The 72,089-nt window shown below is 42.2% G+C and overlaps 1 pseudogene; it reads left to right on the top strand.

Moving 5' to 3' along the window:
* The first annotated feature begins 35,232 nt into the window (after positions 1–35,232).
* Positions 35,233–42,517, top strand: LOC147455497 (uncharacterized; annotated as a pseudogene).
* The last annotated feature ends 29,572 nt before the right edge of the window (positions 42,518–72,089 follow it).

Below are 72,089 nucleotides of genomic sequence, written 5' to 3'. Positions count from 1 at the left end.
TTTCCCTTACCTTCAAGACAGATGACGCTTACTATTTGATTGCCAACTGGTGGTGGGGGTAAGGGTGGAATGAGAGGTTGTGGTGGTGGTTGTGGTTGAATCGGTGGTTGTAAGATTTGCATGGGTGGTGCTTGTCGTGGTGCCCTCGGTGGTGGTGGTCTTGCTCTTGGTGGTGAAACCTGGTTTTGTCTGGCTCCTCTGTTGAAATTCTGCTTCCTTGGTTGTGGACAGTAGTACATGCCATGACCATCCTCCCCACAATTGTAGCAGTGGTATTCTTGGTTTTGCCTTCGTTGTCCTCTCCCTTGCTCTTGGTTGCGATTGTGTGCATGCCCTTGTTGTATCAAATGGACCGAAAGATTCTCAAGTTGATTGGTGATTCGGTTGAGCAGGTCTTGCTGATCTTCAATTGGTTTTTGTGGTTGAATCCTCTGGGTGACTGTTGTAGGTGGTGCTAGAGGTGGTGGGGTCCTAACGGCTTCCTCTCCATCGATATTCCTGGCTTGTCGGCGCAACTTCTTGTCTTTAAGGCGGGCCACTTCAACTGCTAGCTCATACGTAGCAGGAAACCTTCCCTTCACCTTCTCTTTAAGAGTTGGCCATAACCCAGTCACAAACCGATCCTTCTTTAGGAAATCAGGCGCCCCCTCACCCTCTCTTAGGGATGCAACCCATCGCCCCCATAAATCTACAAACTTTGACTCATATGATGCGTATTCCAGCATACTGCCCTGCTTCAACTTTGTCAACAATTGCCATCGTTTCTCTGATGTTGTGCCCTCTCCAAAACGCTTGACAAAGGCTGCCCTTAATAAGTCCCACCGTTCCTTGGTTTCTTGTGCCAAGGCATTGTACCATGATCTTGCCTCCACCTTCATTAGAAGTGGGAAGATGCGCAAGCGCGAAGCATCATCATCTCTTGCAGAGATGACACATGCTATTTCCAAGTTGTCTAGAAAGTCTGCAGCATCCTCACCCACCTTACCAGTAAAGGTTGGAAATGCTACACTTGCCATGATTACTGAGAGAGAGCTAGAAAGACACACTTCTTAACTTGCAAAATTTTTTCTTCTTTACAAGGAGGCGTGTATACCCTATTATACTAGGACATAGATTAAAACTTCAAACGGTACATTGCCTTGTACCAAAGGTAAAACAAATGGCTGATCTGATGCCAGAACCTCAAAAAACCGCTCCCCACCCGGCATGGTGTCAATGACGTGCTGGTAGTGAATCTTCAAGTCCAATATTACCTTGATTGAGCGTACACGTGTTGGTATGTGTGATCTGTCTTGAGGTAGGTTGTCGTGATTCATGTGAATCTTAGAGGTGCTTAGTCACTGTCCAAGCTTGTAGGAGAGGGTGGTGTTCTTTCCTGAAACAAACTCAGTAGATCCCTAGTTTCTCTAGTGAGAGTGTGAGCCAATGCTTCTGTTATCTGTGCTGCAGCATCAGGTGCGACTTGAAAACTGACTATGATAATTACCTCGGTGACTTGAGTTACTCGATTCTCAAAGTAGAATAGTGTTGATTCTCTATTGTGCAGAGCTCCTTCCATTTTGTTGTTGTTGGTTGGTTGTAGGTTGCGGGCATGGTTTCCACCTTCTCCTTCTTCTTCTTGGCACTTGGCCTATGTATATCCACTAGGTTTGGCGTGTTGGTTGACTCTCCCACTTCAAATCGATTACCGTTACGCCTGGCACTCGAGCTTCGATGGAGATGCGGAGTTTGTCTAGTTGTGCTTGGAGCTCTTCTTTTTCTGTCGTCCAATTAGCAAATCCTTCATACTCATTCATCCATTCACAATAGTTTAGGGTTTTCAGTCTTGTAAACTGAAGGGTTTCAAGAGCCCTCCTCCGTGGGGGCACCAAATGAGAGGCGGAAGTCAAAAAAAATAGACCCGGTGGCCTCTACACCAAGACTATGCACAATGGCCTCAACATGGGGAATACACAATAGGGGCACCACCTAGCAAGATATGCGGCTAGGACGCATACATATACACAATGAAGCATGTATGGAAAACAATTTCAAGATCCACGTCCAAATGTGGAATGGGGTGGTCGGAGAATAAGGTGAGAGGAGTGGTGAGTGAGTGAGAATGGGCTCGCTACGCGTGCATGTAGTAAGGAAGATAACGAGGTCAGGGATACATGCAAGTATGCTCACTTCTCATACAAAAGGTGGCGAATCCGCACACCTTAAGATGGAAGTAGCAAGATGATAGGAATATGAGAGGGAGAGAGAGTGTGTGTGTGTGGTGGCGAATCCGCACACAGTATGGCACCAAGATGGAGTGTGTTGATTGCTTGCAAAAGATGAATACAATAGGTAGCGTATGGCAGGAAAATGAGAAGGGAACAAGATCGTAGGAGGCATAATGGAGAGATGGGAGTTGATGGCGAGGAATATCATGAGTGCGTCCACCCTTCTTCTTCTTGAAATTGTGCCTTCAACCCTTAATTACAAGTGGTGTGGAGGTGTGGTGCCCATCTTTTGTGCATGGTGATGGTGATGATGATGGTGTTGTGATTATGTGATTAGGGTTCATGCTACAAGCATGTAGCACAACAGTGTGTATGGATAGGTGTGTGTGTGTGTGTGTTCTCTCCCCCAAGTGAGCTCTCTTGGCCTCCTTATATCGGGAAGCTGGGAAGGATTTAGCAATATTTCTATTTGAGGTGAGTGTCCCACTTTGGTGACTAGGAAAATGGGGTGCATGTGACTGTGGCTCCCATCTTGTCTCCTCATTATTTAAAATACCAGTGTCAATAGAGAGAGAAAAAGAGAGAATGTGGGTAGGATGTAGAGGATAGGAAATATTTACAATAGTCTAGCTTTGGATACACATAAGCTTATTAGGGAGAGAAGAGAGAGGTAAGAAAATTATAAGAGAGGTTGTCGAAGGTGGATATTTGTTGATGAGGATGGATCCTCCAAAAATGGTGATAGAATTACTCTAGACTAGCCAAGACCTCATTAAAAGAGCCTTGTCTCTTGTAATCATGCTTGAAGACTTGTAGAACCATAGCCATTCTAGAAGGAAGAAAAGTGGGATGGCCTGTGTCACCATTACACGAGAAAACTGGGGTCCACTACAAAAATCATATCTCCGTGTTCATAACTCCAAAACTTCTGAAACAAATTGAGCTAAAAGTTGAGATCACGAGCTACATCTTTCATGTTGAACGCTCCTTCAGATTCGGGGTTCTTCTTTACTTAAAAAATTCAGCCAAATAATGTATTATTTGTGGCTGCAAAAGTCTTTTGGTGGTCCCCTTTGAGTGGACTTCTCTCTTGCCTTCAAGTGTAAGCTCCTTCATGTGTATGAAAACATGACCTAGAGTGTTGAAAAGATTGGCAATCATCTAGATGGAGGTATTATTGAAATTTGAAATTGGGGTTGAGGTTTGAAAATGAAAACTAGTGAATAAAATATTTGGTAGAGTGGAATAATATACATACATGAAAAAAATATATTAGAAAATACTAGAATATATATATATTTAATATTTAAGGTCAAAAGAGAGATCATTAAAGAAAGCTTACTTATTATGCTACATCGTGATTGATTAGAATAAGTATTATTTATTTAATAAAGGCTAAAACGTTAGTGAAAAAGGGAAGAAAAAATCAAAAGTAACTTATATAATAGGAAATATTTTTGGTAAAAGAGAAAAAAATATGGGGGGTTCCCATGCAAGGAAAAGCATGCCTCACAGTGTCTGCTAGGACTACGAGGATTTCGCTCTCTACTTTTTCTTTTGTTTTTGTTCCTGTCACGGCCTCTTGCCTTTGTTGAACTGCCAGCCATATATGCATCTCCATGACTAGCACCATCGAGAGATTTACGACGAATTTCTTCAGTGAGCAACGCATCTGTGACATCATTGAACTCTAACTTGCCATTCGAAGCCGAATTGCTAATGGTTGTGCAAAAGATATCCCATGAACTGGGTAGAGAGCACGACAAGAATATAGACTTGAGTTCATTGTCAAACTCCTTAAAGCCCTGAGATGTCAGCTGACTGAACAAGGAGTTGAACTCATTTAAGTGACCAAAAATTGTGCTACCTTCTTTCATGTTGAGCTTCATAAGCTTTTTCATGAGAAAAACTTTGTTGGATGCACTTTTGCTCTCCCATGCTGAACATAAGCTATCCCAAAGTTCCTTGGTTGTTTTCTTCCCTATAATAGTGAAGAAGACTGACTCGGCTAGATGTAGACGTATTGTAGCCATGGCTTTTGCATCCAAAAGCTCCCATTGAGCTTGTGTATAATCATCATCCTTTGCACGCTCTTTCAACGGTTCTAAGAGGCCTTTGTTTATCAAAACATCTTTCATGCCCTCTTTCCACATGGTGAAGTTGCTTCCATCGAAATTCCGAATGAAGTACTCCTCCTATTTTGAAGAAGAAGCCATCGTTGACAAGAGGGTTTAAGAGGTTCCAAACTATGACGAGAAGCTATAGAAATTTGGACAGAGTAACCTTTGTATCGGGAGTAAAATCTCAACCAAAATAGATTCAATAGTGCCAACAATGAAAGTCACGACTCACGGGAAGTAAATCCGGCAGAGTCTCCTTTGTATGAGGAGTCAAAACTCAACTCAAAACACACATAAATGTGCCAACTGCACTAACTGGGCATCTGCTGCACAAAACCACTACTGTGTGACTGCGAACTCGTCGTCAAAAGCATAAATAACTGTCCAGATACATATCCTATGGCGAGGGTACCGTAAAGGGAAACTCTAGCTACCTGTATCACCGAAGGTGTCTCAACATTCGAGCACACCCCAGCTCAAAGAAAACCTCACGCTATTGACCCTCCAAAGGCTAATGCAGACACAAATAAACTAGCCAGAAAGGGCTCTTCCGCTCTAAGTCTCAGAAACGGCCGGGAAAAACTTCCAAAATAGCCAAAAATGGATCCACACATAGTACATTGGGCAGTGTCTACAACTCAACCTACATGAGTAAAACCGCGCTCAAACAAGCACCAAGAGCTGCTGCATGTGGTGAAAGTGATCCCTGCAAGGATATCTACTCTCAAAAAATCTCAGTAGCACTAGGTGTGCTCACAACAAAAATGCATCTGTCAATGCATGTGTCTGCAGAGAATCTGATGTCGAAATGACTACCAAATCGCCTATGAAAGCGCTGTGTCTGGTAACTTGGAGAATCTGTGAGTGAATGGGCTGAAAAACCCCATGTAACCTGTAACCTGCGTGTCAGTGTGGCTATGTGCTGATTTCTACCGCCGAACAAAAATATGCTAGTCGAATAGCCGCCAAAGGTGTCGTATCCGTAAAATATGTCGTATCCATAAACTGTGTCGTACAGTGCAATCGATGCGCTCAATGCCGATGTCGGGTGTCACTCCTCTATGATAGAGGTACCTCACCCGCACATGTCGCAAGCATGGTTATCGATCGTGGGAACGTGCTCCTGTGGGGAAACGCCCGCTGTCTGGGTCGGATGTCGGAGATCTGCCGAATGAGATGTGTCGAGCCAATGCGCATGAGTGGTGTCAATGTCGATGTCGCCTTCCTCCGCCGGGCGGAAGTGGCTAGCCGAGTAGCCGTAAAACGCTAATGCTCGAATCCGATATGTCAAATCGCTCTCAAGCTCGTCGAACTCGGTGTGCGGACGTCAAAGTCGGGTGACGATGTCAAAGAAGTCGATGTCAAAATCGGAGAATCGCTGATGTCAATGATGAGACCCTGGTCTTTGTCTCTCACTCACTCACTCGCTCTCTGTGTTGCTTGGGCTCGCTCGCAAGCTCGGTGTCAAGCTTGCATTTTTGTTTTTGTTCGAGAAAGTATCTTCCAATCTCTTAATCAAGCTGTCTCTCTCTCTCACACAACTGCAATTTGTAAAAAACTATCTTTCTTTTCACGAGCTCGAGGAGAGGGGTCGAGGGATTTAGTGGCAGGCTTTGTGGGAATGAGCCCTTGCACACACACTATGAAGTTTGAAATTAAAAAAAAAATTGATTTCACTACTCTCTGTCGAAAGCCTGCTCTCTGACGAGATGATGAGCATGCTTTGTTTGTGCCCCCCACAATTCCTTTCCACTGCAATATCTCTCAAAGGTTTGGGATATGCTCGACCTGCTACCCCTTAACGGCTGCTCCTCTCGACCTTGCTTGCCACTGTTGGTTTCCCAAATTGCCTCTATTATGATCTGTTTCACAACCTCAATGCTTCTTGGTCGATTTCTTGCATAGAGTGTGTGTTCAACACAGTGCTGAGCTACGAGTAATAGCCCCTTGGATGCTACGAGTCCTTGTTGGTGAGTGTGTGTTGATTTTTCTAGCGCTATCCACGTTGCCCTCCTATGCTGGAGCGGCTGCTGCAGATTCCTCGATCCTGTTGGACTGCCCTCGATGCCAAGCTTGCCTTGGCTTGTTCATCACCTACTCGGTGACCTGCTCTCCTGCCAATTTCCTCTTGCAAGCCTTCAAAATCCAAGCCAAGCTCCCAATTTCTGCTCAATTGTACTCGGCTACATTCAAGTGCTCACCATCTCCAAGCTCTTGCACTGCAGGATTTTCTCAAACTGGAGTCCTGCTCCAAGCCTTTGCTTTGTTCGATTCCCTGTTTGCAATGCCGCTGTGAGATCCACTTTGATTCCACCTGCTACTTGATTGCCTCAGCTCGATTCAAGACTGCCTCGGATGCTCGTTGTCAAGCCGTTGCATACAAGGCTTCATTCCTTCAACCGATGTCGACCAAGCCTTGCTGCTTCAAGGCTTGCAATCCTGCCGCTCCTTGCAAAGTCTTGAACACCCGCTCGACAGTTGCAGTCCAAAAAAGCCTTGCAAATCCAATTGTCGAGCTTCAAGCTCACATGCTTCCTTGGGGTTGCTACGTGCACGGTTAGTCAAGGCTCGGGAGTCAGGTGCCCAGAGCTCTCATACCAATTGTTGTGCGCGTGTATGGGGTGTGTGCAAGAGAGGGGAAGAACAGAATGGGGAATGGGATGATACATAGACAGCCTCTGTTTGGGTTAGGGAGAAGAAAGAGAAGAGTCAACCCTCTCTCTTTTTCTCCCTATATTGATTATGTGAAATCAAGTATACAAGGGTGGTTTCCCACAACCACATGGCCTACACCCCAACACCTTGTGCAAGGTAATCTATCCAAACAACCATCATTTCTTACCCCAAGGGTTAAACAAGCACAAGTCTCCAACAAATGGGAAGACCTCTCTAAAGCTCATGATGGCAGATTGGGCAACCATTTGGGAACAACACCACAACAACAATCCGACTCCATGTCCTCCATCAAAAGTTATGTCAAGGTATTCCATATTTTTAACGCTTCCATATTGGAAGGACTTAAAACTAAAACACCTCTTGGATCCCATGCACATATTCAAGAATGTAGCACAAACACTATGGGACCACATTATTGGCAAGAAGGACTCTTTGGGTGTGAGGGAGGATTTGAGGCCGCTTTTAAAACGTCTCCCCGCCTCTACTACTCCACGTCGTGTCCCAAATGGAAATATTGTGCTTCTTAAAGAACCATGGATACTAGTTGTCATAATAATCAATATCTAATTCTCCTAAATGATTTTCTTATGTTAAACTGATCATTTAATATGGGGAAGTGCTAGGGGAGAAAAAGCTAGAATATTGATTAAGCTAGCAGACCGGCCACAGTGGGGATCCAAAGGAGGGAAAATAGGGATCCAAAGGGGGGTCCATCTGCAAAAGAACCATGTGCAACAATGGGCTAAAAAGACCCTAAGGTTCAGCCCATTAAGACTTCCAAAATGCTAAGGTTCCAAAATTCAAAGGTTGTGTCCAAAGGTCAACCATGGGGGAATTGGATGCTTTGTGTGTGTCAAAAAAATCTTTGCAAATCCCTACTTAGGAGGGGGCGAGCCTTGCTTGTAGGGGATGAGAGAGAAAGTCACACACACACACACACACACACACACACACAAGCTCCCTTTACACAAAGGGAATGAGGGACACATGTCAGCTCCCTAGCCTAGATGCCCACAAGGTGTACCCAATTCCTATTGGATGGCCTTGGAGGTGGACCAATGAGAATTAGGCTAGAGTAAATCTAGTTTAATTAATTTAAAAACACTTAATAAAAGAACCAATGAGAATTAAGCCCTCTAGAAGACTATTGGACAGTCTCCCAAGGGGACCAATGAGCATTCAGTAGCCCAATGGCTTGCTTGATTCCTATTGGCTAGGAGGCAAAGGGGTCCAATGAGAGTTTAGTTGAATTATTAAATTATCTAAAGCTCTCACAAAAGGGGAAAGGGGGACACATGTCAGAAGGCTATCACTTATGCTGCTAAATTGTCATTGGCTAGCCCTAGGGAGGTCCAATGAGAGGGAAGCATGAGCAAATAGCAAGAGGGGTCGACCAAGAGAGAGGGGGGGCTGATTTTTGCAATGCATTGTCACACACACACTCACACAATCTCATGTGTGAAGTAAAGAAGACTCTCTCTCCTTCTCAAGCTTTAATGGAAAGCTTATCACCTACTCCAAGCTTGTGAGAAGGGAGGCCTACACCAACAACTCTTGGCTTTGTGATGCAAATCCAACCAAGAGCCGAGCTTCAATGCATGCTCATCTCCTCTACCAGGCTAATTACTAAGCTAATCTATGCTAATATGAGTGATTATGTGAGGAGATGTACATCTTTCTCGTAAGAATACTCCTACTTCCTCTCAATCTACTATCATACCCTGCTAGCTCTCACCATCTTCGAAGGTGTGTGAGGTCTTGGGTCTGCGACCGAGGAGAATTGATGTTGTGTTTGATAAGTGTTTTGCTTAGTGCATGAATCTTTCATCTTCATTGCACTGAAATTTGACTACAAGTCGAAGTCTAGCAAGTGCGGATACAGACAAGAGATTCTTCTTGATCCCAGGTACATAAAGTGCATCAACAAGTGTGAAGGAAATGCCATTAGCAGCAGTGAGCACAATCTTTCCAACTCCTTGAACGGGATAAGAGGCGTTGTTGGCACAAGTGACTGAATTCCCATGAGGGACTGACTCGAGAGAGGTAAACAATTCACGATGTGAGGTAATGTGCTTTGTAGCACCACTGTCAAAATACCACACATATGAATCTGCAGCAAAACTGACAAGCATGCATCATGGACAGAAGGATTGTAAGTGCACTCTGCACTAAAAGCCCATTCTGCATCAACATCAGCATTACAGTCTCCTTTCACAGAAGACTCAACAATGGCTGCATTTGTAGTGGAACCAGCAGTTGCAGTGGAACCACCCTCTTTCTTCTTAGCCTCTTTGGACTTCAACTTAGGAAACAACTTGATCAAGTGGTCATTGGCTTTACAATAATGGCAACGCATCTTCTTTTTGCCCTTATCACCAGAATTGCCAGACGAAGTCCTGCCAGCAGAAGCATTAGGAACACAATTTTTGCCACTCGCAGCAGAACCATAAGAAGTGGCTGCATTACTGTTACCACCCTTTCTTTGAGAAGCAATAAAAGCCTGTTCAAATGCACGTTGCCTAGTCCTGTTTTTTCTGGAAAATAACTCTTGCAACAGCAATGTGCATAATGCATCAAACTTGACAACTTTAGGATTTCCTTGGGTCATAAGTCTCCAAGTACTAGCAAAAGTCTCGTAGGAATCTGGTAAGGCATCAAGAACAGTCTAGACAAGGGAACTGTCTGAAATGACTTCACCTATAGAAATAAGCTGCTCATTGATATCCTTGACACTAGCAAGGAAAGTGTCCATATCATCTTCCTCATGCATAATCTTCGACTCCAGCTCTTTAAGCATCAAAGCAATTTTAGCCTCATTGCCGCTTGCATAAAGACCTGCTAGAATATCCCAAGCCTGTTTTGCAGATTTTGCTGAACGGATGTGAGGAACAATGGTGTGCTTCACAGACAACGCAATCAATGCATGAGCCTGCGCATCCTTAACATCCCAACGAGCTTGTTCTGCCGTAGGCAAAACAACTCTAACAGCTACAATCCTTGCAGCAAGACCTGCAACATCCTCAACATCGCCTACATCCTCAGAACTAGGACGTACATCAATGCCCTGCACAATGTTCCAAAAAACCTTTGACACAAGAACATGTTGCATCATATAAGCCCACATAGGGTAGTTGTCCCCATCCAACCTGTCCTCAGCAGCAAACATCTTGAACACATCGATGTTGTTGTTGTCAACCATGGTAAATGTTGCACCTGATGTGAAAACTGCCCGAAAACAGGAGAAACAGAGCTGGAATAACCTGTGTTATATAGCACAAACCGTAGAAGACTATAAGGCACCTGTTATGCAGAAAACGGCACTGACAAAAATTATGCACAAAATGACAAAATAGCCTGTGCAGTAATGCCTGTAGTGGAAACGGAGTCTGAAATGAGCCCAAAATTTTTGTCGACCTGCGAACGCTTGCCAAAGCTCGTTGAAATCGTAGAAAGTGAGCAAGCGTGTGCTGGATCAGCTGGCGACTAAGCCCTGGAGGACGTGACCTGCTCTGATACCAATTGTTGGAATTAGGGTTGCAGAGAAACACACAGAGCTTGGAGAAGACGAAGGAAGCTCAAGGCACACACAATAGAGAGTGTGTTACTTAGTGTGCAATGGAAAGATAGATAGCCCTAGAGTGATGGGCGTATATGCAATGCACGGGGGGAAAAACCTCCTAAAGAGGGAAAAAATGCCCCGGCGGTCCTAGTGTGTTCACACACATCACTACCACATGTATATGGTAACAGGGGAGGGGGGGTGGGATGTCTTCTTCTTTTTTTAATTTAAAAGAGGAAAAGAGTGGCGGGGAAGCGGGTGCTTTACGCTAGTGCTTGGGCTTGTTTTTTTTTTCCTCTAAAGCACCCCCTTCCCCCCCACTATTTCCCTTTTTTAAAGAAAAATAAGAAGAAGGCATCCCCTCCCTCTCTCTCTCTCTCTCTCTCTCTCTCTCTCTCTCTCTCTCTCTCTCTCTCTCTCTCTCTCTCTCTCTCTCTCTCTCTCTCTCTCTCTGTGACACCTCGATCCCTCTCAACCCTAGCCTGTCTTGCTACTCCTCTAAATCTGCCAGCCTCAATCTCTAACTGATGTGATGATGTGCGCATCTGTACAAAAACACGTCAAAATCCATGGGATAAATGAGTATTCATTGTGGGAATTAGGGTTGCAAGAAAACACACACAAATTGGAGAAGATGAAGGAAGCTCAAGGCAAACAATAGAGAGTGTATTACTTAGTGTGCTATGGAAAGATAGATAGCCCTAGAGTGAAAAGATATGCAAGGTTTTCCTAGGTTGGCACATAAGCCAAGCTGATCTCTCCTGCTGAGAGCCTCTCCCTAACATAATGGTAATGCACATCAATGTGCTTTGTGCGAGCATGAAAACCGGGTTCCTCGCAAGTGCCAATGCGCTCTGACTGTTAGTGAAGATAGTGTTGGAAGTGTCTTGTCCAACACCCAAATCAGCCATAAGGCATCTGAGCCATACAAACTCAACCGTAGATGTGAATACTGACCTCTACTCAGTCTCATACTAGAAGTGGCCACAGTAGGTTGCTTCTTAATCAACCATGATATACATGATATGCCAAGCATGAAACAAAAACCACTTGTAGACACTCGTGTATCAAAACAAGCAGCCCAATCTGAGTTGGAAAAATCATGTAAGTCTGGCGGCAATGATCTCTCCTTGGGATAAAACATGCCAAGATTTAAAGTTTTACTAAGGTAGCAAAAACTCCTCTTGACAACCTACCAGTGCTTAGACCCTGCGCAATGCATAAATCTAATGACCTGTGAGATTGCAAACTGGCCTCGTGTTGCATACATAAATGAGGAATCCAAAAACAGCTTGGTAAAGAGTAACATCTGCAGGATCACTAGCATCATGAAGACTCAATTTTAAACCTATTTCCATGGGAGTGGCAATAGGTTTGCAATCCTCAAGTCCAAACTTACATAGCAATGTCTCTATGTAACTTTTCATACACAAGGCAAAATCACGTATGCATGCTTCAAGATTCTTGTAGTGATGGATAAGAAACATTGTCTCTCTCTCTCTCTCTCTCTCTCTCTCTCTCTCTCTCTCTCTCTCTCTCTCTCTCTCTCTCTCTCTCTCTCTCTCTCTCTCTCTCTCTCTCTCTCTCTCTCTCTCTCTCTCTCTCTCTCTCTCTCTCTCTCTCTACCTTTGCTCACATCCTGGATCGTGATACAAAAAAACTAGGTGGTGCCCCTAAAGTTTCCAGATTTTGTGTGTGGTATTTGGGTGTGTTGTTTTGTTTGGGGATCTATGTGTTGTTTTTGTGTTAGACCATCAAACCTTATGAGTATCACGAGAGCCTTGAGAGGTGTCTAGAGGCCACTTTTCTTGTTGCTTGCCCTGCTGCCTTGCTAACATGAAAACCGCGTCGATTATATATCACAAACATATCCATCACTGCTCCGATCAAATGTCATATCAATCAATTGCCTTGAACCATGCATATAGTTTTCTCCTCATGGATCAAAATCTAGCTCAAAATCCCCTACATCATAGGGTAACATTAAATCCCATATAGCATCTGGTAACATTTGATATTTCCATATCCCCTCTGTAACTGGCTCAACGAATTGTTGATCATCTATCATGGGTAGGATCATTGGTAACCTTCACCCCCTCCAATATTAGAATTCTCGTCCTGCATATTTGAGTTCATGAGTGACCTTAAAAAACTCTTTTCATTGGGCTCCCAAGATACATAAGAAAACATTTAACTATCTTGCACATGCTCAAAATCAAGTAGGGAATCATCCACCAGCAAGTGCATAAGGTCATCATTAGTTGTATCCAATTAAAATCATTCATGCACAAATTTAGATTGCTCGTTATCCTTAGCATCTGTATTTGAGAATCCTTCCAAATCTTCGTCCAATAGGAACAAAAGCTCTGGGTCCATCACTTCAGAATATTTCTCTACCATGCATATCTCAAGCTACTGTAAACTAGGATGTCCACATGTGACATGCACACTAGCTATGTTTGATGCAGTCTACTCCTCAAATTTCTCACCCTCATTCAAATATCTTTGAACTTTTCTAGCACAACGTTCAACATGCACATTGAAAACACCAAGCGATGTGTGAGAGAGAGAACAATAGACATAGAAAGCTTTTGCAATCACCAAAATCATCAATAGAATTGGAGTACAACTTAATCAATAGCCAAGGTGGGCCGTTAACGATGAAGGGGCTTGAGCAAACACACCCAGACACAACCCTCACATTCTTTCCCGTGGTTCAAATACACACACTAGCCAATGTTACCATAGACATGTGGTCTTGATGTGTGTGAACACACTAGGACCGTCGTGACATTTTTTCCCCTCTTTAGGAGGTTTTTTCCTCGTGCATTGTATATACGCCCATCACTCTAGGGCTATCTATCTTTTCATTGCACACTAAGTAATACACTCTCTATTGTGTGCCTTGAGCTTCCTTCATCTTCACCAAGCTATGTGTGTTTTCTTGAAACCCTAATTTCAACAATTGGTATCAGAGGAGGTTGCCTCCTCCGTGGCTTAGTCGCCCACCACAACAACTCCAGCACACGCCTGCTCACTTTCTTCGATTTTAGTGAGCTTTGACGAGCGTTCAAAGGTTGACAAAAATTTTGGGGCTTAGTTTGGCATGTTGTGTGTTTTTTCCTGCAACCCTAATTCCAACAGCCGGCTCTTTGAGAAGAAACCCCTCTAAAAAATAACTCTCTCTCTCTCTCTCTCTCTCTCTCTCTCTCTCTCTCTCTCTCTCTCTCTCTCTCTCATAGGAAAAATCAGGTGCTTGAATCATCAGCCTTGGTCTTGTTCAATCCTGAGCCAGATCACTTCAAAAACACCTCAAGGCCTATTTTTAAAAGATCGTCCCCACAAAGGAACTTATTTACACAGACAACAAGGAGATTTGGATGCATTTCTATATAGCAAAAATTTTATAATTACTAGGAAACTTACTAGATTGAATACACATATCTAGTAAGAGTGCAAACATGTAATAATGAGAATATTCCTATATGGTTGTAACCATAATATTATAGCTATATGGGAGTTTTAAGTAACCATATAGCAATAATTTCTTACTAGTTTGTCTCGGATTCTCCTAGATGGTTGTAGCCATATTATTATAGCTATATGGGAGTTTTAACTAGCCATGTAGTAAGAAATTCTTCTTTCTCCTACATGGTAGTAGCCACAAAATACTATCTATGTAGTTGTATTATAATATTCACATGAATAATCAATTTAATATATCATATACAAAATAGCACATACTTTTTGACTTAAAGAGATAAAGTTTAAATAGAAAACTAAAAATGATCATTTTCATATAGATGTCTCTCAAAAATTCTTACAAAGTCCATCATACAACTATTCGTCTTTATCATTGGCTACTTCTACATCCTTTAAATAAAGATATCCAATCTTTTCAAGTCTTACAATCACCAAACCTTCTATTAAAAGCCAGGCTACCAAGTATTCACACATAGTAGAAGAGCTAATTTCACACGCTTTGCTACAAAAAAAGGAGTTCTATTTTTTTTAAGCCATGTAAGTAGGCTTCACAAGTGGATACACTTCTTCAACTCTTCTAACCCCAAACCATTTTATCAAAATGGTTTCTTGATCTGCTCTAGTGAGTTTGCGTGCCTACACAATAAACCACAGTAAAGAGTTAAATTAGAGAATATGGTTGCAATCTTTTCAACAATAAGCATAAGATATATTTGTAAGATTGAAAAAAAACCTGCACTTCCAAGGTAGCCTTCTCATTAGAAACAAAAACATCTTTATCCACATCCTAAAAGAGAGACACGACACATTAATTTAGATTTATTACCATAGTATAAGTGTTTAGAGCCATCAAGAAAAAACAAAATAGCTACCTTTGACTTTTGAATCCTCTTAACTTTTGACCCTTCATTTTTTTTAAAAGGAGTTCATCAAGCTTAGTTGTAGCTTAATACATAACCCAAGCTTATTTCAATAAAATTTATTTAGAAAGTTTACAATTAGCATTAGTTTAATAGTATAATTTAAATACCTTTCGTTTTTTAGTACTCTTTCTAGAATGCCCTTCACCGCACCCTTTAGATGCAAATTTTTCAACTCTATTTAACTTATCCAATATCTACCAACACAAAAAACACAACTTAATTGTTTTTACATCTCTAAAAATGTTATATAATGGGAAAAAAACACATGAACAAAATCTCACCGGCTTCTCGATTGAAGTTTCATGAGACTTATCACCAGCAGAAAATCTCACCGGCTTCTCGATTGAAGTTTCATGAGACTTATCACCAGCACAAAAAGACATTGAATCCACATCTTCTAGTGCACTAGAAAAGATATTTTCTTTCATAAAAAATTAATACTCCTAAGCCAACATTTTCACATAAATAAATCATCATGTAGATATGAAAGAGAGAGAGAGCAAAAAAAGTAGCATGTTCTTCATATACCTCATATGCACCCCTATGATTTTCATCATTGTCCCAAGATATTTTTGAAATGTATACATCAGGTTCTTTCTAAATACATAAGACATACACAAAATTTTAAAAAATCATAAAAGATCGGCATTATACTTGTATAAAGAATAGTATATGTCAATAACCGGTGTGGATTCTAAGATGTCTTTAGCGTCCTCCACCACATCTACAAAGTTCTCATCATAACCTTTCTTGGAAGCATCCTCTTCCTGATAAAATTTACTCAATAAGAAACTTAATATCAAAACTCTTAAAAAATATTACCTTTGTTGATATTTCCGTCTCTTTCTCTACACCATCATTGTTAAGCTCTTGAACATCATGAGTATCCTTAAAAGTGTAACATAATTCAAGAATAAGTTAAACATCTACATAGCATATGATTTGAAAGCAAATCAAAAAGATAATACAAAAACTTATACCATTATAGCGCCTTTGCAAGCCTTTTGTTTGCTCCACTTTCTCTTGGACGCCAATGACTTGATGCACCAATTGTAAATGACGGACTCTTTCCACAAATAGTCCACACCATATACTTTCATTGGCTTTAGCTCACCCATATTCTCTCAAATGATACTCAAAACCATATCTTTACCTTGATATTACGTCTCAAATCTGCAATTGGCCCTACCTTTGCAAACCACCCTCACACCATTTCATAATTTGCACACAACACTCTACACTGACCATGATCCTCTTTTTTAAGAGATTCCCCACCATACAACTTATTGTGCTCTCTATGTTTAGGTGGAGGAGCTCTAAATACTTGATCATATATGATCGGATCATATGGAAGAGAACTAGTTGAGTTACCAACAACCCTTTTATTACCCAAAGAGTGATGTTCCCTCCAAGCGTCCAGTAGTTTCACAATCTCCCCATGAGGAAGTGAGACTAGTTACTGAAAAAATTAATGTGGAAGATCCATGCGATCCCTACAAGAGTAGTCGACACATGTAGATAAGATAGACTCCAAAAATTTTAAATTTTGTGCCACTTAAGATATAACTCGAACAATAAAAAAAGTTAAGATGAAAATAAATCATAGAGAGAACAATGTTCAACCATATAGTAAAATTTAAACCACAAAATCATTTCATTCTCTAACAACAAAAGCCTAAAATGATCTAGTACTTTATAGATGTCTTGTTCTCATGTCCTTGACTTATGGACATCTCCACAAAATAAGGATCCATCGATCACTTTCTCCAAGATTTCTAACTTTTTTACGTTTAGTACAATCCAAACTTTAATTGAAAGGACACAAGAATCCCAATCTCTCCATGTGCTTTCCTCCTCATAAACTTTCCATACATGAGGATCACTTGCATCAAATGTCAAAATAGCAAGCTTTGTGATTTTACTGTCACATTGTACCCATCTTACAACAGCATGCTTGAATTGTACTATACCAATGTTTTCTAAACGGTCTTTGACAATGTCATCTTGCTCCAACCACAAAGGGTACATTCCCACAATTGCTTTCATTAGTAGCCTAGCCCTTTGCTTTAGGTACTTAACTTCATATGCAATCAATCTTTGGCTCCTTGGTAATGGAAATGGGATAAATTTATGAAGCAAAGAATAGATAGGCTGTAGACAATCCCAAGTAAATGGAAGCGGTGTTTTCTAAAGAATGCTCATTCCAGTCATTGTATCTATGACTAATTCCTCTAAAAAACTGTCTCCTCTAATACATTGTTTGTAGTAAGTTACATCAAAAAACATCATTGATTTTCCATCAAGCTGCAAGGAGAAGAAAGAGTTTATGCGAGCTTTCCAATGACCTCGTTCCTTAGACAAGGTGTCTCACGCATCCACCTTTACAACTACATCATTGCCAATCTTGAAAAGTTCTCCTTTATAGAAGACTTTGTTATATGTTTGCACATCACCAAATGAAAAGATTTCATCATCGATGTTCCAAAATCTCCTTAAGTAGGTAATCTCCTCAGATGTTGGAACCCTATAATTACCCCTCCTCTAGGATATTGCAATACCCTTCATAAAAATGTTATCAGTACAATATGCTCTCTTGCCATACTTTAAGACGTCGTTCCACAATGATCTTGCCTTTCCAGCAGAAGTAACGTTGAAGAGTCCATCAAGATGTGAAGAGCAGCATTCAAGGGAGGCCCCGATTCCACAATTAGTTGCAGTAGCTTGAATACTATGCAATTTTTGTAGGAATCTATCACAAGGTAGAAAGGCATCTTTATCATGTTGGATTGCTTGGAATACTTTTGTGAAAAACATTCTCAGATAGAACTGTACAAATGACGCGTCATCATTTATGCTATTTGTTTTGATAACACTGTATGCTTTCCCTAAATGTTCGAACATATAGCACCAATATATGTCATGTAGTCCATGCCGCAAAATATCATGAAGTACTTCCCCACTTCTAGTTACATGATCCAAGGGTGATGAGTTTGCTCTTGAGTATTCCTCCTTTCGAATTCTCCAAGATTGCAACAAGGATTTGATAACTTGTGTGTCAGTAGTCGACATTCCATGTTCTCGACTGTAGCCATAAAAGCTATGTGCTATGTCCACTAACAAGATTCCTAAAGTTTGCATCTCATGCGGAATACCATCCACAACTCTTAGAATATGTGGTAGACAGCACTATGTAAACTTTTGATTCTCTTCTGCCTTGAAGGATTCATAATAGACACTTGGTGAGTTTGGTCACCGACCATAGCGAATAGATGTTGGTGCCGGCTTCATCAATACTTTTCTTCACTGAAGAATCTGCATTATGTGGAATATGTGTGCAATATAATTCTTGAAAACATTTAGAGACAAGGTGTGCATTACATCAAAAACCAAGTCAAGAGAGGGGTCAAACTCATATAAGTCAAAGTGTCTCCAGATTAATGACTCGCCTGATAAACCAGCTCTCTTCCAAATCTCATCCTTCTCAGCAAGAGTACAACACCTCTTTGCCTCAGCTATGGCATGAACCATCTCGTTTTTTGTTCTTGCCACTGGTGGGTGTCTGACTTGTAAGCAATTTTCATTGTAAATATACCTCCCTTCTAGTCGCGTCCTATCTCTTTCAAGTGATGCATGTGGACTATCTCTCCTGCAGAACTCTTGTCCCCCATTTTTGAACAAGCCTATCTTGCACTGGGCCCGATGGTCTCCGGTAACCATCATAACCATATTTTGTATCTTACAAAATTTGGATTCCACCCTCGTATCATCAAAGATGTTTTCCAGTGGATACTCATATAATACATCCACTCCATCAATCTATAGTGATTCTAGCTCATCCACTAATGGTTTAAGAAATGATCGGAAGACATCACTGGAAGACTTAATAGTCTTTTTGCAGATTTGTGGAATAAACAAGACTGACATGATATCCATAGAGTTTTGTTTTCCAGCATTGAGCACCATAATCTCCACAACCCCACAACTTTTTTGTGTGGTTCTTGATGTTTCAAACCCGTCCCAATGAAACAAGAGAGCTATATTTCTAGCGTCACCTTGATTATGCACACCAACAATCAGAGTAAGTAAGGACATCCAGTGTACATTTTGCTAAGAAAAGGAGGAAGATATACATAATTACCTTGCAGAACCTTTTCTCACATTCAATTTCTTCCTTGAATTCGGAGCAGATAAAAGTGTACACTGCTTGCTCATCATCTTCAAGTTTTTGAGAGCGTTTGTCAAAGGGAAAAGTCATGTAAGACTTCCTACATCCAGGAGTAGAGAAAAAAATTGGCAGCTCATATGTTGACAATGGGTCCCAAAAGTTCTTCACTCCTTGGAATTTTGTTCCATCCCAAAAGTCCTTAATTTGTTTTCCCATAGAAATTGAATCTCCTTGACACCATTGATTTTTATGGCACCACAAATTTAATAGCTCATGACAAAAAGTTCCACTCCTTGTAAGAAGATTTAATTGAGGTCCTATTGGAATATAATCAAAAGCAAGCATTGACTTTCTTGGCTTTGTGCATAATCTGCACTCTTCACAGCAAGTTATACAGTCACATTTTAGCTTTTTTTATTTTGAAGCACATGAACAAGCACACCTTAGAACCTCTCCTACAAAGTTGTCCTCTATACTTGGGTAGAGAAGTTTGGGTGCGTGCTTTGCTCCATTACTTCCTATACAAATCTGATAACGAGAGGAAGTCATTAACCCCAAATCTTTTAGCATTGTTTGTAACTGATCCCAGCATGTGGGTACTTGAACCCCTCCAGGCTCACCTTCCCATGTCTTTGGCAACTGAACCAATGAATTAGCTAGGCTAAATTATTCTCTCTATTAGTTCAAAGAGAACAATAATGTCCCTTCCTCATTTTCCTCCTTACTATCTTGCACTCTAGCATCAGCTTGTAAATGGTCATCACCATCTGCATGATAGTCACTGCCATTTGAATCTTCCATTTGCTCTTCCTCCACGTTAAGACCTTCACTCAAGGAAGGTGCTACATGTGGCACATCTAAACCAAAATGGAGCTTCAAGATCCCAAATCTCTCTGAAAGAATTTGGTGTCCATAAAGGGTTGAAGTATGCACAAACTGCCCGCCATAGCAATAGAAATAATAGTTGTAGAAAGCCTTCCTTCCATCACTACTGGACTCTTCAATTCTTTCTACATGCCGATCTTCTTTTCCTTTTGTGATATTCTGTGTGACATTGAAATAAATGTCACTTTGTACCCTTCCACGCTTGGTCACAGAAGGATGTAACTTTCGTAATGAGTCTTGATTTTGATGAAAATAAAAGGTCCGTTTTGACACCAATTCCCAATCGTTAATAGAGTGTGAACACTTATAACTACACGTGAACTTCCAAGAAGTTATTGTGCTCATGAGTGCAAACCAAATATAAATATATATTTGAACTTTTGTACCATCAAAGAACGTACAACATATACACTTTTAAAATCATACACTACTCCTAAAAGATGCTGAAGGTAGTCATCTATTTTGCAAGAAGAGTACATAGTAAACTTAATAAGGTGGTTGTGTAGTGGGATATGGTGGAGGCAATCGATACAAAATAATTTTTCTTCTAAGAATAATCTGTCCTATCACTTTCGCTCTCTCCATCAAGGAGACCATAGACATGGTCTCCTCATATGAGCGGTATACTACCTTGTAGTGGTCAATAAGTCCTAGCTTCCTCTTAAGAGTCAAAAGCTTTACATTTACATCCCATGCCATTATATCATCAATGAAAATGGTTAAAATGTTCTGTTTTATCCCAAAACTTCCAAATATTAGATATTGTTCTTCTAGCCAAGCACTATCCTGCCCAAAATCATGAAATAAGATTTGTGACTGCAAGGCCACAAATTCTCTGTGTTTCTCTATAGGATATTCTTGCACTTAACTTATCCTTTCACTGTCAACGTCATCACATAGTGTTTGCTCACTTTGACAAGCCATCTGTAGTGAATACCACAAGCAACACTGGCTAGTCAAAGTGACACCCCTTTCAACTTGAAAGCTTAATCTCACCCCTCTTAGTTTACAACTAGTAAAACGGCGCCGCCTTCGGCGACGGCATGGCCTCTCTCTCTCTCTCTCTCTCTCTCTCTCTCTCTCTCTCTCTCTCTCTCTCTCTCTCTCTCTCTCTCTCTCTCTCTCTCTCTCTCTCTCTCTCTCTCTCTCTCACCTTGTGCCAGGCTCATGAGGCCTGATTGCCATAGCAAAACTGGCCATCTCTCTCTCTCTCTCTCTCTCTCTCTCTCTCTCTCTCTCTCTCTCTCTCTCTCTCTCTCTCTCTCTCTCTCTCTCACCGCGTGCCAGTCAACCTTCAGAATTGAAATGCTTTCACTCCATCTCTCTCTCTCTCTCTCTCTCTCTCTCTCTCTCTCTCTCTCTCTCTCTCTCTCTCTCTCTCTCTCTCTCTCTCTCTCTCTCTCTCTCTCTCTCTCTCTCTCTCTCTCTCTCTCTCTCTCTCTCTCTCTCTCTCTCTCTCTCTCTCTCTCTCTCTCTCTCTCTCTCTCTCGTCCACTGTCATGCCGACACTCATGGCACATAGTACGGATCAAGGAGGTTGCACCATGTGGCAAGGGGGGGCAAAATCCCTCCCCCCAGGGTAATTGTATAGATAGATATATATATACTCTCTCTCTCTCTCTCTCTCTCTCTCTCTCTCTCTCTCTCTCTCTCTCTCTCTCTCTCTCTCTCTCTCTCTCTCTCTCTCTCTCTCTCTCTCTCTCGCGTGCCAGCCAACCTTCAAAATTGAAATGCTTTCACCCATTGCAGAAGACGTCTCTCTCTCTCTCTCTCTCTCTCTCTCTCTCTCTCTCTCTCTCTCTCTCTCTCTCTCTCTCTCTCTCTCTCTCTCTCTCTCTCTCTCTCTCTCTCTCTCTTCTCTCTCTCTCTCTCTCTCTCTCTCGTCCACTATCATGCCGACACTCATGGCACATAGTACGGATCAAGGAGGTTGCACCATGTGGCAAGGGGGGGCAAAACCCCTCCCCCCAGGGTAATTGTATAGATAGATATATATATACCTCTCTCTCTCTCTATCTATCTCTCTAGCTTCTCGATAAAGGCACTACTCTCTCTCTCTCTCTCTCTCGTCATTTTTGTTACTCTGCTTTATATCAGATTCACCACATTGTAACTTTCTGGTCTCATAGGTCAATCGGGCCGTCTAAAGACGTTAATATAACATTTCATTTCATTTCTCTCTCGTTGAATCCTTGGAGCTCCACTTTGAAACTCTTGGAGCTCGTCGACTGGTAGCTACCTTGGTAAGTTGGTAGAGAGAGAGAGAGAGAGAGAGAGAGAGAGAGAGAGAGAGAGAGAGGATATCAATATCTTGTGTTGATAGATAATCACTCTTCTTATGAAACGCTACAAATTTGTTTATCTTTACAGATATGTAATCCATGATCAGGCGTATTTTGGAAATGTTTGAAAATTTGAAGGATATTTATGACAAAATATTGGTTGTATTTTTGGAAGTTTTAAAATTTGAGGGGTATTTTGGAAGTTTCCATAAATTAGAGACATAGATACCTCTCCCTCTCTTTCTCTCTCTCAAGCTACTCGATAAGGGCACTACTCTCTTTCTCTCTCTCTCTCTCTCTCTCTCTCTCTCTCTCTCTCTCTCTCTCTCGTTGAATCCTTGGAGCTCCATTCTAAAAGTCTTGGAGCTTGCCGACCTATAGGTACCTTGGTAAGTTGGTAGAGAGAGAGAGAGAGAGAGAGAGAGAGAGAGAGAGAGAGAGAGAGAGAACCACTCTTCTTCTGAAAAGCTATAATTTATTTTATATGTAAAAAAATAAAATCAACGATCAGGGGTATTTTGAGTTGTCTCTCTCTCTCTCTAGCGTGCCAGGCAACCTTCACTGAAATGCTTTCACCCATGGCAGAAGACGTCTCTCTCTCTCTCTCTCTCTCTCTCTCTCTCTCTCTCTCTCTCTCTCTCTCTCTCTCTCTCTCTCTCTCTCTCTCTCTCTCTCTCTCGCATGGGCGCTAAGTCCACTATCATGCAACGCTCATGGCACACAGTACGGATCAAGGAGGTTGCACCATGTGGCAAGGGGGGGCAAAATCCCTCCCCCGAGGGTAATTGTATAGATAGATATATATATACCTCTCTATCTCTCTATCTCTCTAGCTTCTCGATAAGGGCACTACTCTCTCTCTCTCTCTCTCGTCATTTTTGTTACTCTGACTTTATATCAGATTCACCACATTGTAACTTTTTGGTCCCATAGGTCAATCTGGGCGTCTAAAGACGTTAATATAACATTTCATTTCATTTCTCTCTCGTTGAATCTTGGAGCTCCACTCTGAAACTCTCGGAGCTCGTCGACTTGTAGCTACCTTGGTAAGTTGGTAGAGAGAGAGAGAGAGAGAGAGAGAGAGAGAGAGAGAGAGAGAGAGAGAGAGAGAGAGAGAGAGAGAGAGAGAGAGAGAGAATCACTCTTCTTCTGAAAAGCTATAATCAACGATCAAGGGTATTTTGAGAATTTTTAAAACTTTGAAGGGCATTTTGGGAATTTGTGACAAAATATTTTGGAAGTTTTGAAATTTGAGGGGTATTTTGGAAATTTTCGTACAGAAAACGAAGCCAGGATGTCGAGTCCTCTCTCTCTCTCTCTCGCCCACGCGCCCTGTGAGGGGTCTCTCTCTCCCTCTCACTCTCTATGTGTGTGGCGGACGGCCATCTGAGGGATCTCTTATCTCTCTCTCTCTCTCTCTCTCTCTCTCTCTCTCTCTCTCTCTCTCTCTACGACGGGGAGCAGTAAGCAACGGCCACGGGATGGGGAAGCAACACCACTGCAGCAGGGTCAGTGGCCTCTGCGATAACCCAACCAAAATAAATGACAGTCTCTGAGTCTTTTTCTCTCTCTCGCGGTGTCTATCAGCTGCTCCCTCTCCAGCACCGAGCGCCTAGCTTCAGAGAACACTCGCCGGTAGGAGACCTAAGGACAGTCTCGCAACATGTTGGAACTCAATCCCTTCCTCTGTCACGCTGTCACGCTGTTTTTGAATCGGGCCACTGTCACGCTGCCGGCAGTAGAGTGCACTCGTTTAAAGGTGCCAGATCATGCTAAGCTCGCCACGTGTCCGGGGGGAGGGGCCGGAATCCCTTCCCCCATTATCTATTAGTATAGATTCACATTGAGTAATCACCTAGATAAAGTGTTTTCAATAAAGATGAATGTGATATACCTTCATACGCTGTATTCTCAAGACCTAATGTAAGTTAAATACAGCTAGACATGAATACTACTACAAACCTACAAAGAAGAGGCTTAAAATAATCAAAGAAGTGCAATGTAAAATGAATATATTTTTGTAGCAAATACAAGCTCTTTAGGGAAGACTCTTCAGGGTCTTGCACTACAAACAAGAGTACAAAGAAAGACCCTAAACTGCAATGCTAAATTGAATTCATAAATTTATACCATTCCCAATTATGGCACCAACAACCATTCCAACTGAACTTTCAATACCAACAATATTTACATTCCAAATCTAATTTCAATACCAACGACATTTACATTCCCTCAAACCATCATAAATATTGCGACACTTTGTAGAATATTGTGACAAATGCTTCATTTTTTGACCTAAAAACCGGCATGAGTTGATGCTTGAAATTTTGACCTATTTGTGCCATTCCTCTGTTTGTCTAAGAAATATATTTTCTTTGGTGGAATTTTTATTAGAAAATTTGGAATAAATACCTAGCTGTTAATGGAGACTTGTTAAGCCGGCACTGATCCAGAGACGTTGCTTATCTTCCAAGTTGGTCCGCCAGCAATTGCACCGCACATGTTCGAGGACGCGCATGTTCGAGGGCTTGCAGGAGGACGCGCATGTTCGAGGGCTTGCAGGAGGAAACATTTAGCTTCTGCAGAGGGCGTTCATAGCTGATGTTTTAGGGCGGCAAACCACTGTACTCTTTGCAGCTTCGCACAGATCAGCGGACGAGTACGGCCTTCTTTGATTTGACGTCGCGGAAATAACCTTGAACAAGTAATATATATTGCAGTCGAATACAATATAATTAGCTAGCTAGTGAATATAAGGCAGCTTACAGCAGATGGGCATGCAAGTCGGTCCCTGCAACACTAGCGGTTTGATTGAGCAAAAAGCAGCATGAGCTCGCACAGAAGATGGGCGTGGTACATGCTCGACTGCTAAATGCAGGCTGCGGTACTTGACTGCTAAATGCAGCACTAGCGGTTTGATTGAGAGAGAAGCAGCATGAGATCACACAGCTGATGGGTGTTGTGCTTGACTGCTAAATGCAAGGCGCCATGGTTACAGCTTCGCAAGCTGCGATTAGCAAAGCGGTGCGGTTTCCAGCGCAGGAGATGTGCTGGCGATAGAGAGAGAGAGAGAGAGGAGATGTGCTGGAGAGAGAGAGAGAGAGAGAGAGAGAGAGAGAGAGAGAGAGAGAGAATGAAATGAAATGAAATTCCCATACATCACTGTTTGACCTCTTCAAAAGGTCATTTTTGACCTAATATTGGTGGATCTAATCCAATGCCTCGATACAAAAACAAATGAAGTAAAGTAAAAGACTAAAATAATAATTATTATCATCATCATCAATGCCCGAGGACAGCGGCATCGGGTGTTCTCCAACAAAGTATTGCATCGATCGCTAAGAAGCTTCATCAATGTCCGCCGCCGATGTAAATAGTCGTACTGAGCGTCTCCCATATATGCCGTGCTAGAATTGTCATGATCCTCTAATGGAGCTTCCATTGATGTCGTGGTCTCCCTCTTAGATATGGGCGTCGAGCTCTCCCTAGCTCAATGGCTCAATCAACTGATATACCTCTGGTATAAATGGGCTTTGAAGTCTAATGATGTGAAGCATGCACATCTGGCTTGTGAGTTCCTACTCTAAAGTAGTCAGTGATCTCCCTCTATTCAAGCTGTAAACTACCACTCAATTCAGGTGTGATCAATTAGGGCCTTCTCCTACAAATGGTTGCATTCACCTCTTCGAGCTGTGATCTTACACTTTCGGGCTCATCAGAGTAGGGCAACTATGGTACACAATTGTGATCTTGGATACAATCAACACAGGAGTTGGGCACAAGGATAGATTTCTATATAGCGCGTCTTCTCCAGCTTACGGAGGATGGCATTGTGACAAGACCCAGATACATGGACACCCTCCTATTTTGTGGGATACGATGTGCTATTGGCAAGATATGCACATCTTCATACAAGCTTCAATATAGCGGAGTACCAACAAGGGCCAGGACACGTCCCGTATGTCACATGAAGCCTGACATAGAGTTGCATTGCACATGCCACTATCCAGTTAACTATGAGATACAAGGCCGCTTTCACTGCCTATTCAGAGAGGGCTTTGTACCATTCTCTAGAGTCATGGGGAATGAGGATTAGAGATGCCTAGGATTGTTTTTTCTCGAGATGCACACACACAGAAAAAGCCTGATGAGAGAAAAAGCTAGCCAGTCTCAAAGGCAGATCACAGACTTCTTTAGAGCGGACACTAAACAACCGGAGCAGCTTCTACCACAACAGAGCCCACATTCTCCTCACACCAGAGGCACGTTGATCAACCAAGCCTCGCGCTAGGAGGATCTAGATGCCCACGACTACGGAGGACTACATAGCATTGACGGAGGAGCTAGGCTGCATCAAAGAATCCAAATTACTCTGGCTTGACATGCACGACGCCCGATCAAACTACTGATCGTGGAGGAGATCTTACACTTTCGGGCTCATCAGAGCAGGGCAACTATGGTACACAGTGTCAGGCCAAGGGCAGGGCCAAGGGCCACGATGGACATGTGGTCAAGGGACACTATATTTAGGGGCTAGGAGTCTATATATGGCACGGTTGGGTGGAGAGTTGCATGGTCCAGTCCCCCGCGGTCTTACATTGGTATCAGAGCTAGGGGAGGGGAAGGCCATGGAGGAGGGAAGAAGAAGGGTCTTGCTTCTTGCATGTCTTATTGCATGTTCCCTTTCTCTCTCTCTCTCTCTCTCTCTCTCTCTCTCTCTCTCTCTCTCTCTCTCTCTCTCTCTCTCTCTCTCTCTCTCTTTAAGGGTCTCTCTCTCTCGATCTACTTGGAGCTAGGCTACCATGGCGTGGGCAAGGTCCCTAAGGGCTGCACCGAATATGGGCTCCAACCATCGCGAGAACGGTCCCTTGCACACAACACGGTGGGGTGTCGATCTGCAAAAAAGCCTGCATGGCTGGGTTCAACGGGAGCGCCTCCTCATGGGGAACACATCCCGTTGCAGCATTGTCAGTAGACAAAGTCGGCGCTGTCTTCTCTGTTTTTTTTCCTTCGCAGGCAGCCGCTGCCATCACTGGCTTAATTTGGTTGACCTTCACACTTGGCCAAGGGCCCAGGACTTAAGTGTTGAAGAGGCCGTTAACCCACAGCAAAGCCAAGCCTAACTATTTTCGAGCTGTTAGGAGGAGGGGCTTCATATTGCACGAGCCTCCCTTTAGCAAATTTTCTGGTTCTCCGGACATCATTACCATGGATTCGACACACCAGCCGCAATTTTGACAAGACATCGACTTGTCGAAGCATGCAAGGCGAGCAACACGATATCTACAATACTCAGTTGGACAAGGAAGGTCATTCGGGTTGCAGAATTTCAGAAGGCAGACTGGCAGCAGCTTGAGTAAAGCACTAGCCATGTGGCCATTCCGACTTACAAGGGTAAGCACGATCGCCATCATTGTGGCATGTAAGGACATGCAAGTCAGTATCATGCACGGCAAGGTCGTGTTTTCTAGAAATTTCTATGGTTTTTTCGAGTTGCCGAAGCATCAATGATGATGCAGCTCCCGCGTTCACGAAGTTGTGACGATGACGACATGAATAATATTCGTCGCTACACTTCCAAGACAAGGTATGACGATTTGTTGCACTTTTCTTGTTTGATTCATTCTCAGTGTGCAACTGTTAAATGTATGCTGGAGCACGGCTCACTTGGTCTTCAACATGTTGTTCTGATCATTGAGCAAGGCTCATTACGTGCATACACCACTGTGGTGTTGCTTACACCACTCTAGAGTTAACCCTTGCAACTTTTTATCATGCATGGCATGTATCTACTTATAAGGACAATGTCCGAAGCCAGGCTTTCATTTTTGTCCTGCTAGCACTTGGAGTATGCTAGGAGCATATTCATTGGGGAAATGTTTTACAATTGTATGGTATGACCATTTCATGGGGGTGCATAGGACGACTTCTAGTTATAGTACGGAAAGTGTAGGCAAGGCCTATAGTTTGTCATGCAAATTTCTTTCTCGCGTATCTTTCGTTGGCACATCAGGCCAAAGTGCTCGGCATGGCCGACCATTTATCACCGCCTACAAAACAGATAGGAGTCTCTTTGCTTTCCGTAATCAAGTTACGCAGGTGCATATAAGTATTTTTCTACTTTTCAATAAAAGGTACAATTGGACAAGGTCCATTCTCTATGCATGGTCGATACTGTTGACTCTGTTCGCTATGACATCTGTCGTCAATAGCATTTATTGGCAATGTACCGGACATAGTTATCCGAAGCATGGCTTCTCCTAAGTACCTTGATAGATCACGCTCGTCAAAGGTTACATTTTGCTTCAAAGGCAAGGCCAAGGGCCAATTTTTCAGTATCTCAAGGAGATAGGCATGGCTAATTTCAGTTGTAATCGCTCGACAAGGTCGATTTTGTCCGTCATGCTATCTGTATCTCACGAGCAACATCAATTGGCTATTAGCAAGGCTTCAATTTATGTGAAGCAGAGCTTCAATTTACGCATCTTGCATTGAGATTCCCCACGTTCGGCATATACTATGAGCATACAAACTTGGGAAGGATTTGACAATATGCTTGTAGGTTATTTTATTATGTGACAGAAGGGCGTATATGATACAAGGGACATATATGTACATACGACAGCTCCCACCCGTGTAGCAGATATGGCTATGAGCCATTTTTACGCGAGTTTTTGTTTCTTCCACGAAATCTCGAGCCAACTGGTTACAGCAACGACTAGGTTAGCCAATTTTATGTTCTTTTTATTTTTCCATGTTTACACCTTTGCTTGGAAAACTACTGCTTTGTGCAAAGCAAAGTGCTTTGACGATTTACATGAAGCAAGGCTTCTCCCTTGTGCCAAGGAACTGCCCAATGACTTGTCATCAAGGGCCGTGGCACACAAGTTTGAAAAAACTGGCAAAATAGGGAATATCACCTCACAGAATTCCTACTAGTTTAGATTGTGCAAGGCACTTATGGTTTGGGCTCTCACATTTGAGGCCATCACTTTTGCCAAGGGCTTAAGATTATGTATGCACGGCATAGCTAATGAAAATCTTCTACAAAGCTTTTGATACGTGTTTTGCTCGTGAGTCAGCCTGAGCCAAGGTGCTCTAACTCTCAGCTAGCACATGGCTACCATGCTACTCAAATTAGTATTCATCGGTTCGTCCATTGAACACTAATTTGCACAAGGGCTATGAGCCACACAGGCTAAGAGCCATTGTCAGGCCAAGGGTAAGACCCAACTATTGGCATTCTTTGGGTGATTGTTTTCAAGAGTGAACAGATCTACCCAGGGAAGTATACATCAACGTTAATGGACAAGCAAGGGTCTTTTCATTCAGGATGTTTACAGTGTCATTTTTGCACTACATGTTTTCAGTGCGACACTCAAGTTGAGTTTTTGATAAATCTTCAACTCACAACAGCTGATCTCTACAAGGAAGTATAGATGCAGCAATCAGTTGAGACAGCATGGTTGTCCACAAGAGCTAGGCAATTCACTTGTGTGGATTTCTTGCGCTCTCTATAGCACTACGGAGTGTCTATGGACATATTGTTTGGGGTACGACCCGGAGGGTGACTGCTAAATCACCCCATAGGCATTGAGGATCACAGTTTGATCTCTCCCATTTAAACTTTCAAGGAAAGAATTCCGCAATCTACCACACGGTAGTGGACAAATTAAACTTTTCGAGTTGATTCCAATCATTATGTACACGGTTAACTATGTTGATAACCGTTACCTGCTAGTTGTGCAGTTTCTACAGAGGGTCTTACCAAGGGGTTTGACTACGTAGATGTTAACCAAAGGGGTTGGATTGCGAGGGCAACACCCATGGTTTCCAGTGCAATACTGTTTGTTTTTTTTCAGGTAAGAGACGTGCTCCTCTCTGTTTGAATACGGGTAAGTGAACATTCCGTTCAAATCTCCAGGTACGCATCTATTGATTTGGTGTTATTCCTTTTTCAGTATGCTTTACTTGGTTTTTCAAGACGTATAAGTACGCTTGAATGTTACAGAACCATGCCAAGGGCATGTCAGCACAAAGTATTTTGGGCCAAGTGTCCAATCTACCTTTTTGCCTTCTGCTTATACAAACCTACTTGTAGGGTTTGATTTGGCACATGTTGTCACATGGGATACAACATGGTCTAGGAACTCAAGGAGTTTGGTTTAGCCAGTGTGGAGCATGATAATGAGGGTCCCTCTCACTCACGTCGCAGAGTGTTCGTAGTTACCTCCACACACAAGTACAGCTCGTACTTGATGGATGTCACTTTTCCTGGCATCCTTACTTGAGACATATTCCACATGTGGAGAATATGAGTCTCTGGGACTGACACTGGCGCCCAATTCGAAATGATGTGTCGCGACGAAGTCCCTAGGTGCTGGTCGCATCCGTTCATTAGACCAATTGACGCACACAGTATCAGGAACAATTTCAGTGGCCAAAAATTGTCGGGTACTAAGTACAGACTTGTTGTGATTACAAGTGCTTGAAACCACCTTAACGGAAGGTCATTTCTACATATAGCAAAGTATGCTACGTTCATGAGAATGTCTCATGGTTGGTTCCTAGGTGTGACCGGGTTGTCACATTCTATTATGGTCCAACGTTTGCTGCAAAGTATGCTACGTTCATGAGAAGGTCTCATGGTTGGTTCCTAGGTGTGACCGGGTTGTCACATTCTATTTTGGTCCAACTTTGTTGCAAGATTTTCACGTAAGTATCGTGGAAAGTTTCGTCATGGAATTGCGGTTTAGATATGTTTGTGTTAAATGCATGCACACTAGGTGTTATGGGCCCTAGTGTTTAACACAAATTTATTTGGAGCGACATGCAAATCCATGGACTTTATTCTTTCTGCACCCTTTTTCATTGCTAGTGCAATCTCTCTTGCAGATTTCGTATGAGTTTACACCCTGCCATACAAGGTGATGGTTGAGTATGGATGTTAGTGATTGGTTGCTGGAACCTCCAATCTACCTTCAACCTAGTTGGTTGTCTCCATTCCATATCGAGTATATGGCTGGATACTCAATGGCTGAGTCATAGTTTGTCGTCAGTCGTGGAAGACTGTCTCTAAGTGGTTGGGGAAAGTACCTCACTCTTACTACTGTTATTCATCCCACGTTGGATGGGCAGCTTACAAGTATTCTATTTATTACTAAAGGATATGCTAAGCGCATACGTTAGTAAACCGTGCTAAAGGATCTGATAAGAGCATACGTTAGCACAATGCATTCTGAATAGGTGATTCTCTCCTTATTCTAGAATTTGCTTTGGTTAGGTTTTCAACTTTGAACACCTGTTGTGGTGGGGTTGGATACCGATAGTTTCATAAGTCAAGGACTTAGTAGGTGTGCTGACAGAGTATGTTGGCATGTAACCTTTGTTAGGGGTGAACATGTGGTTCTCTGTGTTCCAAAAGGTTCAGAAGTCTGACATGAAGACACTCCCTATTCTATCTTTCAGTATCTATGAGCTTTTCAAGATACTCACATGAGTTATCATGAGTTACCATTTAGATACGGGTGGTTGCAAAAGGACAACAATGTTGAAAATCAAGATGTCGCTCTTGGTTTCATTGAACCCCCTCACTGCACCAGGTATCGGTCATATGGACAATTGGCCCGTGTAGAGGATGCCAATAAGTAAAACATCAGGATTCTTACGATGATACTACCACTTGTGTTTTCGAGGACGAAAACGCTTCTCCAAGGGGGGAGTAATGTCAGGCCAAGGGCCAGGATGGACATGCGGTCAAGGGGCGCTATATTTAGGGGCTAGGAGTCTATATATGGCACGGTTGGGTGGAGAGTTGCATGGTCCAGTCCCCCGCGGTCTTACACACAGTTGGGATCTTACACTTCGAGGTATATTTTTTGGCTTGTCAGAGTAGGGCAACTATGGTACACACTAGCCTTTTAAAACAGACATGTAGTGATGGCGATTGGATGTTGCAGAGGTGTGGCAGAAGTTGATCCTGCATGAGTTGCTTTGGTTCTTCAATGCTACATCAACTCTTCCTTCACTGCTAGGAGCACCAAGACTCTTAAGGTCTTACGCTGACATGTAAGACATGGCATGGTTGATTTCTGACCTGTCGCCTTACATTGTAGCTCTATTTTCTTATTTTGAGCAAGTTCCATAAGCAAACTCAGCTCACTTTTAGTTTTTGCTTTTAGGTTGCAATTGAGATCTCACGAGGAATTACAATTCAAGTAAGTCCCATTAAGTACAATCAAGTAGCATATGTCAAACAAGATGTGATAAGTGTACGTAGTTAAGTGCAAATGATTCCAATAAAATGCAAACCAAATAAATTGAATCCAATTGGATCACTTGAATTCAATTTAAAGAGAATTTGAACCATAGCATTGTTCACGAGGCCTCAATTGTCTGCATTTTAAAGCAATTAAGTCAAATGCTAGACCCAAATACTTCCAATCAATAGAATTTAAAATAAAGTTACCCTAAACCCAAATTGAGTACATTACAACTAGGTCTAAAGGCATCAAATGAGTGCACTGATCAGACAAATTGAATTAAATTGCATGTTGATTGAATGTCAAATGCGTCCAACATAGAGAACTTTAATCCTAAACGAGTTAAATTGAGTGCAATAAAGTGTAACAACTTCAAGTAACAATTGATAAAACATGGGTGCATAACCTTGATGTTTTGATTAGATGTATGTACGATTTCATTCAACTGCTGTCACTGAAAATGAGTGGAACTAAAGTGTGAAATCGAGTCTCATTCTATTGGAATGATTTTGACCAAGAAAGATTGACTTTAGAGGATTGAATTTACTAAGTGGCATTGGATCTACTTCAATTGGTTTTTGTATAGTGAACTCTAAATAGTTATAATTGTGTGTAGTAAAGCCTGATAGGTTAGTTTAAAAGGATTTATATATTCTCATATGATGCAACTCAATGCATATGGATACAACTAGAATTAATTAAGGTCTATGAAGCTATATATGGTGCATTGGGGGTCATAGGTATATAAATGATGTAGATGTTTTAATTTGATATACTTCCACTGATTTTATTCTAAACATTTCTATGAAAAATTCTCCCTTATCTAGATGAACTTTACTTACATTTGTGCTCAAGTAGATGGTAACATTCATATCTATTTCTAGAAAAACAAACATACTCTCAGTAACTATGGTTTGAGAGCTTTGACTTATTAAAAACTCTTAACCAAGGATTACCATTTACTCAGGTAAATGGTGACACTTATTTCTATTTCTAGATAAACAATCATACTCTCAACAACCATGGTTTGAGAGCTTTGACTCATTCGAAACTCTTACCCAATTGTTATACTTTGTACCAAAAAAGAAGATCAAAGAAAAATTTTAAAATATTGGAAAAAATGCAGGAGTTTGGGGTAATTTTGATGTCTTATAACAACTTCAAAAGCTCCCCTTATGAGCACATGTCTTGGGAAACTTTAAAGTTGAGTGTGTTTTTGCATGGGTGTGTACGCTGCAGACACACACACACAATACTTAAACTAAAAAAGTTGAGTGTGTTTGTGCATGGATGTGCATGCACATAATACGCGCACACACACACAAAATCCTTAAACTATAAAAGGCTTTCTATATCCATTTTGGGATGAAAACAAAACTCAATTGCGGTACCATTTGGTAGATATCTGAATAGAAAACACGATAGTTCATGTTTTTGTAATAGAAAAAATTAGCACTTGATAAGATCTTCTAGAGTCATAGCATGAAAATAATCCACTGTTTTTTGTGCATGAATTCTTTAAGATATGTACTTGAAAAGGTGCAAAATATCTTGATGTTTTCTTTATGATTAATGGTGTTTTCTTTTGTGTGTTTAGATAGTTTAAAGTATCAAATAAGAGTAACCACGTAGGGACCCTTTTGAAAATGAAACCTAAATCGATGCTCTAATAACAATTTGGTGTTATCCAAAGGGTATGATTGTATGGTTTATAGTTCAAAGAAACCAATAAAAGCTCAAAGCTCAATTCTCATTTTTTTAAATGGGACTTGAATAAGTCCCAAATTGCCTAAATTGGTGTAATCAACTAAGCTCGTTGAAAACTTTGAAGAAATCTAGGTTTTAAATACACCTCCACATTGATATTTTGACCTTATATTCTAGCATAATCTGGAAGATGTAAGTATTTTGATTTAATAAAGTTATAACTTGACGCTTGTGGCCCAAGCTTATGGACATGTTTTGAGAAGTTAATGAGAATTTTGAATAATCAACACAACGTGGATTGTACTTGTAGGGTATCCAATTTACATTTGAATTGGATGTTTTTTTCGTATAGATTGTGATTTAGTTTGTGTTTAGAATTGTATCATTAATATCATTTGGATGAATATAACATAAATTGTTCAAAAAATTTACAATAATCTCCATCATCTTGTAATATCTTTTCCTTTCTAAGGACAATGTGTACAGTTGTGGTACTTGCAAATCAATGATAGAGTGTGTGAGATATAAAATGTTTTGATCCCTTCCCTTTTATAGCTTTGTCTACAACTATGAGACTTTATTTTGTTTCTTATTATATTATCAACAAATATATCAATTAAGAAACTTAGTTGATGATCGAGCGAGTAACCATGATATTTGTCAATAATCAGTTGTTTAACTATACTTAATGAATTTTTACTAAAATGAAATTAGGGACAGACAAACTTACTATAATTACTTGATCCATAGTAAGTGATAAATTACTAGATGAAACACCCTTTGCTATATAGGAGTTTATAAACTACCAGATGAGGGTGCCAAAGAGCTAGCTACAATACTGGAGTTCATGACTTACTAGACAAGGATGTCCAAGAACAGGTTTCTATATAGGAGTTTATGACTTACTACATGAACTTACTAGATCAAAACACCCAAGAGCAAGTTACTATAAAGGAGTTTGTGATTTTCTAGATGAATTAGAAAATTGCTAGCTTACTTGCTAGATTAAATGTGAAAACTCCTACTTGTAACTAGGAATTATTGAGCATGTACTCTAACTTACTATCTAGAAACACGTCCAAAGTTCCTTGAATTCCCTTACCTTGGTGGACCTTCAATAATATGGCAGACCTCTCAAAACTCTTAGCAGCTTCTACGCTTGCAGGTTTCCAACCTGGAGCACCTTCCCAATAGTGCATCCAACCATCCTGCCTGTAGTTCTGTCATCTCCCCTCCTTCTGCAGGTGGTGGTTCACCTGAAACTCCCCCTTCTGTAGCTGTTCTTGGCCTATCGACGCCAAGCCCCTTCAATTGCACTCCCTCTAGGCTTCTGTAGCTGCCCCTTCCATGATGGGAGCTCTGAACCCTTTTCAAGGCAATGGCCCTGAGAGCTTTCCCCCCCTCAGGGTGTGCCGCATTTGCTTAGTATGGACACCTCGCCTCCTCTCTTTTCTGAGCGGCCCCAGCTCTGAGCGGCGTCCTCTTGGTGCCCCTCAAGCTCATGGTGCTCCCTCTTTTTATAGGCTTCTGCAACTGGAAGCCTTCTCAAGGCTCCCAGATGTTAGATGATTAATCCATGTCATCACACCAGTCAGCAACCCACACACGTGGTCAGATGCCAAACGGCCCATCTTGTAACTGCCTCCTCACGTGTATATAACTGCACCTCCTCAAATAATTACAACATACGCTTCTAGCCATCGCTTCTTGGCTCTCTCCCTCTGCGTGTCATCTGGCTTAACAGCCTCTCTCTCTCACTCTCTCTTTCAGTGAGTTCCCTTCTCTCACATGGTATCATCGCAGTAGAAGATCCTTCCTCTTCTGTGGAAGCCCCACCATGGAGTCTCTTGCACTTCTCCTGCAGCTATGGGCACAGAACCTCGCCACCCTTTCTGTGAGTCAGCCATGCCAGAGTTGTGGAGCCTCCTTTGTCACAAGGCACCCCAACAGACAACCGAAAGGCCCCACTGCTGTTTATCATACCCTGCCTCTTTCTGATTTCATGGTGAAGCCCTCTCCTTCTCCCATCTTCCAAGGCTGCCCGTTGCAAGCAACCACACAACCGCTCATTGCTGATACAAAAACCACCCATGAGTCCGCCACTATTCCTCCTGGGAGGCGCTATCCCATACCTCATGCGCTGCTCCTGCTGCTTATATGGGCAAATAACTTCATCCTAGTTCTCTTGGTGGCCTTGCGGAGAGCCAGTCGAGTCCTCTGCGGAGCCTCCTCCCTGGTGAGTTCCTCAATATGTGGCTGCATGGACAACCCCACCCTTGAAGAGCCCTTGTGTGCTCCTGTGTTGCCCCTTATTGGTGGTGCTGATGGCCACGGCGCAATCATCGATGCCCATCATGCAAACCACCCTACTCCTGTGGTACAACCTGCCCCAACGTGGCCTGTTTTGCAGGCAGTGTCCAACAAGCCAACCATAACCTTGCTGCCCTCGTTACCGCCTTGGTCCAAGCTATCCACCCTGCCCAGTCCCTTGCAAGCATAGCCAACCCACCATGCGACCTGGTTGTTGGCACCACCAACACCTTCCCTGGCGCAACCCAAAAAGCTGCAGGCCAAACCCATGAACGGCCTTCTCGCGCTGCAGACACGCCTGCTAGTGCTTCTGTTGCTGATGCGATCACGACGACACATTTAACTACTTGTGACATTATTGCTCCAATGTGGCCAGGCATGCCTCCATCCTTTCGGGGCCAGTATTTGTCCACTCTGAACGCCACTGTTGAAGGTGCTGAAGGTGATGATGATTCAACCATCATCAACGCCTTCCTTGGGAAATTGGTTGGAGCAGATATTGTGGATGATCAACCCACACCTTCTACTGTGAACCCCGTGAAGCTCTCTTCAAGGCCTCTCATGGCGCTTCACACAGCCCAGTCTGATGTTAAAAAACCTGCAGCAATCAAAACTGATGGTGCTCACGCCAATGCCGACATTGGTGCCGCCCACCAAGCAACTGGAAATGCCATCGCGTCATCCCTCCTTGCACGCGGCACTGCCCACCTTGGAAACACTCTGCAAGCTCCCGCTCAACCCCTACTTGCAGATGCTATTGCAACCTTTCCTGCTGCTGTCAAAAGAGATGGCGCCCCTGCTGCTGCTGACAATGGTATAGCCCTCAAATCCTCAACCTTGTTGGAAGTGATCACAAGTGTGCCCACACCTTTCAACTTGGATTTGCTTGATTGCTGTGAACCGGTTTCCATTCACTGCGACAATCAAACCCCTTGCCACTCTTCTGGCGTCCATCCCCGCAGGAATGGTGGACCTCCGAGTCGCAGCTCCATAGCACCTTCTACTCCCGATCTTCAAGCATTCGGCCATTTCAGTTTAGCTTGTGTAACTCAGGCCCGATATGTGCCACCCTTTGTTGTGAAGGTCAAGATCGCTCAAGATCCCTACCATCCTCCATCCTTATGCGTTTACTGCAAAGGTTGCTTTCACAAATGCAGCTCCAACTCAAAACCTTCGAGTGCCATCAACCCTCGCAGGCACGATGATCCACGCAGGACTAATGATCACACAATCAACGTTCTCTACCTTGTCTCCCGTAAGCAACCGGACATGTACCTTGCTCCCAACTACCTCTTCCGCTTCATGCAGAACCCCAATGCATCAAGCATGCAAATGCTCACTCAAATTCAGTGCTATCTCCAACAACTTGAGCCATCCGCTCATGATGTAGCAACCTCCCAACCTCCCATCCAATTGGCTACTCTAATCCAACCTTTTCCAAGTGAGCCTTTCCCTCAAACCAATTCTCAGCTCCATGATACAGCAAACTTTCCCTTGCTAAGAGTTGTCTCTTCTACCCCCTTTGATCCTGGTGGTGATGTCTACAAAACCATTGCTGCAGATGAAGACCATGCCATCGACGACCACCCTGCTGCAATTCTTGCTGAAGAAGGAGTTGCAGGCGCACAACCTTCAGGTGAGCCTATTGTGGCCGAGATTTCCTGCATGCCTGTTGTTCTCACACTCGTCTATGCTCCATTTGATACTGGTGGTGGAGTCCCTCCTGGTCAGCATGCCAAGGCTCATTTCATACCTCTCCTTTGAGTGCACACCCATCCTCATCATCAGCTACTGATTCCCTCCAACCCCAACATTGCCCTGTTGGAGCCTCCAAACTCATCCCTCGCCAAACTACAGAGGGCTGTTTACCTTTCCGCTCAGCTGATACACATAACCATTCTCTTCTATCAGTTGGCATGTCTCTACAATCAATTCACCTTATCCTCAACATCAACTTTGACATTCAATGATGATTTCATGGTTTCATCTCTCTTGAGGAGGCAAAAATGTCATGTTCAAGATCGTGAAAGCGTGCACGCAGTGGACCTGTCAAAGGATACCAAATCACATACAAAGCGAAGATCAGAGTTGAAGATTCGACTCTTGATGAAGGCAACCATTGACCCTAGCTGAATCAATTTCCAGCCTCGTTCATAACTCCATTATGTTAAGGTTGCATAAGCATGCTCATTGTATAAAAGCCAAAGCATGTAGCTTCGCATTCACCATGAATCCATAACACATGGATGCCCTTGTATGACGACATGTCTTACGGGTGCGTGGGGCGTGTTAGATGATTAATCCATGTCATCACACCAGTCAGCAACCCACACACCAACCCACACACGTGGTCAGATGCCAAACGGCCCATCTTGTAACTGCCTCCTCACGTGTATATAACTGCACCTCCTCGAATCAATACAACAAACGCTTCTAGCCATCGCTTCTTGGCTCTCTCCCTCTGCGTGTCATCTGGCTTAACAGCCTCTCTCTCTCACTCTCTATTTCACTGAGTTCCCTTCTCTCACACCAGAATGGCCTCCATGCTCAGCACTGCGCCGCCCTTTCTCTGTCATATCCACACACGCGGCTCTCCCTGCTGGCGGCGGCCCGCGTGCAAGGCCATGCTCGCTATGATTGCAGGTGACCCCTCCATGACCTTTTTTTATTTTTGAAGCCAGGGGGCGATTCCCACCTAGAGAAAGCCTCTCAAGACCATGACTCCGGAAAAAACCTCTTTTGAGTGACCCCTTTGAAGCATCCTCCTCTCGTCAAGGAAGGCTCACCATAAATTCATGGGCGGGTTGTCTAGGTTTAGATATGTAGGAGCACTGACTTTCATAACGATGAGCACAAATCTTTGCAACCAGTTGACCCTGAAGATACCCATAAATATGCATTACATCAGAAACGACGACTACCAAGAAATGCCGCACCGTGATTATTTCTGACTATGTACAACGTGAGAAAAGTTTTGGCCGTGCTTGATGATGGCCAAAATTCTTCCTGCTCGGTTGTCATCTTTAGTATTCAAAGAATTTTCTTTGTTGAGCTCGATTTTTTGAAGCTTCTAGCGAGATGCACCTTGAAGCTACTTCCATTATCTGCATAGGCATTACACATATAGCCAATTGTTAGGGTGGCCAATTCTTGGATGCACTCACGGAGGAAAATCTGGAATCCATCAACGACACCATCACTTGGATTACATAAGAATTTATAAGGAGTATTACCCAAGCGGGCCATTAACAACACCGTTGATTAGATTAACCAAAAACAAAGGAGTTTAAAATCCCTTTACAAGAGTTTAGCAAAGTTAACTTAGCAAAAAATGTATGTGAGCGCCCGATGTCGATGATGAATCACTTGGCAATGATGATCTTAAAACTCTCGATGCTCTTGACGATGATGGTGAAGTCTCCTCTGCGCAATTGTAAAGAGTTCTCTCTTCTCTTCCTACTTTAATTGCCTTCAAGGGTTCGGCCAAGGCCCTCTCTTTGACGCGTCCATTACTGCTAAGTAAGAGACAAAGCTTGTAGCCAATCATTCCTCCAAGCTTCTCTAGTATTCCTTGCTTCTTCAATTAAGAGATTGTGTGAGGTCTTGTTGCCGTCCTTTACCGAGAAAGAAACTAACCTTCAAGTCCCAAGTAAAAGAGAGATCGAGCTCTCTTCATGCCAAGAGAGAGTGTAGCCTTCAAGTTCGAGATAGAGAGAGCGAGAAAGATAATCTATGAAACTCCTTTCCTCTTCATGTCCCGTTTCACCTTCGTGCTCATGCCTTGCATTCCAAGGTATCACCTTGTACTTTACCTTCACCTACATGTTCTCCTCCCTTATTGCATGCCCAAAAATCCCTTTTTTTCTATATTTATAACATCCCCTCCCTAAGCAGCGACGGGTTGTCATTGCTAGGGCTGTGGGAAGATGTGGCATGGCGACTTGCAACACATCACCAAAACTCACAAAAAATGGTACCAAAGAGGGAGCAACGCCCTTTTGGATAACTCTCAACCCAATACCGAGCTTGTCTCAGCATTACCAAGCGTGCCATGAGATACTTTGTCTCCTTCGCTTCCCCTACCCGCTGCCTGCGCGATGGCATCTCTATTTTTCTTTCTCCCTTCACACCCATTAAACCCTATTTTACTCAATGGGCGGCCAATTCTCTTGAGGTCATGGGCAGCCCTCCTTTGATTTCATAAATGCACCACATTTGGCATATGTATCGGCCAAGGAATCACATTTGGCATGCACATCAACCAAGGCATTGCCTAGCAGCACATTTAACACACAAAGCTCATCAAGAACTCAATGTGATTTTCTAAAGGAACCTCATTTGGCGTATACGTCAACCAAAGCCTCTCCAACCACAACTTTCTAACCAACTTCCCACTGCCATGTTGGGCATTCTGAGCAATCAATTCTCTTCAAGACTCAACCCTTTTAAATGGGGGCTCATCAAAAACTTTATGTGTGTGCTAAGAGCACCACATTTAATTACATATCAACCATGGTAGTGCCTTCAATAGACTGCAAGAGATGACACTCCGGACAAGATGCTCCTCAAGCACTTACTGATCTATTAAGTTCACCATATTTTACAACCTGGTTGAAGCCCAATAACTCCCAAATGAAACGCTAGCCAAGGCAACCAAATTGGTACGAAACTGGTCCTCGGTGAAACGGACAATATCTTGGCAAGCAAAACTCCGATTGCCAATCTTAAAAGACCGATGTGCTCCACAAGATTAGCACTTCAGGCACATGTATGCATTTCATCCCTAACCCTTCATCTGCAGTTGTCCAATCGAATATGATAATCCACTCAACTTCAAACTATCACAACTTCCTCATTGTAGGTCATCTATATCCCAACAATCTACCAACCAAAACTTTGGTTTGTAATTTCCATAACACCTCAGGGGAGAACCATTTTTTTCACTAATGAAGTGGAGACCATCTTCGACCCTCTTCCACCTCCTACTTTGGATAAGGGGGAGACAGAGGAGAGGGAGATCGATGATTCAGGTCTGGCGGTCGTAGCTCTTAGCGACGATGATTATGATGATGATGATGATGAGATGGATGATGAAGAATTCAAAGATGATAAAGCCAAGGCATCCACAAACAAAAATTATATCTCTCTTTAATTATTTAGGAGCCATGGGCTTAGAATTGGATGCCACTTCTTGTAGGGATCTGTTGGTCTTCTTGTGTTAGCTCTCTTTAACCAATGTACCGTAGCACTATTTTCAGTCAGTGGTCTTCCCTTTTCTTCCGCCAAGTCTTCCCTTTTCTTCCCTTGGCAGCCTCCAATTGCATACGGCTTCCAAACTCTCTTGCGGCCTTGCATGCCTGCCCACCAGAGGCAATCTCCAACTACTTTCGTTGCACTTGACTCCAATAACAGCTTTCGGCCTTCTCACCTTATGGTGACCCCAGCTTTTTCTCTTCCGTACCCGACCAGTGATCTTCTTCTCGTTTATGGCCAGACCCTCAGTGACTCGCCAGCATGCAGCTCGGCCTCCCTTTTCTCCTCATGCAACTTGCGACCTCCTCACCAGATCGTGCTCCTTCCTTCTTTGCAAAAATGCCTGCACCTGGCTGTAATAGCATCGCCTCGCAAGTTGACGACTCTCCCTTGCTCATCACCCCCTGCAACTCACGGCTTTTGCCAGCCTACCACCCCTCTGGCTTCATCCTCATGACCCGAATATCATCCTGCAGCCCCCACCCTTGCAGCACTCTCTCCCCATCACTGTGGCGGCTACTGCATAGCCCCCTTCTCTGTGGATGGCGCCCTCACTCTCGGCAGGCCCTGGCCGCCCCTCACAGATGCAGCCGCCGACTAATTTTCCCTCGGGCTGTCCACTTCGCTTCTGGCTGCATCCTCCTCATGCAACTGGCTCCGGCTCCTCGTCATCACCTGCATGCAACAACAAGTGGCGCTCTTTCCTTCCTGACTGCAGCTCGCCCTCGATTTTTTTATCATGGCAAGCTGTTTAACAAAAGTTCACTTTGCGACTTGGGCTGCCTTCCCACGAGAGGCAACCCGCGGTCCTCCGTGTATAGCTTCACATCCCGTACCATGACCTGAGGCCCCGCTTTGGAACCACAGGATCCACGGCTTTAAGTACACACAATTGGTCCACAAGAATTAAGTCCCTGGATGCTGTGATAATGGCCGATAGTGGCGACCACAACAAGCATTGGCCGCTCCGAATCTCGATGCAACCATAACAGCAGCAAACATCTTGATGAGTAGAGGCCCAAAATCATGGCACGACCTGTGGTGTGACACATCTAGCATAGTAGAGTGTTGCGCAGACATCCCGCACAAAATCCTATATCACAAACCTGATGGTACCTTCATCCAGCACTCCTTGTCCCGCTCACAAGCTTGTGATATCAACCTTTGCTTCTGCCGCCTGTGATAGAAAGAAACCCTTGAAGTTTTCTCTAGCAAATGCTCCATCTAGATGTACTTGGCCCCTAACACCATCAAACACTTGCCCAATGTACCTGCCACTTACCTACAAACCGCCATGCATGGACTTCTTGCACCTCCATGGGTCGACACAGTCGGGCTATACTAACCTCACATATTTTTTAAAACTTGAAACCACTTTGCAAAGCTCCCAAATGCATGTATTTACATCTTCTTGTACATAAAACCATGCATATACACGCTAATTTGTACTCGCCAAAAGCGGTCTATCACCATCGCCCACCCTCTAGGTAGAGCATTTATGCTCAACCAAGAGACTATTTGAATCTGGAACCGTTAGGAAGAGAATGGAGTCTAGGAGGGCATCTTTATTTGGCAGTTTAAGGGAGTCAAGCCTTTAGTATTAAGAAAGCAATCAAAGGACAACTTTCGAATTCAAACAAGTAAAACGGCTAGTTTATTTGAATTCAAATTTCCTCCCAAAATGAAATTTAAAATCTAGCGGGCAAAAGTATATCATGTAACATATGTATGGAAAGAGCTCGGCGTCTGGATTCTAGATCTACAATCTCTACTCAACCCGAAGATCATATGTAGGAGTTATGGAAGGCCAAAAATCATAAATTTGTCCGCCCCCTTTTTGGGGAGAAAACTGCATCCTTTGACCACTCTTACACACCCACCATTCTAGCACACATGGCATGTATCTATTCGTCCAAATATTAATCACCTCCATAATTTCATGGCAAATAAAGAGGCACTCCTAGACCCCATCCTCTTCCTAATGCCAAATCTCTCGGAAAATATTTCTTCTATCTATAACCATTTATTCTATAGCGCAAACGTTCTCCTGACAATTTTTTCAACTCATATGTGCCATTAGGAAATACATGCTTCACTCTGTATGGACCCAACCATTTGTCCCTCAACTTCTTTTGAAAAGTAAAATCCAAGCAAGAATCACACTTCATCACCATCACATCTCCCTCTTTAGTCTCTTTCTCTGGTAGCCACTTACTCATTTTCTGCATCCTTGTCTCTTCTTGTTGAAGATAATAATCACTTGCTTTCTCTCTATTCATTCACAACAACTCTAGAGAAAGAATTCTTTCCTGTAGCTTGTCATTATGCAAACCTTGCTTTTTGCATAGCAACTTCAAGACATCCAATTGCACTTGTATGGACATAAGAGATTCCTTTCCATAAACAAACTCATATGGTGTAAATTGTGTCGTCACTCTATAATTTTCCAAGTCCAAGTACTACTCTTTAGGATGCTCTCTAGCATACTTTGGTAGCATCTTCACAATTTGACCATTGTAGTTTTCAACCAATCCATTGCATTGTGGGTAGTAAGGAGAAGAATGCCTATGATGAATTTTCAATTTCTCCATGAGAGTAGCAACAATTTTTTTCCTAAACATTGGTCCACGATCAGAAATGATAACCATAGGAGCTCCAAACCTGCAACACACCTGTTCACACAAAAACGAGGCCACCTATTTTGTCAAATAGTCCAGATCCACAAGGATATACCATTTTCCATTGTTGGTTCTTGGCATTGGACTACAACATCCACGTCCCATTTTGCAAATGCATCATAAGGCATTATAGCTTTTTGAGGCTCAACCAAAAGTTTGGATTTGCAAACACTTGGTATTCATGGCATGGCATGCACCAAAATAAAGCATCTCTCATCATCGACGGCCAACAATAATCTGCTCTCAAAATACAAAAGACAACCTGATCCTTGCTTTGATGGTCTATTTCTTCATGGTAGTGCTCCAAAATCAAGCCTATTTCTTCTTTGAACGTCACTTTTCTCAAAATGCTATCCTTTCCATAAAGCATGAGATCCTCACCTACCCATGTTTAGTTTCTTGCTTTTACAACAGTTCTCTCATGCCGAACCTTTCACATGCCCTCCAAACATTTCCCTTCACCAAGAAATACTTCTACAACTTGCAATGATTTTCTTCCTACATACAAGGCTTCCTTGACCTTTAAAGAAGCTACCAAGGCATCCAACTTGTCCCTAGCCAACTCATCAGCTTCGTTATGAGGAACATTCTTAAACTATATCTTCTCAAACTCATGCAAAATCTTCTTGATGCCATAGAACCAATTCTTCAAATTGTCTTTCTTAATATTCCATAAACCAAGCAACTGACTCATGACTAGCAACACATCCCCCTTTTGTAACAATGACTCTCTTCAATCCAAACTCAACACATTGCTTCAACCCAAGGAAAAGAGTGACATAGTCAGCCTCATTGTTATTTTCAGCTTCATCAGGATCGTAAGCTCTAGAAAAGATTACATCATCTTTTGGGTTCTTAATGATTACCCCACCACTTGCCTTTTGAAAAACTTTCTTGTATGCACCATCAAACATCATTGTATATGCATCTATAATATCTACTTCCTCTTCATGATCATTCTTGTCAACCCTTGGGTAATATGGAAGCTCCCCTCCCTTGTGTACCACTATGTCCGCCAAGTGAGATTTAATAGAATGATCCACTTTAAACTCAAATGCTTCAAGATTCTCATGAGACAATGCCTTTGTGAATAGATCTGCAAGGTTGTCCTGTGTTGGCACATAATCCAAGCTGATCTCTCCTTATGAGAGCCTCTCCCCGACATAGTGGTAATGCACCTCAATGTGATTACTGCGAGCATGAAAAACTAGGTTCCTTGCAACTGCCAATGCGCTCTGACTGTCGGTGTAGATAGTGTTGGCAGTGTCCTGTCCAACACCCAAATCAGCCATAAGGCGTCTGAGCCATACACACTCAATCATAGCTATGAAGACTGCCCTGTACTCAGTCTCACAACTTGAAGTGGCCACAGTAGGTTGCTTCTTGCTCAACCATGATATAGTGGACACTCGCATGTGAAAACAACCAGCCCAATCTGAGTCCAAAAAAGCATTTAAGTCTGGCGGCAATGATCTCCCCTTGGGATAAAACAAGCCAATATGTAAAGTGCCACTAAGGTAGTGGAAAATACTCTTGACAGCCTGCCAATGCTTAGACCCTGGTCTATGCATAAATCTGTTGACCTGTGAGACTGCAAACTGAATATCCAGCCTCGTGTTGCATACATAAATGACGCATCCAATAGCAGTTTGATAAAGAGTGACATCAGCAGGATCACCAGCATCATGTAGACTCAACTTCAAACCTGTTTTCATGGGAGTGGCAATAGGTTTTCAATCCTCAAGTCTAAACTTACATAGCAATGTCTCTATGTAACTTTTCTGACACAAAGAAATACCACCATCACACTGCTTAAACTGTATACCCAAGTAATGATGCAACAACCCCAAATATTTCATCTTGAAAGTAGCATTCAAATCAGCCATAAATTCAGTAACATGTCTCTCATTTGGTCTAGTGATCAGCAAATCATCTACATAAAGAACCACAATCAGAAGTACACCACCCTCACGCTTTACATCAATGTGTTTTCTCTTGGACTGTTACAAAAGCCTCGTTTGACCAAATGAATGTCATCTTTCTCATACCAAGCACGAGGAAATTGCTTCAGCCCTTACAAAGCCTTCTTACATCTGCACACTTTGTCCTCTTGTCCTTTTATGACAAAACCATGAGGCTGCGGTACATAAACTTCCTCAAATATGTCACTATTCAAGAAAGCAGTAACAATGTCTGATTGATGTACACCCCAACCAAAATGAGCTGCCAATGCATATAGAAAACGCATAGTAGTCATACGACAAGTGGAAGCAAAAGTCTCTTTATAATCTATGTCTTTTTGCTATGCATAACCCTTTGCAACAAGTCGATCCTTATGGCGATCGATCTCACCATCCGGTTTGCGTTTCAACTTGTAAACCCACTTCGTACCAATGGCCTTTTTGCCAAGAGGCAAATAACATAAAGTCCATGTGTCATTTTCTGTAAGTGCATCATATTCTAACTCCATGGCAGTCATCCAATTTTTTGAGTTCTGTGCTTCATCAAAAGATAGAGGCTCCTCAACATCATGTAAGCTAGACACAGCCAAAGCATAACAATCTGATGCATAAGATGCATGGCAAGATCCTGAACGAGTACGACTAGACATATAATCCATTGAATTCATGAGACATATAATCCCCCCCTCGATCGAAACGGAGGGTGTCCATAGTACATTTCGAGACAATTTCAGCCATAGCCAAAAATTGTTTGAAGCACATAAAAACTTCGGACTTTGCTTTAAGCGGAAATACCCATGCATGCTTGGAGTAGTCATCAATGAAAGTCATGAAGTACAGGTAATTGCCCAAGGACGGAGTTTGCATGGGCCCACAAAAATCACTATGCACAAGCTGCAGCTTGCATGTGGCCTAAACTGAACCATCCTTTGGAAACTTAGAACGCTGCACCTTACCCAAAATAGAGCCTTCACAAACATGTTTGACAGGTGCTTCAAGAGGCAGCAAAGAAGCAACCATATCAGATTTCTGCAAACGTAGCAAACTAGCAAAATTAGATGACCAAAAAGTGCATGCCAAAGTTTTGCATCTGAAACAACCCTTGAATCTGCAACAACATTTGCAAAATTTTGTCCACACTTGTCATACGAAGTGATCTTATACAACCCACGGCACAAAAGGCCAGATACAACAATTTTATCATCAAAATTGAGATCATGAACTGTACATCTGTCATCCACAAATTTGACTACAAGTCCAAGTCTAGAAAGTGTGAATACAGACTAGAGATTCTTCTTGATCCCAGGTATATTAAGTGCATCAACAAGTGTGAAGGAACTGTCATTTGTAGTAGTAAGCACAATCTTTCCAACTCCCTGAACCGGATAAGAGGCATTGTTGGCAGAAGTGACTGAATGCCCATGAGGGACAGACTCGAGAGAGGTGAACAATTCATAATGTGAGGTAATGTGCTTTGTAGCACCACTGTCAAAATACCACACATGTGAATCCAGCAACTAACAAGGCTGCATCATGGAAAACAGGATTGTAAGTGCACTCTGCGCTAAAAGCCCATTCTGCATCAACGTCAGCATTATAGTCTCCTTTTACAGAAGACTCGACAATGGCTGCATTTGTAGTGGAACCAGCATTTGCAGTGGAACCACTCTCTTTCTTCTTAGCCTCTTTGGCCTTCAACTTAGGACACAACTTGATCAAGTGATCATTAGCTTTACAATAATGGCAACGCATCTTCTTTTTGCCCTTATCAACAGAATTGCCAGAAAAAGTGCTTCCAATAGAAGCATTGGGAATAGAAGCTTTGCCACTTGCAGCAGAACCATAAGAAGTGGCTGCATTGCTGTTACCACCCTTTCTTTGAGAAGAAATAAAAGCCTGTTCAACTGCACGCTGTCTAGTCCTCTGTTTTCTTTAAAGTGATTCTTGTAACAGCATTGTGCATAATGCATCAAGCTTGACAACTTCTAGAAAAGTCTGGTAAGAATCTGGTAAGGCATCAAGAACAGTCTGCACAAGGGAACTGTCTGAAATGACTTCACCTACAGAAATAAGTTGCTCATTGATATCCTTGACACCAGCAAGAAAAGTGTCCATATCATCTTCCTCATGCATAGTCTTCGACTCCAACTCTTACGCAACAAAGAAATTTTAGCCTCATTGCGGCTTGCATAAAGACCTGCTAGAATATCCCAATCTTGTTTTGCAAATTTTGCTAACGGATGTGAGGAACAATGGTGAGCTTCACATACAACACAATCAATGCATGAGCTTGCGCATCCTTTACATTCCAACGAGCTTGTTCTGTCGTGGGTAAAACAACTCTAATAGCAGTAATCCTTGCAGCAAGACCTGCAACATTCTCAACATCGCCTATATCCTCAGAACCAGGACATACATCAATGCCCTACACAATATGCCAGACGCTCTTTGACACAAGAACATGTTGCATCATATAAGCCCACAGGGTAATTGTCCCCATCCAACCTGTCCTTAGTAGCAAACATCTTGAAGACATATGTGCTGTTGTCAACCATGGTAAATTCTGCACATGATGTGAAAACTGCCCAAAAATAGGAGAAACGGAGTGGGAACAACACGTGCTATATAGCACAAACCGTAGAAGACTATAAGGCACGTGTTATGCAAAAATCGACACTGATAAAAATTGCACAAAATGACAAAATTGCCTGTGCAGACCTATTAGTAGTGGAAACAGGGGCCGAAATGAGCCCCAATTACAAATGAGGCCAAATCGACATGCGAACGCTCGCCAAACCTCACTGTAATCAGAGAATGTGAGTAGGCATGTACTGGAGCAGCTGGCGACTAAGCCCGGGAGGACGTAACCTGCTGTGATACCAATTGTTGAAATTAGGGTTGTAGAGAAACACACACAGCTTGGAGAAGATGAAGGAAGCTCAAGGCACACAAGAGAGAGAGTGTTAGTGTGCAATGGAAAGATAGATAGCCCTAGAGTGATGGGCGTATATACAATGCTCGGGGGGAAAAACCTCCTAAAGAGGGAAAAAATGCCCCGACAGTCCTAGTGTGTTCACACACATCACTACCACATGTATATGGTAACAAGAAGAACTCACTTACATTCTTCATCTTGCTCTCAAAATAGACTGGCTTGAAGCTCCTTCCCTGCTTTTTTAAGAGCATCGACCCAAAATCCACTGACCCCACACTAATAGATGCATTGATTGAAAGTCGGGAGGACTCAATATTGGTGGAGCACACCCTGTTGCATCTCTCCATTTCACTCAAAACCTTGAACTCTTTGACTCATTTTTGGGAGATGATACACATACTGACATAGCATCCAAAAAAACATGACAAGTACCTGAGCTTATGCACAAATGATGCCAAATCCTTTGTGTTGTGCTGGGTGGATCCATAAGCAACAAAGCCTTAAATTTTTCTGGGTCGGCTTCTATTCCATTTTGGGAAACCACATGTCCTAGAAACCACATGTCCTAGAAAATGAACTCTGGCATGAGAAAACTTACACTTCTTTGGGTTGAGTTGCCCACCCTCTTGTTGAATCCTTTCAAAACTCAACCTTAACTTCTCCAAATGTGTGACCCTAGAGTTATAACATCCAATTTCATCCGTGAAAACTCAAGCGAACTTACCCAAGTAGGGACCAAACAGTCTATTCATCCATCCTTGGAAGGTAGCATATGCATTAACCAGCCCAAAAGGCATTCTTTTGTAGGAAAAACAACCCCAAGGAGTAATGAAATTCGTCTTCAATCGATCTTCAATGACTATCAAGATTTTAAAGTAGCCAGAAAATCCATCCATGATTGAGTAGCGCTCATGACTTGCAAACTGATTGAGGATTTCATCCAAGAAGAGTTGTGGATAATGATTCCTTTTTTTGGAAGCATTCAAAGGTTTGAAATCAAGACATATCCTAAATCTTCCGTTCTTGTTGGGAACAATAACTACTGGAGAGTGTATCCCTACAACTACTTTCTGATAAAGGACCAGGATTTATTGCCATTCGAGGTGGAGATTCGTGCCTCAAGTTATTGTTATTGGAAGATGAAGAGAAAACAAATGCTTGGCAGAAAAGACTGTTGGATTTACAATGTTTGCAATTGGACAGAGTTTTAGCTTTGAGCTAGTATGAGGAAGTCTCAACTAAAAGCCATGAATGCATGGAGGACAAGAAAATTGAAAAGGGTGATTTGGGGTTGCTATACAATAGTAAGTAGGACAATACATTTCAAAAGACGTTGCAAATGAAATGGGAAGGTCCTTTTACTATTGTCCAGAAGTTTGATAATGGCACATATCAGTTGACTGATTTGAGTGGTGCATAACATAAATATCGTGTTAATGGTTATAGACTAAAGAAATACTTGGCACATTTGATAACAATTGTGAGAGATGAGATGCTATCAATAGAGGAAGACAATGTGGAGACATATGAGAATGTAAGTGAGGTTTCTGGGAATGAGATGCAACAATTGTTCACCCTAGGAACCTCTGCTTGTCATGAATGATCAAGCAGGCAAGGGGTGGCTGGCAAGCTATGTCATGCATTAATTTTTGGATAAGCATGAAGTCACTAAGTCATGCCAAAAAGCTTGCCCACTAGCCTCATGTATATATGTGTACATAGCCTTGTAAGTTTTTTAAAGTGGCCTTGTAAAAATCCATGTACAAAGGTGTGATTTTTTCAAGCTTTAATGCTGATGTTTTGGGTTGTTTGAGTCTCCAAAGCATGGTTTTCTATAAGTATTTTCATCCATGCTTTACAGCTTGTGAATCCGATTTGTACATCATGAGTTATGAGCATTCGAAACGGGCGGTCTCAACTTAGAGGATGATTGCGGGTGCATGTGACAAGGGAAACTGGACCAACTTGGGGGTCTAATATTAAAAATGCTAAAGTTTTACATTCTGGAGATAGCTGAGGTGATGGGCTTCGAGCCTTGTGTTATGGCGGGTCATTCGGTGACCGAAACAACAAATCGGGGAAAATTGTCCGAGAAGTCCTCTCATGCTTTGGGAGAAGATTGGAATTTTTGGGGAAGTTGGGAAGCTTGGGAAGAGTTGCCATGTGGCATGGGAGTAATCCCACATGAGAAGAGGAAAAGGGAAAGTGGTGGGTATATAGGGCACTTTGGGTGCCCATTATGGTGTATCGAAGGTGAGAGGAGCTCTCTCAAGGCTTGGCTATGAGGGCTCATGTGCTCATGGAAGGAGATGGCGTAATTTTTGAGTTCCCACTCCGTGGATATGTGCCTAGCCACTTTTTTGGTTCGTGGACACTTGCCCCCACCACATTCCTTGGTCAAATGGTCAGTGACAACTCATTTTTCACCCAAAATTGGACCAATTAAAAGGTGCCTAAGGAGAGAACCATGTCGGCTAAGAGGAGAGAGGAAATCCTTGGAATAAGAGATTAAAAAATTCCCCCTTTTTAATAGCTGCAATTCCCTGCAGACTTGCAAAAACTTTTAGAGATCTCATTTTTGAGCAAGAAAAACGACACCTCCATGTTAGAGCGGCCATAACTTCTTCGTTTCTTCTCTATTTTTTGCCTATGGATACTCTACGAACATCTCCACGAGATGAGCTTCGTCATTATATTGTTATAGGGCACTTTGGGTGCCCATTATGGTGTATCGAAGGTGAGAGGAGCTCTCTCAAGGCTTGGCTATGAGGGCTCATGCGCTCATGGAAGGAGATGGCGTAATTTTTGAGTTCCCACTGCGTGGACAGGTGCCTAGCCACTTTTTTGGTCCGTGGACACTTGCCCCCACCACATTCCTTGGTCAAATGGTCACTGACAACTCATTTTCCACCCAAATTGGACCAATTAAAAGGTGCCTAAGGAGAGAACCATGTCGGCTAAGAGGAGAGAGGAAATCCTTGGAATAAGAGACAACAAAATTTTCCTTCTTATTAATAACTGCAATTCCCTGCAGACTTGCAAAAACTTTCAGAGATCTCATTTTTGAGCAAGAAAAACAACACCTCCATGTTCGAGCGGCCATAACTTCTTCATTTCTTCTCTATTTTTTGCCTATGGATACTCTACGAACATCTCCACGAGATGAGCTTCGTCATTATATTGTTTTTTTCTTCTAATTTTATGTGTGTTTCATGCTTGGAGGGTTTTTCATAAATCTCTACAGGTATCTACCACCACAGGTGTGCAATAATTCTTCGTTCCAACCATGTAGCTCGTGCAAGGCTATAGGGAAATTAATTTTCCTTCTTGTTTGCAAGCTAGCAACATGATTTACACTATTGGTGCAAAACCTATCATGAGTGTCAAACAATAGGGAAAAGGAGGGTAATACCAGAATCACAAGAACCTATTGTTGCCCATAGTGCTTTTGTAAAGTGGGGACTAGATGTCATTGGTCCACTTCCTAAGTCAACCAATGGAAGGAAGTATATTGTGGTATCCATTGACTACCTAACCAAGTGGGTTGAAGCCAAAACTATGAAGGAACTAAATGAATAGGTCGTGGCTCACTTTTTCTTTGACAATATTTGTTGTCATTTTGGGGTACCATGGGTGGTCGTTTCTTATAGGGACCAAGGGTTTAGAAGAAACTAATGCGTGTATTGGTAGAGAAGTTAAGCATCCAACATTGATTTTCCTTGATCTATCATCCCCAATACAATGGTTTGGTAGATAGCACCAATGGGAAGATGATCAAGACGTTAACAAAGTATGTTTACAAGCAGTAGTCAGAGTGGGATATGAATTTGTAAAGCTGTTGGTGGGCATACAAGACGTCCTACAAAGTGGTGACCAACCTTCCTCCATTCGAGTTGGTTTATAGCAAGGAGGTAGTGCTTCCAGAATATGTGCATTTAGGTGCTTTAAAGGGTATGTGACGTGTCAATTCCACCTACCATGAAATATTACAAGATTGGATCGATGGTCTTAAGGCCTTCCAGATGAATAGAGAGGTGGTATCGGATTATTATTTGAAGCGGCAGGATTAATGAGTTGCAAAAGCTAGTCAAAGTCTACCTAACAAGGGTGACTACGGTTGTACATATGGTTGTGGCTATGTCGTGACTGCTTTTTCTTGTTTTTTTAGTGTGACAACTTGCAAAGTTCTATAAATATTCTTTGGTTGAACATGAATGTTCAACAAGAGGGGTGGGAAATGACAGTGCAACAAAAGTTAGTCCAAGCCAATAAGTGTATTATGCAAGGCTATGGATGCCAACAACTGTGGGGCCGAATGCCTCAGCTGGTATGAAAGGCTTGGGCAGGTGAGGTGCAGCTAAAATGCATGCTTAATGCGGTTGTAAAGGCCCAAGAGTGCTCCCAAAAGGTCCACCTAGGATGGCAAGCCAAGGTGTCCAAAGTGCTCAGAATGTGCAATCGGATGTAGTGCTCACGATGATCTTGAATCCTATCTAGACATCTCATCAAACGGGGCAGAATGTGCAAGATAGAGCACTATAAGATTATAAGGTCTTGCATATTCTTGACGGGCAGGGAAAATGGGGATAGGTGGCTCGAGCTGGAATGAGCAATTACGTGTGTAAAGATTAAGTTGTGAATCATGACGATATTTTTGGAGCACCATTTAGCTCTCTAAAGTGCAAGCTATAGGCAGTGAAAGATTTGTTCGGGGCTAGTTGTGTGCCCACGTGATTGTAATTATAAGCGTTCCATCTAGATGTCGTGGGGCCTTGCTGGAGTTGCTGGGGGTAGTTCTCATCATGTGGGCTTATAAGATCAAGGGCTCTTCAATCGGATTCATGATGTCCTCAAGTTATGGCAAGTCAAAGCTCAAAGCACCAGCTCGCAGTGGAGTGCCAAATGCTTTTTGCTAACTTTGATGGCTCCGTTTGCGGGCAGGGTGGGACCAAGGGTGGTACAAGGATTGGAAAACCTACAGTCGGGTTCACTAAATTCTAGCAAGAACTTACGGCTCAATCACCTGACCAGTAATTACCAAATGGTAGCGCAGAGGAGATGGGGGAAAAAAAGGGACTTTTTATCCAATGGTTGGGAGGACTTTGAAGCTAAGGAGGGTTCGTCACCCAATGATGCCACATAGTAGGGGGGAGGCCCACGTGCACAATGGGGGACTGCGGAGGGAGAGTATATAAGGGACAAAGATGCACTCTATAGTGGGCATCACAAAGGGAAAGATCTCCTTGAGCTCCATGACCTCGCGGTAGATGGCAGATGCAATCTATCACTGTTTCAATGATGCGTGTGTCAAAAACCATTGGCTATGGGCAAGTTTTGGGCGGCACTACTAAGGCGGGCAAGGCGATGATGTGGCATTGAGCCCGTGAGGGTGCATTCACATGGGCATACAAAGAATCCCCTTCCCAAAGGGATTTTGGAGGGCAAGCGTGCCAAGGGAGCAACAATAACACCCTTGATTAAAGTGGGGCTCAAAGTGTGCATAAGAGAGAGAAAGGTATTGCCTTCAAAAATTTCCAGATGGGTGCCTAAAATGGGCCAATCGGGTGCAAGTTTCGAAGTGGTGAAAAGAGGTGCTCTATAAAGGAAGAAAAAAAAATTAAAGAAGAAAGGAAGCAAGCTCGAGAGGGTCCTTCCCTTTTGGATGATGGAAGCTCAAGGGAGGAGAGAGCACACAGTGGAGTGAGAGCTAGGAAGTTTGCGGTTGTGTTGGTGATGGGGGCTTTTCACAAGCCAAGCTCCCATACCCCTCTTCTCTCGTCCCCACCCCATGGAAACCTCCTCTTAGGGAGGGAGTGATAAAAGGCATTGGAAAAGTAAGAAAAAAAATAAAGTATGATTATGTAAATATATAAGAAAGGTAAAATAGACCACCTCATGCCTGCGGGGTAGCCCATCCCCACCTTGCCTCCTTTTTCTTCACTGTTGCCCCGCCGTGTGTCCCTTTTCCTCTCCTCCACTCAAAAGGTCAACCCCCTCTCTCTTCCCCTTGTCCTTTCTCCTTTCTCTCTCCCCTCAAGCTACCCCACCTCTCACCAATAATGCATTCTAACTCACCAATAATGCACCCTAACTCACATGCAACTTACCCTATCTTCCAAAATAGTATACCCCACCCCCCCTTTCTCTCTCCTATTATATCCCATGACCCAAATACCCCCCCCCCTCTCTCTAAAGGGCGCCATATCTCTTGTCCTGTAGCTAAATAACCTCCCCCACACTCACACACACTCAGTTTCACTAAAAAAGGTGCCCACAGACCCATCCCCACCCGGTGGTTACCTGATTTTTCTTGTGTTCACACACATCTGCACACAGATTCACCTCTGAACACACTCCTCTCTCTCCCCTCTTGTAATTACTTTATTCTCCATGTCACCTCTCACTTTTTTTCATCAACCCATCTCTCTCTCTTAGTCTCTCTCTCATGAGACTGCTGTTCTGGCACATATACACACAGCCAGACAAGTGGGGCCCACAGTCACATGGCCTATGTAGATAATGATTTCTTCATTTCTAAATTCTAGAATTTCTCCCCCCTCCTCCCCTATATAAAGAGGGGTCACCATCACACTAAACACACACACAACATCACCAAAGAACACACTATGCACTGTGTGTGCCTAGTGCACACACACACACACCCACACCATCACCATCACCGCAATCACCATGCTTGTCTTGAGCATGACCTCTACACCCTTGGCTATGGAAGATGAAGGGGAACTAAATGAAGGATGATGGCCATAATCCTCGTGCGAGTCTTAGCCATCAACTTCCACCTATCCGCCATGTGCTCTACCACTGTCTCCCTTCTCATTCCCCTACCCTATGCTCCCCATTTCATCGCCTAATTCTCTAAATAAAGCTCGAGGTTTTGTGAGTATGTTTTCTTGCAATGTTTTGCCCATGTGAGGTGTGCGGAATCGCCACCTAGTCTTGTGTTTGGAGTGAGCTTGTGTATGTGTGAAGGGTGTGCGGATTCGCCATCCTTTTGTGGTTCCTAAGTACTAAGCCGCTATACCCCCTCCCTCACTCTCTCTCTCTCTCTCTCTCTCTCTCTCTCTCTCTCTCTCTCTCTCTCACTTGATCTCATTCTCTTTCCTCTTCATCATTACTTCCAAGAATCCATCTCTCTTGGATGAAAACTTTGTTATGGTGGTGTGTTGTTTGCGTCCTAGCCGCTGAAGCTAGGTGGTGCCCCCTGTTTGCTTTACCATGACAGGCTCGAGGCGCGCCATTCGGTCCCCAATGTTTTAGAGGCCGTCGGGGTTCGGGGTTCGCTTTGATCCCGTTATTTGGTGCCCCCACTGAGGATCTTTTCATGAAACCCTTCAGTTTACAATACTGAAACCCCTAAACTATTGTGAATGGATGAATGGCTAGCAAGATTTGCTAATTGGACGACAGAAGAAGAAGAGCTCCAAGCACAACTAGACGAACTCCGCATCTCCATTGAAGCTCGAGTGCCAGGCGTAACGGTAATCGATTTGCAGTGGGAGAGTCAACCAACACGCCAAACCCAATGGGTATACATAGGCCAAGTGCCAAGAAGAAGAAAGGGAAGGTCGAAACCATGTCCGCAACCTACAACCAACCCACAACAACAAAATGGAAGGAGCTCTACACAATAGAGAATCAACACTATTCTACTTTGAGAATCGGGTAACTCAAGTCACCGAGGTAATTATCACAGTCAGTTTTCAAGTCGCACCTAATGCTGCAGCACAGATAACGAAATCATTGGCTCACACTCTCACTAGAGAAACTAGGGATCTACTGAGTTTGTTTCAGGAAAGAACACCACCCTCTGCCACAAGCTTGGACAGTGACTAAGCACCTCTAAGCTTCACATGAATCAGTACAACCTACCTCAAGACAGATCACACATATCAACACGTGTACGCTCAATCAAGGTAATACTGGATTTGAAGGCTCACTACCAGCACGTCATTGACACCATGTTGGGTGGGGAGCGATTTTTTGAGGTTCTGGCATCAGATCAACCATTTGTCTTACCTTTGGTACAAGGCAATGTACCGTTTGAAGTTTTAATCTATGTCCTAGTATAAGAGGGTATACACGCCTCCTTGTAAAGAAGAAAAAAACTTTTGCAAGTTAAGCAGTGTGTCTTTCTAGCTCTCTCTCAGTAATCATGGCAAGTGTAGCATTTCCAACATTTAAAGGAAAGAAGGGGGAGGATTTGGTAACAGACTTCCTAGATGACTTTGAAGTAGCATGTGTAGAGAGCAACAAAGATACGGATGAATCCCGGGTTAGAATCTTTAAGCATCTCATGAAGCTAGAAGCTAGATCATGGTACAATGCACTTCCACAAGCAACCAAGGATGACTGGGAACCCTTAAAAACCGCTTTTAAGGGGCGCTTTGGGGGAGGTACCACTTCAGAAAAGTTTTGGGACAAGTTGAGAGACTTGAAGCAGGAGGGTCTTTTAGAATATGCCACCTATGAGTCCAAATTTGTGGATTTGTGGGAACGGTGGGTTGAGTCACTGGCTAGGGGGGAAGCTACACCCGATTTCCTAAAAAAAGATCGGTTCACGCATGGATTATGGCCGCTTCTCAAGGAGAAGGTGAAAGGTAGATTCCCGGCTACGTACGAGTTAGCCGTTGAGATTGCTCGCCTTAAAGACAAGAAGCTGCGAATGAAAGCCAAAGAAACCGAGTCAACAGAATCAGGAACATCGCGTCGACCAGCAACTATGACAACCACCATTCCACCACCACCACCGGCTCTTGGGGTAAGAGATGACCAACAAGATATGTTGGCCCATATTATTGACCAACTGCAGAATTTGTCTGTCCACTTAATACAGCAAGGGAGGAGTCAAGAAAGAGGTCAAGACCCTGGAAGAGCACGACGACAAAACAGGGAGTATCACTGCTACAACTACGGAGAAGATGGTCACGGTATGTACTACTGTCCCAAACCACAACAAAACTATAATAGAGAAAGTAGGAGAAACCAATTGTCACCCCCTAGAGAAAGAACACCCCCACCCCGAGCACCAGCCCCACCAACACAAATTCTACGTCCACCACAATCACCACTTACAATCATCCTACGCCCACCACCAATTGGTACCCGCACACCAAGTATCATTGGTCTTGCAGAAGAGGTCAAAATGAGTGTAACAGAAGAAGGATCAAGTAAGAAGACTATTCAAAGAACTCAAGCAGTGGAACAAGAGGTTAAAGAATCAAAAGATGCTACCCAGGTGGGGGAGGTAAGTCAAGAAAATTGTGTTACAAATGTGAGTACATCTTTAACCTTGAATGAAATAGGCACCAAAGCGATCAATCAATAGCATTGGGCAGGCAGTAAGGATAAGAAGGTGTAAAGTGTTGATTAGGCCTCGCCAGAGTAAGAGGAATGCAAAGGTCATGAAAGATACAAGAGAAGAGGAAAACCAGCCTGCTAGCAAGGCTTTGCAGAAGATGGACAACATATCAAGAAAAGGGGAGGGCTTTGAAAACGGAAGCCTGTGCACCAGCATGGACCGAGGACAGTGTAGCAAGCTAAAGGAATCTTGCATCAAGGCAGTTTCACTTGAGGACCATAACGAAGAGGTAAGTATGAGTGAAGGTTTGGAGTTGGCTATTGCTCCAGAGGCTTGGTATCCGAGAAGGACTTTATTGTGTAGTGTTATAGACTTGGAGATGGGTAATGCCTCTAGTCTACTGAAGGGTGTTATAAACTTGGATATGGGTAATGCCTCTAGTTTATGTGAGGGTGTTCAGAGTAAGTTTGATGATCAATATATTGCCAACCTTTTAAGGATGTTCCAAACTCCTCCACAACACAGCATTGTGTTTGCATGGGATGCATCAGACCTATGGCTATGGCTAGCTGCTCTAACATATAGAGAGAAGATCAGCATGGAGATAAGAGCAAAGGAGCCATGGATAGACAAAAGCCTGATAGAATGCAAGAATGAAGACCTCATTCGCAATTTGGTACAATTTTTTACAAATAGTGCATCTTCTCTTTGGAGAAAGGTAAGTGGATTACGCTTGTATTTAAGCCGCAAGGTAGGTGGCTTGCTATTAGCATCAGTAAAGGAAGCTGACATGTTTGAGCACACCCAAAAGAAGCAGGATATGCTTGTATTTTTTTCTAATGGCAGTAATCAGGACTCTGAAGACAACTTGAGCTCACCAAACCAACAAGGCGGCCATATATGGTGGATTCTTGGTACACTCTTGGGAATCATAATTTTCAGTTCTGTCTTTGCAGGAGCCAAGATGCTCATTTCCCCTCTCGCTACTGGTGGTTACAAATTTGATCCAATTTGGCATGCAAATTTTATTGTTCGGACACTGCAAACAATGATCCTATTTTTCACTTGGGATCCAGGAGGACATTAACACAAAGTTCTGGAAGCCATGGGCTTCCCATTTAATCAACGGACACTATTCCAAGGAACAAGTTATCACTCGGACCTGTTACAGATTCATGAATATCCCAGAAATCTCACCAATGGCCAAATGGAATGGATAGTTCAGAAGGCAACTCGATATCGGATCCTACAGCTAAGCGGAAGAAGAAACAGATGAGCTAGAGGCATGAATGCCTCTAGCCAAAAGGGAAGGGCTAATGATGGGGGCTTTTCACAAGACAAGCTCCCATACCCCTCTTCTCTCGTCCCCACCCCATGGAAACCTCCTCTTAGGGAGGGAGTGATAAAAGGCATTGGAAAAGTAAGAAAAAAAATAAAGTATGATTATGTAAATATATAAGAAAGGTAAAATAGGCCACCTCATGCCTGCGGGGTAGCCCATCCCCACCTTGCCTCCTTTTTCTTCATTGTTGCCCCGCCGTGTGTCCCTTTTCCTCTCCTCCACTCAAAAGGTCAACCCCCTCTCTCTTCCCCTTGTCCTTTCTCCTTTCTCTCTCCCCTCAAGCTACCCCACCTCTCACCAATAATGCATTCTAACTCACCAATAATGCACCCTAACTCACATGCAACTTACCCTATCTTCCAAAATAGTATACCCCACCCCCCCTTTCTCTCTCCTATCATATTCCATGACCCAAATACCCCCCCCCTCTCTCTAAAGGGCGCCATGTCTCTTGTATTGTAGCTAAATAACCTCCCCCACACTCACACACACTCAGTTTCACTAAAAAAGGTGCCCACAGACCCATCCCCACCCGGTGGTTACCTGATTTTTCTTGTGTTCACACACATCTGCACATAGATTCACCTCTGAACACACTCCTCTCTCTCCCCTCTTGTAATTACTTTATTCTCCATGTCACCTCTCACTTTTTTTCATCAACCCATCTCTCTCTCTTAGTCTCTCTCTCATGAGACTGCTGTTCTGGCACATATACACACAGCCAGACAAGTGGGGCCCACAGTCACATGGCCTATGTAGATAATGATTTCTTCATTTCTAAATTCTAGAATTTCTCCCCCCTCCTCCCCTATATAAAGAGGGGTCACCATCACACTAAACACACACACAACATCACCAAAGAACACACTATGCACTGTGTGTGCCTAGTGCACACACACACACACACCCACACCATCACCATCACCGCAATCACCATGCTTTTCTTGAGCATGACCTCTACACCCTTGGCTATGGAAGATGAAGGGGAACTATATGAAGGATGATGGCCATAATCCTCGTGCGAGTCTTCGCCATCAACTCCCACCTATCCTCCATGTGTTCTACCACTCTCTCCCTTCTCATTCCCCTACCCTATGCTCCCCATTTCATCGCCTAATTCTCTAAATAAAGCTCGAGGTTTTGTGAGTATGTTTTCTTGCAATGTTTTGCCCATGTGAGGTGTGCGGAATCGCCACCTAGTCTTGTGTTTGGAGTGAGCTTGTGTATGTGTGAAGGGTGTGCGGATTCGCCATCCTTTTGTGGTGCCTAAGTACTAAGCCGCTATACCCCCTCCCTCACTCTCTCTCTCTCTCTCTCTCTCTCTCTCTCTCTCTCTCTCTCTCTCTCTCTCTCTCTCTCACTTGATCTCATTCCCTTTCCTCTTCATCATTACTCCCAAGCATCCATCTCTCTTGGATGAAAACTTTGTTATGGTGGTGTGTTGTTTGCGTCCTAGCCGCTGAAGCTAGGTGGTGCCCCCTGTTTGCTTTACCATGACAGGCTCGAGGCTCGAGGCGCGCCATTCGGTCCCTGGTGTTTTAGAGGCCGTCGGGGTTCGGGGTTCGCTTTGCTCCCGTCATTGGCATGGACCGCCTTGGAAACGTGTGTTGACAAATAACGAAACATGATTTCCTGCATGTTGTCATTGACTCCCCCTTACGCCCTTCTCTTTTATTATGCTCTTGTACAATCAGCCATGTTGCAAGCATGCGTACACCTCAAGCCGACAGTGTGTGATTTTGCAAAGAGAGAGATAAAGAGACGGGTGTTGTCTATGTTGGAGGGCATAGATTGAGTACTACAGGGTGAGTGTGCTCAATTGCGGAATTGTCAAGGGTGGGTGTGACTGAGTTATGTGCAGATGGAGCTCTGTTAATAATCATTTTACTTTTTAAAGGTGTGCTTGAGAGGATAGGGTGTTGTGAGTGCACTCATCTATAGAGAGGTCTTTGTTTGTGGGCTTGGCGTGTCCCCATTCCCCCTCTCCAACGGCTTGAAATTGAATGCCAGATATCTCAATCTTTTGCATTTTTAAAAAATAAGACCTTTCATTGATGTCTTGCATTGAATGTCTTTTCTCCACCCCTTTTAAGTTGCCTTTGTTTATGCTCTTGTCTTTTCTCCACCCCTTTTAAGTTTCCTTTGTTTGCATTCTCACCTACTTTGGCCTCTCCTTATTCTGCTAGTCATTTTGATGCTACCATTGTCCCCTCATATAAATTTTGCCAGTAAGAGAGAGGTATATCATTTTTGTATAGAGATACCAGGAGAATATGAATCCCTCAGCAAGAAAAACAGTCAACACACTATTTTTGAAGCTTCAAAAGAGAAGATTAGGACAGAGGTCAAGAAAAGTGTGGAAGTTTGGATTGATGGTAGAATGTATCCTAAGCATCCCATCACAAACTCAAGTCTACCTTTCAAGGACATTATCTCACTGGTGAATATGAGGGAGATGGACATAACAATCTATACATGTATACCAAGCACTTGGTTGCATGGAATGATATTTTGTAGGTTGAGAAAGACATTGCATACAAAGAAAATCTATGCTTGAACAAAATTGTAGAGCACTTTGCTCAACAATTGAAAGGCAACAACAACATCATCACAAAGCTTATGCAAAATCTTAGACAAAAAGAAACTGTGTTGGGTCCATGACAAAGAGAAAGAAGACTACAGGGCATCGAGCAGCTAAAGGTTGGCTCTAGGGGAATTAAGAGAAGAGTCACGGTCATCAACTAAGTTCATCTAATTCCATATGCTCTTTGTCTTGTATCTTACTCTTGACTCGCTTGCCTATATTGTTGCTTCACCCTGAGCAGGATGTCGAGCGCAACATGCCCACTTTGTCTGCTCCATATAGTCTCATATTGTATCATAAAAATTTTGATGGGCTATTGGATGACAAGCACTATGTCAAGATCATTGCCAAATAGCTTGATAATACTTTGAAAGAGAATCAAATTTGTGCACGAGATGTTCAATCTATTTTGGATGAAGCTGGTATTTCAAATAAAGGATATTCTGCAATTTTTAGTTATGTAATGTTATGTGCATCTCTCTCACACTATAAGAGGACTCATCTTACTTTATACTTTTCTGGTCCATGCAAAACAAGGTAATAAGTTTCACCTAAAGCACACACTTTTGCCAAACCCTTTTTCCATTCAAAAGACAAGATAGCAGGTCAACGAGGAGGTGTTGCAAACGTTGGCCCAGCCCTTTCCACATTCAATTAACATATAGATCGCCATCTGGGGAGGAAGTGGTTTATGACAAGTACAAAAATATTTTTAATGGTTTGACCTCTCTACTACATACATTGTACAGCTGTTTGAAGCTACTTCCAAGAATGCAAGGTTGTTCTTAAGTTTGGGATTAAACTAAGTGATTATGAGCTTGTGAAGGAGACTAAGGTTGAGCACGTCATAATAACACTAATGAGCAGATCACTCGATGGAAGCATTGCAGTTGACAATCCTAGAAGCTGTAGCATGAAATCTGAAATTAATATGTTCCTTCTTGACACATTTAAGGTACTCTGACAAAATGATTGGATTGGATAGTTCACTTTTGCATGTGCAATTGAACTCAATAAATATCTCTATTGCAGGTCCATGCGGAGAAATTTATATACTAAATTGGGTTTTTCATCAAACAAGAATCCCTAAAGTATTAAGTGAGCAGAGAAATTGAAAGATACTTGATGTTTACGGCATAAGATCCTACAGAGTGGAGTGGCATATGGCTAGGGATATGAAGACCTTGAAGTGTATGTACATCATCTCCAAATGAGAAATAAGAAAAAGCCCTTGCATATATTTCATGGGATGTGTCCATAGCCTAGAAAAATGGTATCAGAGGAGAGCACCAGACATGCATCACATTTGGCATAAGCATTGACCAAGGCATTTCCTAGCAGCACATTTGACACACAAAGCTCACCAAGAATTCAATGTAGTTTTGTAAAGGCACCTCATTTGGTGTATACATCGACCAAAGCCTCGCCAGCCAAAACATTTTAACTGAATTCCCATGCACATATTCATCTTGTTTGACAACCAATGCTCTTCAATAGTCAACCATTTTAACCGAAGGCTCATCAAAAACTTTATTCGTATGTGTAAGAGCACAACATTCAATTACATATCAACCATGGTAGTGCCGAGCACAAGCCCATTAGTATACCTTGCTATCAATGCACTGCATGAGATGACATTTTCAACAAGATTCACCTTGATCACTTACTGATCTATTAAGTGCACCATATTCCAAAACCTGGTTGAAGCCCAAAACTCCCATATAGCACACGAATGGAGGCAACCAAACTGGTACAAAACTAGCTCTGGGTGAAACTTAAACAAACAATATCCTGGCAACCAGAACTCTAATTGCCAGTTTGAAGAGACCAAAGAAATCCACAAGATCATAACTTCAAACCCATGCACTTTAGCCCTAACTCTTCATCTACAATTGTCCAATCTAGCATGCAACTGCAATCCACTCAACTTCAAATTGTCATAACTTTCTTATTGTAGATCCAATTGACGATCTGTCAAGATAAGCCCATAGAGAACTTTGAGTACTATAGTTATTAGGTCATAAACTTTCAATTCCAATAGATTCAATAGTATCCACTTTTTAGCACCAACAGTATAGTTGTGGCCCATTAAAGCCGCATCTAGCATACATTTAGCATTAAGCTAGCTTGTTACCAAGCCTTGATCATTTGTTCAATAATCATACATACCTCAAATAGATTTTATTTTCATCCCTTTGATTTTTTTCTCATCATGGAAGTGGAGCGGCACGACATCCACGCACTCTGAACCTGCACACCCTTCGGCCTATGCCAGCTAGTCTTCAATCTTCAAGCAAAAACTATAAACGTATAAGCACAATCCCACTGTGATCATGCTTTCAATTTTTTTCCCAACATGTGGCCTTATTAGAATATACCCTCTTCTAAGATCATAGGGAGAACACAATAATTTCCGATTAGTAGAGAATAAGCGTGAGTTAATCCATAAACCATTGATAGTTGTTTTCCGGTCCAGCTATTGTGAGAAAAAAAATGTAAAAATATCAAACATAGCCAGAATAAATAGAATATGTATCTATGTACATAATTCTAATAAGATATCTATGTATAGGTGAAATGTTGGGATCAATATCCCTCATCAATCTTTCTCATGGAAACCCCACCTTTTGCTTTATACTATCTTTCGGTGTGCATTACTAATAGTTGTGATTTTGCATATGTATAATATAGTTGATGGTTTTTTAATAAATAAATAAAAATATGTTCCCCTATACCTTTTTATTTTAGCTTACCCATATAGCTTTCTATGCTACTTCTTGTATATATCCATAGAATAAAAAAATAAGGTTGGTAATAGCTGCACATGGGACAATAGCTTTGGGTGGACATTTTCTCAATAGGACATGTACATTTCTAGGAAGTTAAGGAGACTTTAATGCAAAATAAATGAGGTGTTGGCTCCACATTTGATTTCAAAGGAGGAGTTATAAATTTCAACAACCTACAGACCTATACAAGAGGATAGACATAGGTTTTTTACAAAGTCATGGTGGCCATGTGCACAAAGGTACACATAAAAAAATGTACATGTAAGATATTTTCAAGAGCTTGGTGACATGAGTGCACCTTCTACACTTTTCTACAAACCCTTACCTCGAATTCCACTCTCTCTCCTCATTTTTAAGCCATGTTTTTCTCTATCTCACTTCTTACACATCAGAAAAGGACCCACACCATGACCTCGAGGGCTTATTCAGGCCTCTCTAGGGGCCTAATTTTCATTTATGCACTTCCAAACAACCATTCTCTTTTTACAAATTTTTATTTCCCCACACACTCTTATTATACACAAACCACCATTAGTAGCACGGGGAAAATCTAGCATGGAGAATATCATTAGAATTAGCCATGGATGCCATTGTATATACCTTCATATTTTGCAACTCTCTACCATTAGTTATCTTTTCCTTTTCTTCTTATTAAATGATCCAACATTTTCTAGTTTATTCCACCTATGAAAAAGTGGTAAAAAGGATGCAATCAGTGAGGGATCAACCAATTAAAGTGGATTTCAATCACGGTCGAATGGAAAAGATGAGGGCAATCATTCTTCATTTCCTTGACATTGACAAACAAGAGGGAGTGTAATCCTACTTGATTTTTGTTGGTTTTTTTAATGTTTTGTGTGTGTAGTCCTTGCCTCGAGTAAACCATTATAAGAGGGTTTCAAGGTGGAGATGGACCCCATATACTTAAGACAATGCATAGGGTGTCGAGGTTTTGAGTGTGTGTGTGTGTGTGTTTTTATGTTGAATGGGACCTAAAATGCTAAATGTTGTAGAGCCAATTCTATTTAGCCTATGTGTTGTGGTTTTGTTTTTGTTGAGGTGCTCATATCACTCATCCATTTCCTTGAAGCATTGAGTATGCATGCTTGAAGGTTATCACGGAATTGGATAAGAAATGTGGTCTCTCTCTCTCTCTCTCTCTCTCTCTCTCTCTCTCTCTCTCTCTCTCTCTCTCTCTCTCTCTCTCTCTCTCTCTCTCTCTCTCTCTCTCTCTCTCTCTCTATCATATTTCTTGATACAAGAAAACTAGATGGTGCCCTACATTTTCTAGATTTATGTGTGGTATTTGAGTGTATTCATGTGTTTTGGGATCTGTGTGGTGTTTTTGTGTTGGACCCTCCAACCCTATGAGAAGAAAGGGATCCTTGAGAAGTGTTTAGAGGCCACTTCTCTTGTCGCTTGCCCTGAGCCACCTCATTTTTTGGTGCCCCACTGAGGAGGGCGTCCATGTTAGTGTGTTGCCTGTTTTAAAGTTCAAGATTGTGTTGTTTGATTGATGAATATTCATGTTCTTTGAGTGCTTAATTTCTAGCATGATTTAGTTGGTTGTATTCCTAATGAACTCTTGTAACAACATGCAATTCCACTTGTAAGATAGACCATCGATGTCATTTTAAGCACAAAATTACAATTCTAACATGTCATTCGTGGAGTTTTTGGTCCGTGTAGATTAGTGGAAATAATTGCATTGGTAAATCGGTTTCATTCTGCCTCTCATTAGGTATGACCTTAGCTTAGATTTGTATATCTTTATTTTACTTTCGGAATTAGGTTATGTGGTGCATGTGTGTACTATGGATGATAGGTCGGGAATAGATTTCTATCCATTTCATTTTGCATATGATACACTATACCTTTGAAGATATCCCTATCTTCTTTGGGGATTTAGACAAGGATGTTGACAATTTTCTTGCAGATTTTAGAATCATATGTCATATCCTTGGTAAGAGGGATGATGTTGATAAGGGGGTATTGATGTTTCTATGTCCTAAAGGCAATGTGTAACAATGGCTTTGGAATATGTCTTCTCAAATTGGATAAGGCTATGCACAAATATTTAGAACTTTAAAGATTGAACTCTCCAAAGTGCCAATGATGGAACAATTATGGGCTTCACTAAAGAGGCTTAAACAAAATGGTGAAGGGTACTATGCATATGAGGAAGAGTTTGCTCATCAATGGGCAAGATGTGGATTCACTTCAACTTCTCTAGAATATGTGAAGATCTATCAATTTATTAATGGCTCGGCTTCTTTTATAAAGAAAAAGGTATTATTAATGGCTTGCCTTCTTTTCTAAAAAGAAAGGTATCTTGTAGTGTATCCTCTACCTTTGAAGAAGCGGTCTGTATTACCCAGAGGAAGTTTTGGAAATACTTCTACATCCAGAATGGAGTTGCACATGAGGCCAAGAAGACTTACCAACAGGAAGATGTTTCTATCAAAGAGTCTTATCCTTTGCAATGGTTTTTTTATTCTACCCCAACAATTGATAAAGACAAACATTTCGACAAGCATAATGAATATGTGCTTACTTATGATCCAAGTGGTAAAGTGTGTGATAAAGAATCTGTTGCATTTCTTTATCCTAGCTTGCATTTGAAGGAGGGTGCTACAAATGACAATAATGATGATCCAATAGAGGAAAATAAATATATCTTTTGGAGGATCAATCTCTAGTAAAAGAAAAGGAAGTCTTGTGCAATGGAACTCTATGGAGAATCAAGTCCTTAAAGGTAGCTTTGAGCCGATGGAAAGTTTTAAGAGTGCTTCTTGTTTGGAAGAAGAGAATGAAGAAGAAAAGGAAATTGTAGGTGAGGAGGTCATAGAATACATTGATCATAGAGAGATGACTATGGACATGGATTGTCTAGTCCAAAATTTTGTGAGGCTTGGATCCATTTTCTCTTCTCTCAAGCCCCTCTCTTTCCTCATATTTGGACTCCTCCTCCTTGTATGTTTCCTTTTATCTCCCACCCTCTTACATGGCTACAAAGCGTTGTAAATTTTGGCTCCCCCTCACAAATCCCCATCTCTTTAAAGTTTTGACCTTAAGCAAAATGAACACATTTTCTCTTGAGCACAAAGTAGTTAACCTTTCTTTCTATAATGTCTCCAAGCATTCCCTCTCCTCCACCAAACAAAGGCTTTTGGGCCTTGGACTTAATTATATTCCTCCCTCTCCTCCACCCTCACCTTTCTCTATTCTTTAAGCTTTCTTAAACGAGTTTACAACTTAAAATATTTTTTAATAATGAACCCTCTCCTTCTACCTCTTTTTTATCTATCCCTAACTCTTCTTGGAATCCTCCCACACCCTCTTTAACCCTTAGCCTAACCTTTAATTACATCTACACTCTCTTGAAACCTCTTCTCTCCTCCCTTCCTCCTTTACATACCAAGAACGTTTTGATCGTATTCATTTCCTTCTTAGGAAATGATTATAGCATAATCATCAAACATGCCAATAAGAATCTAGGACCGGTCACCTTCATTAAGTCTTGGGATAATAATGAAGCCCTTCATCACCTAATGGACCCTCTCACCTACTCTAAAGTTTCCTCACCACCTTTACTCCTTGTGCACTCCCTCCTCTCCTCTAGTGTCTCAAGTTACCCTTTTCTTCCCAATTTTTTTTTTTCTCGCCACCTCTCTAGATAGCCCTAAGCCTTGTCCTTTAGTTCTCTTACCAAAGATCCATAATCTTATCCTTGTTGGCTGCCCCATTTGCTCTTACAAAGGATACATTTTGGAAAATGGTTTTAAATGGCTCCATGCACAACTCTATCCCATACTTTTATCCGAAACAAAACACCTCCCTCCTCCCTTGTTTTGGACTTAGCTTCCACGTGCTTTCCTCCCAATATTATCCTCTTCACCTTTGATGTTGAATCTCTTTATCCAAGCATCCCCATCTGGGATAGTATTCATGCTCTCAAGAGTTTCATACAAGATTTCTTCCCCTCCTCCAGAGTCCATTTTATTCTATCCCTAGCCTCTCTTATCCTCAACCATCACTACCTCTCATTTAATGGAGAATTTTGGCACCAAATGTAAGGCATGGCAATAGGGTCCAATTTTGCGATAGTGTAAGCATGTCTCTTTCTTTGCTTTTTAGTAGAGAGCATGAACCTCCTATCTACCCCTTCCATTCTCTTTTTTAAGAGATGTGTGGATGATGCCTTTGGAGTTTCAAATGGCCCCTTTTCTAGTATAAGTCAGCTCCTCCAAGAATATGGTCACCCTCTCCAAGAACATATCAAAATTTCCCCATTCCTCTCTTATCAAGAAGCCTTTAGTTTGGACATTCATTTCTTCAAAAGGTTCCTCATTGGCCATGTCTAGTATGCTTGATACCCATTGTCACCAAAAAAGCCTCAATTCCTACAATTATATCCCTTGGCATCCTATGCACCAAAAAATTGCTTTTATTCTCTTAAATCTTAGAATTTCTATTTATTAATATTGGAAGTTATTCGATCCCCATTTATTGTAATACTACTAAAAAAATTAGTATTTTTGTGTTGTTTGAGATATCATCTATTTGTTGCAGACACACCCTATGTTCTATTAAAATATCTCCCTTGGTACATATCTTTTGGGGCATGTGCACTTAAAGACACAGGTACATAATAAAAGAAGGGATTTGAATTAACATCTCGGTTTTGTGACATTAAGGTTAAGCATTTGGCTATATCAACACTAGAAAAACTCTAAAATACTCAAATATGAATTTTAGAACCGAAGGGACCTCAAAAGAGTGTGGTGTTCAGAAACACCAATATAGAAAATAAAATTCATTTGACATACTCACATGATATCCAATTGGTGCACTCATCCATAGTGTTTAGATACCAATCAACTTTTCATATGCATGTGCCCCGAACTTCGACCAATGGGTTCAAAAAGTGATAACTTGAACTCCAACACAAGGGTCCAAATTAGTTATAGGGAGAATTGCTTGCCTCTCACTTCACAAGCCTCTCTCTAACTGAAGCTAGTGGCGACAACTTCCTCTTGACTAGAAATCTGGTGTGGTGGCCACTGTGGTCGCTATCACATGTGCCATGCCGATCTCATATGTCAAGTCTTTATCATCATTATCTATGTTCAGATGGACTTTTCCTCTTTCCATTTGTGAGCTCTCGCTTTTGTCTTTGGCTTCAAATTTGCATGTCAAACAAAGCATTGTGTCACATTTATAATGCGGTTCTTGGTCCTCATGGGTAAAAAGACAGCTAAGTGAGTATTAGTTATGTTATTTGTGCCAAGCTTGCCTTTGCATTTTTCCTGTAGTGCGCATCTGCATTTTGATTCAGAATCAGGAGCCAAAACAAATTGATGGATCCCTTGGGAACTCTTCTTGAACATAGGTTGATGACTAGATGCCAGTCAATCTGCATACCCAATGGTTGATGTTGGTGATTTGAGGAGGAAGATTTCGTCATTCTCCACTTCCCTTAATATCAAGACCACACGTCTAATAAACGCTACTTCAAAGTTCAAAGAAAAATCCAATCACTAGGGGACATCCCTTTGAGGTGTTTCAAAATGTTTGTAAGGGAGTGCCTAGGAAAGGTTTTGGATTCCTATAGCATATCCAAATTCTTGTTCATGCCAAGCAAAAAATGGCCACCCCAAGCTGCAAGAATCTCAAAATGTTGAGATCTAGCCCATCAGCCATTGCCTTAGGAGTTAATTCCAAGTGCAATACTGGATTATCATTTCAAAACGCTAAATCTTTCCCTCTCTACATTGTTCAATGCCTAGTGTGGATAGCTGCCTGTATTTATGCTTCACAAGATGTGCATCTTGAAATGCTACTCCATTGAGCACCCACGTTTAGTACATTTCAATACGCTCTCAAATCAAGTTCCTAGTATTGCCACTGGCTTTGGAAACTGCCAAAAATACCATTTCAAAATGCTACCAAGCACGCTGCTAGAGGATGATTCTAGTGCCTTGCATTTTTGAACGCTATTGCACCCAAGGTTTCTCTTTGTGGTTGTTTTCCTTCTTCACCATGTGTTGATCCTCTCCCTTGTGATCAATGAGGACAAAGCTTTGATACCATGTCAAAGTCAATGATGCTAAAGCATGTAGCATTGGGGAGCTAGAATACACGAGAGAGAGAGAGAGAGAGAGAGAGAGAGAGAGAGACTATTGAACCAATCAACTTTGGCAATGAATTGATGATCAGACACTGGGGGCAATGGGTTACATATATAATCATCTAAGTAATTTTCCCTAACTAGAGTTTGACAAATAAGTAAAATAAATACCTAAAAGACAAAATAAATATTTGGATCACACTGGGTATTTTTCTTTGAGTGCCATAACTTTAACACAAATAACCAAGTTCACAAAATGTTGTACAATTATATTTACAAGATTCTTTTAGAGAAATTTACAAGATACTATAGCTACAATTGTGTTTGGAGGACCCTAAGTTTCACAATCGATCAAATCAATACACTTTTCTACCTTTCAAACTTTGGGAGTTTGTTGGTAATTGAAAAAGGCATGTATATTTAAACTTGATATTGAAAATACTCTAAGAAGCACTCCCACATTTTTCATCTGCTACAATGTTCTGAGTGTTTCCATCATCGCCTTGTGCATCCTCATTA

Source organism: Adiantum capillus-veneris, chromosome 6 (genome assembly GCF_014529385.1).
Source record: "Adiantum capillus-veneris isolate H3 chromosome 6, ASM1452938v2, whole genome shotgun sequence".
NCBI lineage: Eukaryota > Viridiplantae > Streptophyta > Polypodiopsida > Polypodiales > Pteridaceae > Adiantum > Adiantum capillus-veneris.
Note: the sequence above shows the minus strand (reverse complement) of the source record. Positions and strands in the feature narration are given on the sequence as shown.